The following is a 72,089-nucleotide window of genomic DNA, read 5'->3' as shown; positions in this document are numbered from 1 at the left end:
TGTCACAAAATACAGAAATGGCTTTTCTTGAATTTATTTCAAATTCTGAATTAAACCAGACTTCTAGAACAGTACAATTGGAACAGTTTGCATCAAAAGGAAGTAAATCAGACCAATCTTCCAAATCATATTGGTGTGTATGTAATGGAAGTGTGCGTAATTTTCACAACAAAGAGGAATTGCAGCACATGTACATATCCTAGACAAGTGCTTTTCATCTCTTCTGAAGCCAAATGGTCAGCTTCAAAAGTCAACAATACACACGAAACCAAGAAACAATATCCATTATATAGATTAGTAAACAATCCTGGTAGGGTTCTCTTGGGGCACAAGTTATTCTGTGGGTAGCCTCACAGCAACACAACTTACATCACAGGATAACCTTTTAAATTAGGTCACTCCTGGTTTCAGTATGGAGGTTATTCACTACCCTCCCTACAGAATGTTCAGCAGATGCTAAGAATTTTTAAAAATTGGTTGAAATTTTTCCCAAAGAAATAAGACAGTATATTGCGATAAGGCAAAGATGTTGACACCATACATATACCATTACACACTTTGAGTCTCATCTCACACACCACGATGCATGTAAGTATTACCTAAATGAGTACAGTTGTGGAGTTTTAGTAGAAAGACTTGTGATTCATTAATGCTGCTCTATCCTTTGTGTCTCCCAGAGTGTATGAATGTGCCTGCAAATGTATTCTTTTTACCTTGAGTTTGATTTACATATGTCATCTCTGCATTAGCTATGCAGAAATAGTGAGAGTAGGATGCCTTCTGGCAGGGTGTTTACCTAACAACCTCAGAAATATGTTTTTCTCCAAAAGACCTTTGGCTTCTCTTAGAAGATGTGTAGGAGTAATTGGTTGGTAATAGCCCTGCTCAGGGACATTGCTTTATCAATGAAATTGTACAGCACAGCCCATGCAAGTGTGGCAGCTCATGGGTTATGGTTTTAATATCCCGTGTTTGGTCCAACCAAGTTGATCTGATGATTTTTAATTTTTTAATGTACATCCTATAAAATATCTATTCTATTTTGGGGTTAAAAACATATGCTTTAAGAGGAATCCCTGGTGCTCTCTGAGCTTGGCTGTTTTCTTGCAGATGTTTCATTACCAAACCTAGGTAACAAAACTAGGTTCAATGCACTGATGATGTTACCTAGTTTTGGTAATAAAAAGAAAACAAAAGCAAAAACAAGCAAGTTCAGAGAACACCAAGGACTCCTCATTTCAACTCTGAGCTACAAATATTCTCCTTTATTGGTACTATAAGCTTTATTAAAATCCAATTCATAGTCTTTTCCTGCATGGTCCACCACCACACTAATTTTTAATTTCCTTTCCATGACCTCTTTGTAGAAGAATTTGACTTGTGTTTTTCTCCTTTGAGTTTTTTGATCTCTGGTCTTTCTCCAACTTGCAATTATCTATAATTAAGATTTTTATTGTGGGCTTAGGTCATAAAACAAGAGCAACTTCTTGAAGCCTTGCTTTAGTAAAAAGATTGTAAGAGTAGCTGATGCTGGCTATGCACTATTTGCTATACAAAGTAATAAGTGTTTTATTGTTAATTTGCATCTGGCAGATTTTAACTAATACACAAAGTAATTAAGGAGATAATAACTAGGATGAGATTTATAACATTTTGCAGTCCTAAATTATCATTAAAATTGGTCTAAAATCAAAGAGGTTATGATTTTGAATTATTAACATTATCACCTTGAGGCAAGCTAAGGTGTTCTGATAAAGTACAATCTAGTCTATCATGTTGCAATGAACTGCTTAAATGCTCCAAGTTTTACCAGTTTTACTATTCATTAAAATCTTAAGTTCAGAAAATATGTAGTATTTTTATTTTCCCATTTCTGGGGTTATGATTTAATTTTTGTTGTGCAAACTATCTTATAATACCGCAAACTCTGTTATATTTGCACAGACATGATGCATGGATTACTCTAGGATATTTGAACTCCTAAACATTTGCAGGACATTTCTTTGTTAAGAACTAATGTAGTGGTACATTAGTAGCACACAGAAAAACAGGCACAGCAGTTAATGTAGCTTATAAAGTGGTAGTTGGCTAACTCCCATGTTACTCCATGCAAACTACAGGTAATTTACAGACTCTGTAAAATTCAAACTCAATTGTTGGTGGCAATATACGCATTCATGGCAATTTCATGGACTCATCCGTGAAGATTGTTGGGTGGTTGGTTTGGGTTTTTTTGAGTATACTTGGTGTGACATTAGTTTCTTCCAACAATTGACTTCCTTGACTTTCCAGTCTAGCCAGACCCCTACAATTGCATTTTATTACAAGAATTTCCCTCACCTCATCATTCTTTCAAAGACCCTTGATATGTATCCTCTTGTGATACATAGCAACAATTACTTTGAAGTAATGCAGACCATTTTTTAGCCATCACTAAAACCTCAGAAAGATACACAAAAAGTAATAAGGCAGTTCTTCAGCTTTTCATCATGTAATTGAAAGTTTTTCTTTTTTTCCCCATCTAAAATATATATTCTATTTTCTCCTTTTCTCCAAAGATTCTTGATTGGATCAGCTCAATTTAATTGTGAAAACAATTGATATGAAATCTATTTACTGGCCTACTGGTAGATAAGCAAAAATGTTTTAACTACAGTGCTGTTAGCAGTATTGAAAGACCAGCTTTCTTTGTTATTCAAAGTTAAAAAGTCAAAGGTTATGTTAAAAAACCAATAGTTCCAAAATATCTTTCTGCCTACCTGATATTTTATGTCAGCATGTGTCTTAGAGTCAGCATGTGTCTTAGAGTCAGTGTTAATTCCCTGCAGTTTTCATGACAAGATTTCAGAAGTGGTTTGCTATTGCCCAAGATCATCCAGTTGGCTTTGTGCTTAAGGCAGAGCTAAAATTCACAGTCTCTTGGTTTCTAGTCTGATGCCTTAGCTGCTACACCAAACATCCAAATGCCTTCTTATTTGGTCTAGAGGACATCAATGACAATGATGACATCACAACTGTCCGCAACGTCATCAAGTGATTATCAAGCATCAACCATCTCCCCTGATGAAATACTTGACATTTCCTGCATCGGGGTTTCCCGCATCGGCCCAGAGTTCAGAAACAGAGATGGCTCTGTGCCCCATGCTTCTGCAGGGTCATTTGCAAAAATGAATCAAGCAAACGTAAATTCATTTATATTATAAATTCACTTGCCAAAAGCAACACCAACCATTAGAACCTCAGTTCTCGTCCTGACCTAATCATACACTAACATGCCCGCTCCTGTTTACTCTGCACAGAACTCAAAACACATTGAGACAATGGAGAGAAGGACCTGTACATTGACTGCCGTACTGACTGTATCAAAAGTTAGTCACACAACCAGGGACTTCCGGTTTGAGCTTCTTCAGAAACAGGCCAAAACCTCGTCTCTCCAAGGCTTCAATCCGTGTTCACCGCTAGTGCCCCGAGCCAGCTGGTTTTGGGGCTAACCTACCCGTAGAGGTGGTGAAGAGGGGGGAGACTGCCAGCAGGGTTGAGGAGAGCCACATCTCTCCTCCCCAACTGGCTCCCTTTCCCGAAGGCGGTTGTAGCAGTGGTCAGAAATGGCCACCACAAAGAAAATCTCAACCAGAAAAGAATGTGCAGGAGGAAGAAAAGAAGAGAAAATTTTGGTTGACCAGGTCAAACTGCAAAAGCAACAAATAAGGTACCCTGGAATTTAAACTTAACAACATTGTTCCCAAAGAAGATTTTGAAGCTGCGAAGGAGAGAGAGAGAAGGGAAAGGATTAGGTTTTTTTTTCTTCCCTTCCTTTTACTGATTGCTAAGAGACTTAAGCAAGAAATTGAAAAAAAATCCACTTTGACATTAATAGGCATCTAAGCTGAAAATAAAAGTCAAAGTGATAATAACAATTTCTGGACATTTAAAAGTTTTTAAAAGCAGGAAAGGAGAAAAAAAAAGAATAAAAGGGCAGGATGTGGAAAAAATGGAGGAGACTACCTGGAATTAAGGAATGGAACTATAATTAAAAGGAACTTACAGTGAAATTTTAACAAATTCCTCAAAGATACATTTTAATTGAAACTTGATAACAAAATAATAGAACCCCAGGAAGAGAAAGTGGAAAAAAGAAGCAGAAAGAAACAGCCTTGGATTATTTGGATTATTTGCTGATTTTTGGTTTTTGCATTTAGATGACTAAAATTAATCGGGTGGTTGTTTAAAACTTTTTTAAATGGTATCACTCTTAGAAGAACTGAAAACGGAACTTAAAAATGGAAAGAAGATCACAAGAAGAGAGAAGTTCTTTTGGCTTCATGTTTCAATTCTTAGAAATGGAGATCTGGAACTATGAGAAGCAACGAGAAAGAACAAGAAGATTGGGACAAAGAAGAAGCCATCTTTAATGATCAAATAATTTTAAGTGGGGGGGGAGGAAAAGGGGGGAAGAGAGTGAAAGGTTTAAGACTAGAAAAAACAACCAAAAAGAAGAACAATTTGAAAGATAAGTATAATATTAGAAAGCAACAGAAGAGGGGATTACAGATGAGAGAGTTAGAAGTAGTGAGATGAGGGGGTAAAAAGGGGAGGGAGAAGAAGAGGGGGAAGAAGGCAAGGAAAAGAAGTTGTAAAAAAACAGAAACAAGAAATGGAGAAACAGAGAAAAGATATAAGGATTGTAACCATAAGCTTGTTTAGAGATAATGGGTGAAAATTTAATTGCAGAAGGGATTCTGCAAAGGTACATAAGATAGCATAGTTATATTACAAATAGAAATAATTTTAGAAAATATGATGATGGATAAAATATTTACTGTAATGTAGTGGGATGTTTCTTAATAAATAAATGAATTAAAATGATTGAGAAAATTAAAAGGGAACATATTTAATTATTGGTAATGATTTATAAAAATATAAGTGAGAAATATGGAAAAAAAGAATTAACTATGGAAAGTTTATAAGTGTTCCCAAGGAAGTATGATGTTTAATTGAAAAGAAATGTTAAAGAAGTTAAGATTTTAACTATTCACTGGATGCAATACTGTTGAAGACCATTACAACATAATTTTACTTGAAGTCAAAAGAGTCATCAAACTATATGTACCAATAACAACTCCCAAAACAAAAACAAAAAACAGATTACCCATAACAATAAGGAAACATCAATCCAAAAAGAGACCGCTCTGGCAGAAAAACAAATCTGGTCACGTTGCCAACTTCAAAAGCCGATACAAAATTTTATGCCACCAGATAAAGACTGAATGCACCAATGAACACATTAAACAAGAGGAAAACCTTCTACGCACTAATTCCAACCACGCTTTTTACAATTTTGTAAACAACAAATTAAAAGACTCAAGGTCCATCCCACCCCTGATAGGACCTAATGGTAAAGACTGCAATGACAAGACCATTAAAGCCAACATCTGTAACACATTCTTTGGCTCAGTATTTGTAAACAGCAATGGATCATGCCCAGTATTTTCTAGTCGAACCACAGACAACTACAATGATCTAATACATATTGATTTTACAGAAAACAATTTTGAAAAAGCACTACGTAATCTAAAACCATCCCTATCTATTGGACCGGATGGAATATGTGCCTACTTCTTAAAAAATCTATCCACTGTCATAGCAGAACCTCTAAGCATAATCTTTGAAAAAACTTTCAGGACCAGCTCCTTGCCTAACCTATGGTCACAAGCCGTGGTCATCCCAATCTTCAAAGAGGGAGACCCCAGCCTTGTTGAAAATTACAGACCAATCTCCTTATGCTGCATCACCTGTACAGTCATGGACTCAATTATTAACCAATCCATTATCCTCCACTTAGAGACAAACAACCTACTCTCCAATACACAATTTGGTTTCAGAAAAAAAACTATCCTGTAATCTGCAACTCTTATGCTGCAAAAATATATAGATTACACAACTCGATCAGGGCAAAGCAATAGACACAATCCACATAGACTTCTGTAAAGCCTTTGATTCAGTGGTACACGACAAACTACTCCTAAAACTAAAATCTTATGGTATCTCTGGACAACTGCATAACTGGATAGAAGCATTCCTGTCAAACAGACAACAAATGGTCAAAATTGGGAATGTCCTATCAAATCCTGTACCTGTCAATAGTGGTGTCCCCCAAGGCATACTCTACATAAATAACCTCTGTGATCATATTAAGAGCAACTGCGTTCTCTTCGCTGATGATATAAAGCTGTTCAATACCACAGAAAATACTGCTACCCTTCAAAAAGATCTTGACTATGTATCAGAATGGTCAAACAAATGGCAACTTCAAATCTCAACAAATAAATGCTCTGTCTTACATATTGGCAAAAAAAATATCAGAAAATAAAATACAAGCTGAATAGTCAAGACCTTGTTGATGATCCAAGCTCTGTCAAGGACCTTGGAATACTCATCTCTAATGATCAAAGTGCAAGAGCCCACTGTAAGTACATAGCCAAAAAGTCGTTAAGAATTGTTAACCTAAGCCTACATAGCTTTTTCTCTGGTAATATCACACTACTAACTAGAGCATAGAAAACATTTGCTAGACCAATACTCAAATAGACCTCATCATTCTGGAGCCCACATTACATATCTGATATTAGCACAGTTGAGAAAGTCCAGAAATATTTCACAAGAAGAGTTTTCCACTCCTCTACTTGTTGTAGAATACCTTATGCTACCAGACTTGAAATTCTAGACCTAGAAAACCTTGAATTATGCCGCCTTCGGTTTGATCTAAGTATGGTATATAAAATCATACATTACAATGACTTACCTGTCAATGAATACTTCATCTTCAACCATAACAACACAAGAGCACAGAATAGATACAAACTCAAGGTTCACCGCACCAAACTTGATTGCAGGAAATACGACTTCAGCAACAGAGTGGTCAATGTCTGGAATACTCTTCCTGACGCTGTGGTTTCTTCCCCAAACCCCCAAAACTTTAACCTTAGACTGTCTACTATTGAACTCACGACTTTCCTAAGAAGTCTGTAGCGGGCATGCATAAGCGCGCCAACATGCCTACCGTCCCTGTCCTATTGTTTCTTTTATTTTTCTTATATGTATCCATGTATTCATAACTATGTATATACATACCTATTATCTTGTAAGCTATTGACAAAGCAAATAAATAAATAAAATGTAGAGATAGAGACAATCATGCACACCCAAAGTATACACACATTCAGTGAACTTTTGTAGTTTTCTTCCACATAAATTACAGAGTTTATTCTGTGAAAAGTGGGAATGACTTTGAGAAAAACCAAAAGTCTTTGGAATTTAACATAGAAATATTTTTTCCTGCTTTCTTCTCACAGACTCTTTAAATATTTCCATCTCATTTGAAGCTTATCTTAAGAACTGTGTGGGCTGAGATTCCTCTGTGCTGGATATATGCTTTCTTGTCCTGTAGTATCTCCTATAGATGAATCTGTAAGTTAAAAATAAGTGACAGCTTCCATTTAACACCCACGCATAATGATATGACCCACTGCCAAAAAGGTTAATCAATAAGTGCCAGAATACTTTGCCACTGGATGTGGTAGCTACATTGGTTACTGACTTGGACTGCATTCTTAAAAGTTACCCAAACCCATTTTATAGAAGAGAAATTTTAAACAGCTACTAATCATTAATTGTATTCTAATTATTGCTAATAATTCTAAAGTCTTCAGACAACTGTTGGTCACTCACATGTATCCTTCAGGAAAGAATAACGTCCATCTCTGAAAAAATTCAAATTATCTTTCATGTGATATTTGTGGTTGTTTTTATATGTTACACTGGGCTTTAGGAAGTAACAAGTCTAACCTTCATTCTATGCATGATTAATGATACCAAACAATTGTGTTTTTAAAGAGAACAAAGGTAGACTACCCAGAGATGAGAAAAGTAATTACTGAAAAGTTTTCTATTAGATATTGAGAGTGTGGGCCAAACTTAATTGATTGCTTTAATTTTGTACACCATCCTATATCATTTATTTAAATGGTTCAAAACACATACAAATTGACTCAATAAATATGGGTGTAAGATAAATAGGATTTATGAAACTACATTGAAATTGGAATAGATAGAAAGGTTAGCATGATTTTGGCTGTGTAGGAGACATTTGCAAGGAACATGTTGTGATGTGAAAATACAGATATCCTTTGGAGATTAGAGTACACAACTTTGTGTACCATAAAGGAGAGACAAAAGCAACATGAATAAAACATAAGGGAAATAAATGAAAAATAAAACTAATTAAAATTGATATTACTGTACTTGCAACTAAATTAATAAAACTGAAGATGAATTGATGTAGAAGATATAAGTATGTTTCATACCTTCACAATTGCGACCCCATCATAATATTATTTTTAATATCCCACATGCTTGTTAGAAGTGACTATTTAACCTGGCATGAACTGGGGGCTACATTAGGATGATAATGATCAGATACATGAATTTTCTATATGAAAGCCAAACTTGCAGAGTATACTCATTTATGAAAGCAAAATCTGTGTCACACGTGCTTTGAAAATGCCTGTATGTACTCAGTGGTGATAGGCATTCATAGCTCCAATTCTCATTAACTTTAATTGCTCTTTAATGTAATAATTTTCTTGCAAAAATATTTTTTTTTTATTAGAAGCATTTTTAAAAGAGTAACAATACAAATTTTGAAAGGGAAAAATAAGGAAAATACAGTAATAAATATGTGAGAAAAAAATAAAAGGAATGGAGAGGAAGGGAGAAGAGACAAAGGGAAGGGAAGGGAAAGGAAAGGAAAGGAAAGGAAAGGAAAGGAAAGGAAAGGAAAGGAAAGGAAAGGAAAGGAAAGGAAAGGAAAGGAAAGAGATAAGACTTCTAATCTTCTTAACAGTAGTTACAAGCACTCCCCCCCCCTCTCTTGTTATGACATAATTTCCTTCTTTTCATGGTCTACTCTTTCTAATCATCAAACTCATATATCACAAGTTCATTTCTCTCTCTTTCTCTCTTTTAAAGCAAAACATCCATAAGGGATATAATTATGGAAACCCAGAAATCTCTAACAAAGTTGCAACAGTCTTCATTGATAATGATGCTTTTTGGAAACAGCCCAGTGTCTGTTTTACATTATAAACTGTTTCAGGATTTTATGTAAATGTATGTATTTCTATGTTATCCACGGCATTTTGTTGACTTCATTTTTATAAACTGATCTTAGACTGTAATAAAACAAAGACATACAAATGCTCAGTGGCATTGATTCTTCTCCACCAGCATCTGAACTGAAATCCTGAAAGCAAATTAGTGAAATCTTGCTAAATAAACAAATGAAACACACTTTGGGGAGGGAGGAATCAAACAATTTCTCCCAGAGGAAAAGTTGAATAATTTCTGGATTGTTTAGAGAAATTGGCTGAAAACTTTCCTTCCAGTTCACCGTCCAGAAATAAGGTGGACAGAAGGACATAAGCATATGGTTCCATTTACAAGCAACAGTTTTGAATATCCTTTTGATCAGACCCCAGCTGATAATGAAGAGAGAAATAATATCCTATTCCATATGGCATCAACAGCAGGAGTGTTATGCAGTGCTGGCATTAGGATTGAAGAATTATTTCTAACAGAAATAAAAAAATACCCAATTATATAGCTAACCCTAACAATCTGAACTGATCTCTCCACACATCATCCTTAGTGAAGCATGCAAACCAGTGTCTGTATTTCCTGGGTCAGATGAGGAGAGCACATCTTTCTCCTTCTATCCTGGCCACTTTTTACAGAGGCACGATTGATCACATTTTAACAAACTGCATCACTGTTTGATTTGGTGGTAGCAGTGCCTCAGATAGAAAGTCCATATAGAGAGTGGTAAGGACAGCCGAGAAGATTATAGGAAGCTTGCTTCCTGTTATAAGCAGGATACTGCTTATAAGTGCTATGTGCTTAGAGCTCAAAGCATTGTTAGAGACTCCACACATTCACTTTATGGTCTGTTTCTATTGCTTCCCTCTGAGAGGAGGTTTTAAAGTATTTCTAGCAGGACTATCAGATTCTGTAACAGCTTTGTTCCCTATGCCATCCGTCTGGTAAACTTGCAAGATTCGTTTTTCTCACCACGTACATGTATACATCCGAACTAGTGTTATTTCTCTATATAGTGAGAAATTTCTCTAGTGTTATATAATATATAGAATAGAATAGAATAGAATAGAATAGAATAGAATAGAATAGAATAGAATTCTTTATTGGCCAAGTATGATTGGACACACAAGGAATTTGTCTTGGTGCAAATGCTTTCAGTGTACATAAAAGAAAAGATACATTCATAAAGAGTCAAGAATCATCAGGTACTACACTTAATAATAGTCATAGGGTACAATAAGCAATCAAATCATACTAGGAAACAGTCAATATAAATCGTAAGGATACAAATGACAACATTACACTCATACAGTCACAAGTGGGAGGGGATGAGCGATAAGGAGTGATGAGAAGATTAATAGTAATAGTAGTGCAGACTTTGTAAATAGTTGGACAGTGTTGATGGAATTATTTGTTTAGCAGAGTGATGGCATTCAGGAAAAAACTGTCCTGGTGTCTAATTGTTTGGTGTGCAGTGCTCCATAGCTTCGTTTTGTGGATAGGAGTTGAAACAGTTTATGTCCGGGATGTGAGGGGTCTGTAAATATTTTCACAGCCCTCTTTTTGACTTGTGCAGTATACAGGTCCTTTATTTATTTATTTTATCATTTATTTATTTATTTTATCATTTATTTATTTATTTTATCATGCTTATGTAGTGTATATTGGAGGTGGTGACCCTTTGAGGGCTGTATACAATACGATTAGTGTACATTTAAAGTGACAATAAAGTTATTCTGAGGTTTATATCTAAGCTCAAATCTGTTTTACAACATGGTGCTTTCTGGAATAGCTATAGTTGTTTTCAATATTTGATTTAGACAAGTTGATCTATTAGGATGTTGAGATAGAACATCATTGCTCATTCCTGAGAGCACAGTTTTTGGTTTTTTAGGTGTCTCAAAGCACCAATCATACAAACACTAGTTAACTGCTGAAGAATCTGATTTGAAAATAATGATTAATTGTACTGTGCTGCCAGAAAAACAAATGTTAACAAGAAGTGCAAATATACTACGCCAAAGTACTTAGGTGTTGATGTACTAGTTTGTATTGTGGCAGTTAAATTATATTTTTGACTTCCCTCCACCAAAAGGAATTTTCAAGTATGTAAATCTCTAATAATTCTGCTGTCTCTTCTCTTGAGTAATGAACAGAAAGTTCAAAAGAAAACTAATCTGTGTCAATAGGAATTGTTACCGTCATCTGAAAAATACAAATTGTTTTTCCACCTCAATCCAGGGATGCAAAAAAAAAACAACCCCCAACCATTCAACAACCTATATCTGGAGGAGGAACTAATCCATTGAAAAGGAAGAAAATGTATAATGTGAAGATGAAAATTGTTACAGAATAAACATTTAGGTAAAAAATTATTGGTCTTGATGGACAAAAATAAAATGTTATGGTTTGTGTAAATTCGTGGAAAAATAAATTCAGAGAAGGGAGATTTGTATTAGGATGATTTCAAGAAAAAAATATAGTTGCTTCAATTCAAAATCCTCGAAATGATAGCAAAAAAATTAAAAAAGAAACTATATATATGCATACACACACACATATACACACATACACACACACATATACACACACACACACAAACACACACACACACACATATATGTATGTATGTATGTGTGTGTGTGTATGTATGTGTATATATATATATCTTCTTGAACTCATAGAAGAAGCTTTTCTGAATGTGTTTTTCCCCAAATCTTAGTGAATCAGGTTTACCAAAAGAAATGTTGAGAAACTCTCCCCCAAATGGTTCTATGCTATTATTTCTCTCTATTTCAGAAGCATAAATATCCTTAGAGAAATAATATATATTTTATATGATCTATTATTCTTCTGTTCAGAAAATGAACTGAACAGTAGACATGCATTGGATGTCTACTTCTTTATTAAGGAAACTATTAAAGTAAAATTTGCACCCCTTAGGCAGAGCATTATTTATTTATTCAATTTATATATAATCCAATAATTATAAGATTTCATAGAGAAATCCTTGGCTCAAAAAGATGGAGACTGAATTTCCTATTATTAGTGCAAGAAGATGTTAAATTTAAATACCAAACTGAGTTTAAATGCTTCTTTCAGATTAATTTAAATCACAGCAGGACAGCTAAAATGCCATAGAAAAACCAAAGGATGTATTGTGAAACCAAATGAAGGTTTTAGAACCAAGGCATTAGAAGAATCCATTATTGGATCTAGAACAGAAGCTTAAAAAGATTCATAATTGCCTAGATTTCATAAATAACTAAAAAGTTATTTATAGGATTTATTTAAAACATTAAATTTGTGAAACAAATATTTTGAGAAAAGTAATAAAGCAAACAAATTGCTTGCCTATCTACTACTACTACGAAGAACAAAAACTTATAACAGTTTTGGATGAGAGTTGTTTTTTTCAAATATTAATCTTGATTATATGGAAAGCAGACAAGAAGAATATCTTTTTCTTTTTTTATTAATTCTTATTATATTTTGCTTGGAAAAGGAGGGGGAAAGTGAAAGCAGAGAAACTTTGTAACACTGCCAACTAGAGGCTTGGAAATATTCTATTTCTCTTTTGACCAGACAAAACTGAGAAAGAACTGAGACTTCTTTTCAAGGACATTGCCTGTTTGATAAGATAGAGGGAAGAGCATGGGAAAGTATTATTGCAGGTGCTCTTCTGGGTTTCTATCAACAGCTGGAATCTGGTGTTGAAGCTTATAGGAAAAGAAAAGGTGATAAGTCTCTGGAGAAGAGCCTTGGATAATTAAACAAAGTGCACTGTGCTCTTTTTATTTTTTCTAAGCTGTACTACCCCTCCTCATCAGTTTACTTTTTGTAATAGCTATTTCGATTTTTGGCTCTTCGGAACTTGACTTTCTTTTTTCTTGTTTTTGGAAGTTAAATTTCTATGCTTGCTTTTTATTTTAAAGGAAAAGCTTTAGTATGAATGATCCCCTTCCTTTTCTTTTTAAGGGAGTAGCCTTTTTCTCTCTCTCTCTTCCTGGTATTTTTGTCTTTCTATCTACCTTCCATATTGGGGTTTTTTTTCTGGGCTTCTATTTTTCTCTTATGCATCCTTTTATATTTGAGACCTCTTAATTGGATAAGGTGTTGAAGAACCTGAAGATTTTTTCCTTTCTTTTTAAAGCTTTTTATTCTTCACTTTTCCACCTTTTTTAGGATTTTACAACTTTTTCTATTTTTTGTGTGTGTTTATGGTCTTTTCCTTCATTTTTGAATTTTTACTGTTATCTAACCAATCAATTGGATTAAGGTATGGAAGAACCTGAAGAAATTTTTTCTTTTTAAATTATTATTACTATTTGGCTTCTTTTTTCCTACTATTTTTATTTGGTACTGCAATTGGTTATTTCACAATTGGATTAAGGTCTAGAAGAACCTGAAGATTTTGAATTGCTCAAAATGAGTAGGAAATTAACAGCTTCTGGTTTCTCAACTTCTACTTCTTCCTCTCCACCATCTGGAGGACAATGTTCAATACAGACAATGTTAAGGCAAGAAAAAGAACAAGAAAAAATGACCCAAGAACAAGAAAAGATGATTATGAAAGGAATTCAAAATATTCAAACAAGATCAGAGAATATTGAAAAGAGAATAGAGAACATTGAACAAAGAACAGGGAAAACTGATGAAAAAGTGGAGAACATCCAACAAATGATGATGAAGTATGATGAGAGATTCCAAAAGATTGAAGAAGATAAACAAAGAGACAAGAAGATTGGAGACATTGATAACAGATTAACTGTGGTTGAACAAGATAAAAGTGGTATGCTGAGATGGGAGATGGATAGATCAGAATTCTATCTTAGATTCCAAAATGTAGAGGAAGAAAAAGGACAAAACTTAGCTGAGATAATGATAAAAATACTGGCTGAAGCTTTGGAAATAAGAGACAATGATGGATGGAATAGATGAGGTTTATTGAGTCTTCACAAGATGTGCAATGAGAAATAGCTTACCAAGAGAAGTTCACATCAGATTTACAAAGAAAGCCATTAAAATGCAAATTTTGCAAGTGGCAAGAGAGAAAACATTGAAATACAAAGATAAGGAGATTGTGGTCTTGAAACAAATACCCAGAAGAGTAAGAGAGATGAGAACAGAATACCGATTCTTGACCAAATTGCTACTGAAAAAAGAGGTGAATTAAAGATGGCTGATTCCAGAGGTTTAATGTTCACATGGCAAGAACAGAGATATAGAATTGACTCAATTGAGAAAGCTGAATCATTTTATACAGAATTTTTCAGAGGGAAAGAGGAAGAGGCAGAAAAAGAAATTTCACTAATTGAACTCCAAGAGGACTGCCAAATGATGACTGAAAAAGAAGAAGGTGCAGTAGGTGGAAAGGAGGAAGCCAAAGAACAACGTGAACCAAGATCCACGAGAGCTGTCAAACCTAACTACAAAATATAACCATGGAAGAGAAAAAATTGATTACAATTAATATAAATGGACTTAATTCAGCCATTAAAAGAAGGAAAACCTTCCATAAATTAGAGAAATTAAAATTTGATATAATCTGCCTACAAGAAGTACATATTAAAAAACAATATGAACAACTGTTGATACAGCCAAAATTACTTCCTTGATACAATGTAAGAAAAGAGGAGTAGTTTTATTCATTAAAGAGACCATCCCAGCGAAATTGATTTATACTGATGATGATGGAAGAATACTAATGGTGGAAATAATAGACAACAATACGAAAACACTCCTGATTGCAATCTATGCCCTGAATGACAATCAAGAAGAATTTTATAAAAAGTTACATATGAAAATAATTGAACTGGACTGTGCTAATATAGTTATGATGGGAGATTTTAATGGAATTGTAGACAATAAACTGGACTATACAGCACAGAAAACAATAAAGCAAAACAGAAAGACCCTCCCTAAATCTTTTTTTAAAATGGTAGATGAAATAAACTTAAAAGATACATGGAGAGAAAGAAATGCTAAAACTAAACAATACACCTTCACTCAAATAGACACTTATCATGGTCCAGAATAGATATGATATGGATGTCAACAGAATTGCTAACTAATATTCAAGAAATAAATATTGAAACAAGTACTTGGGCAGATCACAATCCAATGACAAATAAATGGAAAGGACAAAGAAGAAGATCTAGATGGATGTTAAATAATACTATTTTAAAGGAAAAAGACTTCACACAGCGGATGGAGAAAGAACTGGCTTTTTTCTCTAGAGAAAACAAAAAAGAAGATACATCAATCCAGAATGTATGGGATACAATGAAGGCATATGCCAGAGGCTTGATAATAGACTATACAAGGAAAAGAAATACCATGAAAAGATTATCCTCTAAGGCATTAGAGGATGAGTATAAAGGACTTAAAAAAGAGCTACAGAAAATGCCACAGAAAAAGGACATTAAGTTAAAAATGGATATAACCAAACATAAAATGGGTCTAATAGAAAAAGAAAAATTGGCACAGAAAACTAGAGGTGCTAAACAAAACTACTTTGAAGATACAAATAAACCAGGTAGATGGTTAGCATATAATTTGAGAAAGGAGAAAGAATCAAGGAAAATATTGCAATTAATAGATGACCAAGGCCAAGTTTGCTATGGTAGTAAAGAGAAGAAGGAAATCATTTAAGACTATTATGGGAAACTATACACACAAGAGAATATTGATGAGGAAAAAGTTAAACAGTATTTACAGAATGCTAATTTACCTCAGATACCTAAAGAGATTGAAACATTGTTAGAAAGAAATATAACAATGATGGAGTTAACTGAAGCACTCAAGAAGCAAAATAATGGAAAGGCACCAGGCCCAGATGGACTTCTCGCAGAATTTTATAAAACATTACAAGAATCATTGAATCTTCCATTGCTAGAAGTTATGAATGAAGTTATGTTAAAGAAGAGGATACCTAAATCATGGTCAGAAGCTGATATCGCCCTTGTTCCAAAAGAGGAGACCGATCCATTACAAATCAAGAACTATAGGCTTATTTCCCTACTAAACACAGATTATAAAATTTTTGCTTCAATATTGGCAGAAAGACTTAAAAAATATTTAAATAATTTTATCCATCCTGATCAAAATGGATTTCTGACAAAGAGACAAATTAAAGACAATATGAGAGCAATCTTGGACACTTAGGAATACTACGAGGCACATCCTGAAAAACAAATGGCTGTGATATTTCTAGATGCACAGAAGGCATTTGATAATGTGAATTGGTGATTCGTGTTATTACTGCTGGAACAGATGGGCTTTGCTAGAAAAATTTCTCAAGCAATAGAAGCTATATATCATAAGCTAATGGCAAAGGTAATGATAGAGGGAGAACTGGCAGACTCTATCGATATAAGAAAAGGAACAAGACAAGGGTGCCCACTATCATCTCTGTTGTTTGTGTTAACTTTGGAAGTGTTAAATAGAAACATTAGAGTTGAAAAGAATATAAAAGGGATGAAAATTAAAAAGGAAGAATTTAAGTTGCAAGCATTTGCTGATGATCTGGTTTTCATCTTAGAAGACCCACTAGAAACAGCATCAAAATTGATAGAAAAGATAGAGACATATGGAAAGGTGGCTGGTTTGAAAATAAATAAAGACAAGACAAAGATCTTGACAAATAATGTGCTATCAAGACAAAAGGAAAAACTGGCAGACCTATTGAAAATTCATGTTACGAATAAGATCAAGTACTTGGGGATATACTTGACAGCAAGATGCAGTACACTAAAAGAGAATAATTATATCAAACTTAAACAGCAGATAGATTTGGCGAAATGGGAAAATTTACAACTGTCATTAATAGGGAGAATATCAACAATCAAGATGAATATATTACCCAGAATTTTATATTTGTTTCAAACAATTCCAATTAGGCTCAAAAAAGACTACTTTGAAGATTTAAATAAAATTGTGTTGAAATATATATGGCAAGGTAAGAAAGCGAGAATAAAGTTAAAACTTTTGCAAGATGCTAGAATTAGAGGAGGATTTGGTTTGCCTAATTGGGAGTTTTATTACCAAGCTACAAATTTGATGTGGGTTAAGGAATGGATAACATTAAGAAATACTAGATTGTTGACATTAGAATGACATGATCTGTTGTTGGGGTGGCATGCTTTTCTATGGTATAAAGGAACTAAAACACAGGGGTATTTTAGAAGACATTATATACGGGAGTCTCTGTGGTTAAACTGGGAGAAGATTAAAAGACAATGTTATTTGAAAATTCCAGTCTGGCTATTGACTATTGAAGCATTTTCTTATCCTATAATATACAAAAAGGAAGAAACAGTTAGATATGGTGAAATATTGAATGAAAAGGGTGAACTCAAATCTATACAAAAGCTAGAGGAACAAGGTATAAAGATGAATTGGTTTTCATATGCGCAAATACATTCAAGGTATGATAAAGATTCTAAAACAGAAGGTTTCTATGATAAACTAACTGACTTAGATAAGATTTTGACAGGTACTGATGAAAAGGTGATTAAAAAATTGTATGGATATTTATTAGAAATTAAACTAGAAGAAGAACAAGTTAAAGAAATGATGATTGCTTGGGGGAAGAATTTTGGATATGGGATTGATCTAGAGAAATGGCAAAAAATGTGGTCTCAAAATTATAAAATGACAATGTCAAGAACATATAAAGAAAATTTGTATAAGATGTTTTACAGGTGGCATTTTTCCCCGACAAGAATAGCAAGAATGTTCAAGAATAAATCCAAAAAATGTTGGAAATGTCATCAGACACCTGGCTCATATTACCATATGTGGTGGACTTGTGCGGACGCTAAAAAATAATTTTATAAAATTTGGGATCTATTCTATCAATGGTTAGACAATAAAATGTAGTAATGAAATATGTAGACTTTTAAAAAATAATAAAGATATAAAGATATATTCTTTTCTTATTATATCTACAAAATGATTCGAGGATAGATTTGGGGTGATAAGATGAACTATCATAAAACAAATTAAGTAAAATATGATTATTTCATAAAATATGAATGAATAAAAGTATAGTCAAATGATTGATTAATAATGATATCAATGTATTTAATAGTTGATTGAAAATATGATATTATATACAATGTAATTGAAATTGAAGACTACGAAATGGAAGCACAAAACAGTTTGTAAACCATCCGGCACACTGTATGTATACATATGGAAGATGGCTTGATGTTTTTATGTTTTATTTGTTTATGTTTGTTTCAAAAACCAATAAAATTTTTTAAAAAAGTCTGGAAGAGATTAGAATCTTTAACTATAATACAGAATATAATTCAGATTATACATAGATCAACAAGAGGATGCTATCAATAAACTAATCACAGAAGATGAAATAAAGAGTTTCCAAAGAGTTTAGACTTTATCAGCCCACTGTCACTGTATATAAATAGAGGCAATTAAGCACCATTGTTACCTTCCTCAGGAATGTCCACCAACGAAGATCACACCAATATTAAGAGACCGCAGAGTAATGTCTAAAGAACATTGCATTCATGAATATTAATCTTCATGAGACCATCATCAGGAAAACACTGAATGATGGAGTGTGTGGCAGAGATTCAAGGAGAAAATCATTATTCTCCAAAAAGAACAATGCTACCCTTCTATGTTTTGTGAAAACCACACAAATAAGCCAGAAGTAAATGGGACCAATGTTCTATGAATGGAGGAGTTAAAAATGAGATCATTCTGACTTGAATGAAAAGTGTTACATCTGGCAAAATGCAAATGCTGCATTCCAACTTAAGAACCTTATACCATCAATAAAACATGGTTTGGATTGGCTTTGCTACCTCTGTACCAGGATGGTTTGCCATCATTGATGGAACTATGAACTCTGAATTCTGCGAGAAAATTCTACAGGAAAACCTCAGTGTAGCTGTCTATGAACTGAACCTCAAGAGATAATGGCTCATGCAACAAGAAACAACTGAACCACCCAACTGATAGAACCAGGGGTGGGATTTTACCAGTTTGCACCTATTCACTAGAACCGGTTGTTAACATTCTAAGCAGTTCGGAGAACCGGTTGCTAGAAGAAATTACTGGCCTAATCCTGTAAGGAAGGCAGAAAGAAAACATTCTGGTGTTGCTTACAGAAACGGCCTCTCCATTAACCCTTATTACGTTCTTGGCAGGACTAGACTTCCTGTCTCTGGAACTTCTCTGGAGGTTTTGCCCCTCCTTTGCTGGTACTTTGCTTGTGTGGAGTGACCATTCAAAGTTACAATGGCACTGAAAAAAGTGACTTATGACCATTTTTCACACTTACGACTGTTGCAGCATCCCCACAGTCATGAGAGGCCAGGTGAGGAGATGTGTGCCTCAATGTGAGTGATATTGAGTTGGCCACACCCAGCCAATAACATGACCACCAAGCCATGTCCACCCAGTCACATGAGCACCAAGCCACGCCTACCACCTAAGCCTCACCCACAGAACTGGTTGTTAAAAATTTGAATCCCACCCCTGCATAGAATCAGAATGGTTAAAGCAAAAGAAAATTAATATTTTGGATTGTTTAAGTTAAATTCCTGACTTTAATCCCACAGCAATGTGGTGGAAGGACCTGAAGCAGATATTCCTGAACTGAAGCTGTTCTGTAACATTGTAGAAAATTATGCATAATATAGCATAATATTGAAGAAAATAGCTGAAAATATTCATATTCTGAGGAATGAAAGCATCCATTGTTTCAAAGGTTTGATTAGTATTTACAAATGACAATATCAGCTATAGTAAAACATTGCATTCAAACCAATCCTTTTCTGACAAGTAAACAATGTCTCCCCAGTGGTGTCACATATCAAGGACTCACACTGGCAAAAGCTCATAATTTTGTTGACAGGTCCTGTGCTCTGTCCTCAGATGTGTGAAGTAAGAAAATATGTTTTTGGACTTGGTAAAGTGTCTTATTCATCATTTCCTTCAACTATCCTATTAGACACCTATAACGAAAACTTGACAGGTAATTTTTCCACTTGAAAAGAACATCTAGGTGTAGAGAGCCTCTTCCCTGTTCTACATGAACATGAATAGTTCACATATACTACTATGATGATCCAATCAGAGGAAGCTCTACTTGGAGGGGTCAATCAATCTGTCTATCTGAGAACCTGGTACATTTAATTGGCTCTATTGAAAGTGAGAAGAAGGTTGCAGATGGTGGATCTAATGAGCTTTTTACTTTCACACAATAATCTTGAGATAACTTCATCTGGGAGAATTTTTATGAAGGCCTTCAACCTAGTGATACGTGTTTCTTTTTTTTTATTATTATTATTAAAATGTCACCCAGGGAAAAAGTCAACCATGGAATCTACCCAATTGTCCAAGAATATTATGCTGGCCCCAGATAAAATCAGGTGGATGGTGATTTTAATCTTACAGTTGGCAGCCTGGTAGAAAAGAATGTATGATCCAGGTTTGGGTCTATCATAACAAAACTTTGCTCAGATTTTTGAGTAATTTTTTAAACATTAAATAGAATAAAATTGAAAGGTTGTTTTGGAACCTACCAGATGAAGGGAAGAAGAAAACTAACTCTTCCCCTCCCTGGTATTTTACTTGAATAATTTTACTGTCAGGGCTCTGGCATCCATCCCCGTTCAAATCATGAGTCTCCAGCCACATCTCTCAGAGGTTAAAAATTTTTTATTAGGAGTGAACATGCTACCTGGGTGCAGCTGACTCTGAGACACATCATTCATTTCACCCTTGACCCTGGTCTTCCCCCACCCCCTGGATGCATATTCTCCAATGGGACACATCCATAGCCAAGAGTCATCAATTATGCTCTCCAGTAATAATCTTGCACGCCAGAAGCTTCGGTTGCCTAGCAATTATCTATGAAAGCATTTAAGGAATGCAGTACGTCCCTCACTCCTTTTCTGCTGGCAACTCTAACAGACCAGGGAAATATGTTTAGTTGACATCTATCTTGCACTGGGTTTTTAAACGTCATGTACTATTTTTTTTCCAATTTTATACAGAAGGTCCAACTCTGATGCATAATAGCTATATTATGCTCATAACTGCCCCAAATTTGACATATGTAATTGTGGATCAGAATTTTTATTTTTATTTAGTATTTCTTTGAAGGTTTTGAACAACCATAGTCATTTCATCATATATTTAGGTTACGGAGAAGGGCTAACAAGGAATAAGATAATAACAGAAGCTCCTTGATAAGGAGATCTGTTTAAAATGGGGTCCTCTAAATTACGCTATAAAGCTGGCTTAAGATTCATATTTCATTCTGAGCAATAATTTTAATCTAACTCTGAGTCCACAAATGCTGGCAATGTATTTGAATATTGCTTTCTGCTGTCTGATTCATAATGAGAAGCAATGCTGACAGTTTTATGCACTGCCCTGATTAGCTGAGAAAAAAAAGACATGACAATTCAGTGAAGTACATTTTTTAAAAAACCTTTAGTATGGATTCATTATTGGAAAAAAATCCATATGCAAACAGTGTGATCCAGAATACACTCAGAGAGGATAAAGTTCCATGGACTGAATCAATAAGCCTATGCTTGGCTAATTACATTTTGGATGGTAACCAAAGAAAACAGTTGGATACAAAATGAGAAACACTTCAGAAGACATTAAGGCAAATACTGTAACAACTGACTCTTGCTCCTCTGAATTTATCATCTCATTTCAAAAAGCAGGCTTTGAATATTTTGCAGACTGTCACCCAGGTAGTGAAATTTATTTGATTTAGCATGCAACAAAAATGTACACAAGGACATTTTCTGCTAAAATTGTAGTAAGTCAGCAAGCTAACATGCATAAGGGATGCCTTTTATTTGCGTTAAAAAAAATCCCATAATACATATCAGTAATAACATAACCTAGAGATTCTCCAGTATATTAAATGGACTGGAAAATGATGGACAAAAGGTCTGAAGAAAAAAAAATGCAATAGTACTTAGACCTTCCATAAAGGTTTAAGACCTCATCCACCACACCCCAAACTGCTATAAGATAGAATAACAGAGTTGGAAGGGACCCTGGCAACTCAGTCATTGTGTACAGGTTTCCAAACACCCAGAACATTATTATCTGACTTGAAATGGCAGCATGATATTTTACAACAGCCAGAACTCTTCCCAAGCTGTAGAAAATTCAGGCAGTCATTCAACAACCAATCATAAGTCAAGGGTTATCATTGTTTTTGTAACCTTGATATTGCAGTACACCTGAGCAATCACATCAATTTTTTTTTAAGATTCTGTTTTATTTGTACCCTCTCAACAATTCTCTTAAGCAGTCATGCTGCTTTTTAAAAAAAAATGGTCCAAAAAGAAATACATTGATGCATCGATGAATGTGTAATCACTGTGACATTTGCCCAGAGGAAGCAGAATACAGAAATAGGAAAGAGGCTGCCATGCACAAAAAAAAAAAAATGACTCTATAACACACTGTAAATGGATTGTAACTTGAAGAAAGTTTGGAAATGAAAAAGAAGAATTGATGGCATTAGAAATTTTAAAATTTAGTGAGAAAATCTGATAAGAAGAATTTTTGGTCATAATAATAATACTAATAAAAGTAACATTAACAAAAAGTCTGGATAGTGGACTAGCAGTACCTGGAGGCAGCAGAATTGAAAAGAAAGACTTGGAGAAGATAACAAAATCCAAATACCTGCAAATAGAAATAGGACCACTATGGCAAAAAAACAAAACAAAAACAAAAACCAAAGATAGCACTAATAATAATAGGTACCTTGGGTATAATCCCAAAACAACTGGAGCACCACTTGAATACCATCCGCATTGACAAAGTCACCACCAGACAATTTAAAAAGGCAGTTTTGCTTGGAACAGCTTACATCCTATATTACCATCAAAGAACAACATCTGCTTATCTCAGGTGCTTTGGAAGGACTCAATAGGTGAATAAAAATACAGTGTAAACATCTAGCTGACTGTGTGACAAACCATAATAAAAAATAACAACAACTGAACAGGGGTAATAATCCATTTATTACGGAGTGCACAGAACTCTCCAAATAAGTTTTTCATGGATTTTCTACTCAGAAAAGCTTCCATCTTTCTTTGGAATAAGCATCATTGCATCTTTCAATGGGGCAAATAAATTGCAGATTCAGAATGAATAAGTGAATAACAGAGTAACAGAGTTGGAAGGGACCCGGGAGGTCTTCTAGTCCAACCGCCTGCTCAAGCAGGAAACTCTATAACATTTCAAACAAATGTTCTCCAATCTCTTCTTTAAAACCTCCAGTGCTGGGAGGACCCACAACTTCCAAAGCCAAATCCTTCCACTGATTAATTGTTCTGTCAGGAAATTTATCCTTATTTCTAGGTTGGTTTTCTTATTGATTAGTTTCCATTCATTTCTTCTTAGAACATAGAATACAGAATAGGGTTGGAAGGGACCTTGAAGGTCAAATAGCTGTCCAATCCCTTCTTAAAAACCTCCAGTCTTCAGCATCTTGAAGGCAGTCTTGTTTAGAGCTCCCTATTTTTTCTGGCAGCCCCTAAAATATTGGAACTGCTGTCATATCACGCACAATGTCACCATGAGCCATGGCGGCACAGTGGTTAGAGTGCAGTACTTCTACTGACTGCCAGCTGACTGCAATTTGGCAGTTCAAATCTACCAGGCTCAAGGTTGACTCAGCCTTCCATCCTTCCAAGGTGAGTAAAATGAGGAGCCAAATTGTTGAGGGCAATATGATGACTCTGTAAACCACTTAGAAAGGGCTGTAAACAGAGGTGATATTCATCCAGTTCTGGAGAACTGGTAGCGGAAATTTTGAGTAGTTTGGAGAACTGGCAAATACCACCTTTGACTGGCCCCGCCCCCATCTATTCTCTGCCTCCCAAGTCCCAGCTGATCGGCTGGGTCTTCTTTTGTTTCCCTGCACAGGAGAACGGAGCTGGAAAGCAGGTTACTGGGGTGGGGACGGAATGGAGTTTTTACAGTATCCTTCCCCTGCCATGCCCACTAAACCACGCCCACCAAGCCATGCCACACCCACCAAGCCATGTCCACAGAACCGGTAGTAACAAAAATTTGAATCCCACCACTGGCTGTAAAGCACTGTAAAGAGGCATATACTATTGCTATTGCTAATTCTTCATTAAATTAGACAACTGACCATTTTCAGACATGTCTGTGTTAAGACTCAGTCAATGTTTCTCTTGGAGGTTACATTGACTTAGCCATTAAAATGTGCCCATTCAATCCAAATGTTATGATTTATTTTCAGCGTACATTTTCACATAGCTTCTTCTTCAAGAATTCATTTAGCAGCTGCAGTTTTTCTTTCTTGGTTGCTGGATTTAATGAGACAGCTTAGGATTGACATTACTTTCAGTCCACTCAGTATCTTATCATTTATATGATACAGGTACAAAACAGTATACAATTATTTTATAATGTGGCATTTCATATTAAAATGAAAGCGAAGTAATTCATTTGAATCCTGTTATTAATTTTAATCTAGGCATAAATTAGGTTTGTGAACTCAAAAGATAGGTAAGGCCTTCTTTTGATTTATACATTAATTAGCATAAATCCACTATTCCTTTCATATTTAATGTGCAATTATTCTCCCTAAGTGCAGCAGCTTCAGGCTTTAGCTTAGTCTCTTACAATTTCAGCATGAAATCAGAAATTACAGATTCCAAAACACAGTTTTGCCAATCCGGATGGGCAAAATACACCCAACTGCCAAATCATTGAGGCTATGCCAAATATTCCTTTGTTCCAAGTTTCAGGGCTGGAGCAGAATTATTTCCCCAAAGCTCCATTCAGCATAAGAATATTCATGTTATGTTTCATTCCAATTTGCTGCTATAATTTTTCTTCTTGAGGGTTGGGACTTTCCCTTCCCTTCTCTGCTTTCCAGAAAAGGATCAACGCTCACAGCTCTCACCTTGAAAACCCCAAGTTTATCCCTTGCATGCCAAGGTTTTTAAAATAACACTAGGCAACTCGTCCCTCACTGGGCCATTGTTGTTTCCTCACGTAAACAGAGAAACAGAATGACCATAGGTGGGAGTGGGAACAGCTTCCAATTTCCTGCTGGCTTCCCCTTTAAGTTTCCTTGTGGGAAGCTGGCAGAGAGCAACAGAAATCTTTCCTCCCTCCCTCCCTCCCTCCCACCCTCCCCTTCTCCCTCCCTCCCTCCCTCCCTCCCTTCCTTCCTTTCTTGGCTTATCCCTCCCATTTTTTCAAACTAATGTTGCTGTTCATTTTTCAGTGTGAACATTTTGGCCAATTGTTCTCATTTACAGAGCAGATTTTTTTGGTGCGACACTCAAAAATTCTTGATTCACAATTATTCCCGAATTTTGGTTTCCCTTTGCTTTCCTTGCCTAATTTGGTAGCTCGGTGATGACTTGTTCCATCTTTTCTTTTCCATATAATATTCAAGACCAGCTTGTTCAATGATAACAACAGCAAAATAACTTCATCCATTATTTGAAATGCAAACACAGAAAATATTGGTCTCTGCTTAGGAAGAGAAGGCTGTAGGCTGCATTACTTAGAAGTAGCTAGCTTCAGTTAATAAAGCTCCTCTTCAGTGATCACTATATAATCCTGAAGTTATACTGGGTCCTTCACACAGGATAAACTCAGTCACACTTGGTGTAATGAAGAATAAGTGACTGCACTGTCTGACAAGTAAGACTCTGCAGCAAGCAAAGCAAAAGGAAGGTGTGATAATAATCACAAAATATAGCCAGAGATGGTGAACAATATGAAAGAGCTTTATTATTAAGCTTTTGCAAAAGGGAATTCTGCTCATGGCAGAAGACATTTTCCACAGGAGGGCTGGAGTTTATATATTGATTCAAATATACAGCCTCTGCCCCTTACCTGGGTTCACAATCTATCCAACTATGTATCTCCCTACGCCACACCCATATTAACACCTGTTTCCTTTTCTTTGGAAACTACCCTTGTTCTCATGGCTTCTTCCTATTATGTTGTTCCCATGGCTTCTAAGCACAATGGATCATTAACAGAAGTCAGAAGGCCATCACACAGCCCATTACTCTGGTCGTTACAACACAGGAGCCTGATAGACACACAGCAAGCACCTTAGTCACACAGGCTCTTACAAAAAAGCCAACCAATCTGCAAACTTCAACTCCATCAACCAATCAAAAAATAACAACACAGCCAACCAGCCCGCTTACAACAGAGCCAGCATACCACACCTCCTCACCAGTATTTCTAGAGAGACGGCAGCTTCGATCACGCTTTGCTCGCACAAGCATGAATCCGAAAGCACCAGCCCGACGATGGCAAGTGGGACCTCGTCGAAACATCACCAAGATACTCTCAATCTTACATGGGATAAGACTCAAACACGCCAAGACCTGAATACCTGTACCAGTGAATATATGTGTGTGTGTGTGTGTGTGTGTGTGTGTGTGTGTGTGTGTGTATGTGTTTTCTTAAGTTTTTGTGGGTACTTACATGTATGGTATTCAGCTTTCAGGTATTTTCCCACATCATTATAGTTGTGCTTTTAAAGTTGTAGCAACGTTTCGGCAGAATCTCATCTGCCATCATCAGGCTTCTGTACAGTGTTTGTGAAAGTCTGTGAAAGTCTGTGAAAGTCTGACTCACAGACGAACACAATACAGAAGCCTGATAATGGCAGATGAGATTCTGCCGAAACGTTGCTACAACTTTAAAAGCACAACTATAATGACGTGGGAAAATACCCGAACAAAGCTGAATACCACACACACACACACACACACACACACACACACACACACACACATATAACAGAAGGCAAATGAAACTATTGCTGCATGGCACAGACTTATAAAACCAGAGATTTGTTTTGTAAACTATAAACAATATCTATTCTACTCACACTGATTTCCAATATCTTGCAAATAAAACTCATTTTTTTCCTTACTGATGCTTTGGGAGGGAGGGCAGGGAAGGATGCTGACAATGAACAGGTACACAGTTCACATTTATTCTCAGTGAGATCCTCAAGGGAATATTTCCCCCCACCTTCCTATCACTAGGTAGTCTTCACAGATCCAGGCTTGTATCCAGTGGCATTGTAATGTCATCCATTTAAATTGAGTTTTAAATCTAAGGATGCTTTTATCTCTGACAGGATAATCATGGTCAGTGGAATCATGATGACTGAGAGTGACTCTGAGCTGTCATGGATCAATCATTTGCACTTGCAGAGTCAATGGTTCCTCCGCTGCTCCTGAGGTTGTTGCTAACAATATAGAAGACTTTAACTTTATTTGCATATTTAAAGAATGCCAAAAGGGATTTGGTGTGCATTGAGCTCTCTGACATTCACTTGAGTAGACAACCAATGTGCTTTATTACCTTTTTCAGTAGCTTGACTATCAGAGCTATTTAGCATCTCGAATGTTTTTGTTGTTGTTGTTGTTGTTAGTCATGAAGTCTGACCCATCTCAGCCCCATGGACAATGTTCTTTTTGCCTTTTGCTACTGTCCATGGGGTTTTCATGGCAAAGATATGGGAGTGGGTTGCCATTTCTTTCTCCAGTGGATCATGTTTTGTCAAAGCTCTCTATTATGACCTGTCCATCTTAGGTAGCCCTGCATGGCATAGCTCATAGCTTCATTCAGCTGTGGAAGCCCCTTTGCCACGACAAGGCAGTGATCCATGAAGGGGATCTTGAAAGTTACTATTGCTTAAGGCTTCACATGTTATCTATTTAATTTGACCACCTATAAGTTTTATCTTGGCTGTTGTTATGCTATTGTTGTGCGGACTCAAGACTCAGTACTCCAGTTCATGCTCCTGGGTCAAATCTTACTTTCTGCATGCTCAGGGGTGAAGCTGCCCAGCAGTGAACAAATGAGTACCCGGCTGACATTTAGCAATAGCAATAACACTTAGGCTTATAGACCTCTCCATAGTATTTTACAGCATTCTCTGAGTGGTTAACAAGGTCAGCATATTGCTCCCAAGAAGTCTATATTTGACTGACCTCAGAAAGATGGAAGGCTGAGTTAATCTTGAACCCAACGGTTTTGAACTCCAGACTGTGGGCAGAGTTTGCCTGCAGGACTGCATTCTAACCACTGCACCAGAAGTGGTATTCATCAGGTTCTGATCAGTTCTGGAGAACCGGTAGTGGAAATTTTGAGTAATTCAGAGAACTGGCAAATACCACGTCTGACTGGCCCTGCCCTCATCTATTCTCTGCCTCCTGAGTCCCAGGTGATCAGCTGGCTCTTCGTTTGTTGCCCTGCATAGGAGAATGAAGCTGGAAAGCAGGTTAGTGGGGTGGGGAGGGAATGGGATTTTGCAGTAACTTTCCCTCAGGAGTGGGGATGGAATGGGGATTTTGCAGTTTCCTTCCCCTGTCATGCCCACCAAGCCACACCCAACAAACTGGTAGTAAATTTTTTTGAATCTCACCACTGCACTGCAAGGGCTCCTACTGATATTAGCCAAGATACTGTATATATTATAGAGGAACTAGAACAGGGAATATTGTTTTGTCTGTATTACACTCTTTCTTTATAGCTGCCTATCAGGGTGGTGTAATATCTTATCATGCTATTCTACTTCTTTTTCCTTTGGTATCTAATGAAGTAACTTAGAATATTTCCAGGAAGATACAAACTTAAGTTCTGTTGACCAAGAGAGGTTATCTTTAAAATAAAAAAGTTTACCAATCACCTATTGTCTATTAATGATGCTACCATGCCAGAAACTCCACCTATCAGCAGCTCTCCCTTCTTCAATATCAAGTTAAACCTGACATCTTCCCAAAACAGTCAAAAATGGCTTGCTATTTAGGCAGTTATTGAAATATTTTATATTTAAAATTGATAAGGATCTTGCAGTATTGATTCAGCACAAGTCAGCCCTTAGCTTGACATTATAAGGCTGCTGTTGTTTTGTTACTTCTGCCTCAAAAGAAGGGATAATACTGATACTTCCATAACCAGGTGAAGTAAAAATGGTCAGAATGAACATCCTGTACATATCTTCCTTTTGTTTTGGAGAAAAAAAACTCCCCTTCTTTTCTCATCCACTTATGTTAATTGACCACATATGACAGAAAATATAAATGGATTAATATAGAAATAATGACATCATGAGGTAAAATATTTGAAAAATGCTTTTTGGGTCCTTTAAAGATGAGAAGCAGGAAAGGAACCTGGCCTTTGGACTACTAACTTGAACATTGGTTGAAATCATTACATAATTCATAGTTGGTCCCTTCAATTAGAGTAGATGATTTTGTCTCTGGGTCCATCCTGAAACAAAGCATTCTAGGCATAAAAGGCTAATTCAGGTCCATCCTGAAACAAAGGATTCTAGATGTAGAAGGATTATACAGTTTATCTCTATGATATAGTGATTAACAACCAATTTTCAAAATACAAATCAACCAGCTTTCTAGACCAAGTCACTGTTTTAAAACTCAGAAGTTTGTCCTCGGCTCAATGCTATTCCCATAAGAGAATTAAGAAAGAAATACTGGAAAATACCCATTCTAAATGACAATGACCCATGATTCAAGTGCAATACAATCTAAAGCCTATATTTTGTTTTTCTGCAAAACTATGTATTCATTTGTACTTGATTTCTCTACTCCTTTCTGAATTCCCAGGAAATTCTTACTTATTTACTGATATCTCCCAGTAGACAACAAAGAGAATTCTGTGTTCTTAAACGTTGCTAAGTTTTGTTTCACAGTGTGTAAACTCTACCCCGCTATGAGCAGTAATTGTTAATTGTTATGCATTGTGGTGGTATTGGAGATTTTATGATACTAAGTTAAAGCTCTTAACCCCAAGAAAACTCCCCAGACAAAACAAGGGACAGGCCCAGCCATATGGTATTAAATCAAGCAACTTTCCTATTTAAAAACACTTTCCCAGGGAAAAACAAAAAGAACTGTCAGCTTAGCAACAGAATTTCCAGAAAGTTAAGGAATGTTAATAAACTGGGAGGTGAGTAGAGCTCTGGAAAAGCTAAAGAGAAGAATTTTCTAAAGCTAAATTATCTGTATGGAACACAGATAATCTGCCTCTTTATTCTTTCAAAACTCCATTGATTTGATAGTCCAGCCTCATTACCTCCCAGTTCCATTCCAACACCCTATTGAAAGATGATTAGGGGACTGGAGGCTAAAACATATGAAGAAGTCTCTTCTGACTCTGTTATTTTAAACTCACTAGTCAGATGGTGCCTTGTGTCCAATTAGATACCTGGTTACTCTATCCAATCGCGTATACCATATATTCTAATTTATACACATCTCGAAAGAAAGACTCTAATCGCCCCCCCCCCTATTTGGCAATGTCTTTTCCTCTAGTGCTCTCAATAAATCAATATTTGTTCCTGTGAAATGTCTTCTGAGGTCTGATTCAAATGTACCTCTAAAATACTCTGTTAAACGGTCTTGGTCTTTTTTTGTTTTTCTTTGTGTCTATAATAAAGTCTTACATATAACATAAATCTTCAGTCAAAATCATGGTATGTAGATGGAACTGGGAAGAGAAAAATGGGACCATACAATTTTGTTACTTATTTAATACTATTTAATATTATTAAAATCTTCAGTCACAAGATTGAGAGGATAATGGCCCATTTTCTATTAACTCAAAAGAAGAATGGAAAAGGGCTTGGAATTTAAACCCTGAGGGGTGTGTGTGTGTGTGTGTGTGTGTGTGTGTGTGTGCACGTGCTTGTTTATACATGTCTATGCATCACATTAAGATTACATCTTCCCAATTTTATGTAGCATATTGAATAGCAAGGGATCTATAACACTTTTGGGAAAACTTCAACGTTTTCCCATGTGATGTTTAGAATCTTTAAGTCTTCCATGAAGTCTTCTTCTCCATGTATTTCAGTGGCATTTTCTTGGTCATTTAGCATCAGGGGAAGGTCTGTCTCATTGCCCTCTTAGGGATTTGATTGTTCTCTATGTGGATAATATGACCTGCAAATTGAAGTCTTCTGCATGAGACGATGTTATGTAGTTTGAAGGAGTAACTCTTTTTAAGCATTTCTTCATTAAGAACACAGTCAAAAATAATGAATCTTAGGGTTCAGTGAAGGCATCTTTGCTGGAAGATGTCAAGTCTCTCATTAATACTTGCTTATGCCTTCCAGGTCTCACTGTCATAAATGGCAGTCAGGATCACTATAGAGAGGCAAGCAAAGAGAATTTAAGTTTTATTGATGTAGACAAGAAGGATGAATTTCGTAGAACAATATATTTTTTACATGATGACAATAGCACAGTCATTTCACTGTTTGCCATCCACCACAAACAACCACAGCTTATTTCTTATCCAACACAAAGCAATTCATCCACCTGTGTCACAACTCTAAAGTTCTCTTATAAGCACATTACTGAATATGGGGTGGAATGTCTGGAAAGTAAAGATTAATTTCCATGCTTGGCATAAATCTATCAGATGATATTATTGTCGGAGAGTTGAAAGAATGACCTAGCCAGCTGCCTGTAACTTTATTACTTTCTATTCTTTCTATATGAAATATTCAGATATTTGGCCACCTAGGATTTGAATACATGAAAATGTTTGGTAGTTGGGAGAAAACAACCGTTATGTGGTAAAGACTTCTGTTGGGACAGGAAATAACTGTCTCGATTTTTTTTTAAAGAGCTAAATGAGGCATTTCTATTTTATATTATTATTTTATTTTGAGACAGTAGGTCTATAGATTCTGTGACAATTAGTAGAAGGGGCCAAGTGAAAAGTTTATCTGAGTGATTTCAAGAGAAATCTGAGTGATTTCTGAGAGACTTTCAAGATGAGATTCAACTCCCATTTGTCAGAAATGGTGTAGGGTCTCCCGCTCGGGCGGGGGGTTGGACTAGATGACCTACAAGGTCCCTTCCAACTCTGATTATCTGTTATCTGTTAAATCTGATGAAAGATTTTTCAGTATTGCCAAATCAAGATAAAATATCAGCACTGAGGAGGTAATGGAACTCACAAATATACAGGGATGGCTGCTGGGGGTTTGCAGGGGTTTGGGGGAGTTCCTAGCTAAGGTTCTGTGTAGTTCAGAGAACCAACAAATCCCACCTGGCTTGCCCTGCCCCTCCCCTCCCAGGAGTCTCCATGTGGCCTGTTTTGGATGTAGGTAAGTATAGGACACATTAAATGGTCTTTTAAAATGCTGAATAGTCTTCTCAGTTTTAGAATTGACATGCATAATGATATATTATTGTGATTCTTTGGACATTACCCATCTATTTGACATAACATAGAAAGGTCTTTACTCCTCACAATTTTTAGTATATACAATAAGTACCCCTAAGAACTTGGATGAATATTTACTCTAGTTTAACAAATTCAAAAGTAAATATTAGCTTCTAGTGATTGCATCCATGGAAATCATCCTCACATATTTCCCCAAAATCTCAATCTAACTTCACTCCTAGAATGTTCCATCCAAGTACTAATCAGAACCATTGAACTTTGTTCTCAAGATCTATTAAGGCTGGCTAGATACTATCTTTTTCAGATCCAGATCTGGATTCAGATTTGGATTCGGATTCAGATCCGGATTTGGATTTGATTTAGATTTGGATTCAGATCCGGATTTGAATTTGGATTCAGAATGGCTGCACATTGACAAAGTTGTTTCAGAGACCTGACATGCTAAGAATTTGAAGATGACATTTTTGTTCTTCTGTTTCCATGCTGCTTTTAAAAAAAACTAGTAATCCTTTTCTCAGAAAAGTGTTGATTTACAAATGCATATCACCTATATATAAAAGAGATCTAAACATCCCATTTTTAGCTATTCTATATCTTAGTTAATGTTACCAAGATTCCCTGCTGATATCTCTGGCCAACAAAATTAGGGGTAATAATGAGAAGGGAATTAAGGCAAATGAGAATTCAAAGGAAGTTAAATAGTGGCAAATAAGAAGCAGAGAGTTAACTAAAATGGAAAAAGAATGGGCAATATTCCAAAAAAACAGACATTTTAAGTTTAATTCTGATATACATATATTTTAAAAACTGAATTAATTCTCTTCATTCTCATGTTGGAAGGGCTCTCAATTGAAATTTATTTTCAAAATGGATGGATTGTATTCATATTCTGCATAATGGAAATCAAATTAACTGGATGAATTGGGTGATTGTCAGCAATTTGTGCGTAACATGAATATGTTCCAAATTTTTTATGCCATGAAAAATCAGGGAAGCTGGGAATCTTCCATAATAATACAAGGATGATGTTTAGGTTATGGAAGCAGGTGAAATTAAAACATGTTGCCTTTAATTGAAGGAAAAATCCAGTTCTCAAAATTCCCAGATCATAGAATAAAAGTCTTGGACCAAGTTTATGTTTGGAACTGCAGACAAAATAAAACTTATATAATTTCAAGTTTGCATTCTCAAGGGTCTAAGTCAGTAGAGGGATTCAAAAATTTTTACTACTGGTTCTGTGGGCAAGGCTTGGTGGGCATGGCTTGGTAGGCGTGGCAGGGGAAGGATACTGCAAAATCCACATTCCCTCCCCATTCCTGGGGGAAGGTTACTGCAAAATCCCATTCCCTCCCTACCCCACTAACCTGCTTTCCAGCTCTCTTCTCCTATGCAGGGCAGCAAAATAAGACCCAGCTGATTGGCTGGGACTCAGGAACATAGATCCAGGGGCGGGGGAAGTCAGAGGTGATATTTGCCGGTTCTCCAAACTACTCAAAATTTCTGCTACAAGTTCTCCAGAACTGGTCGGAACCTGCTGAATACCACCTCTGGTCTAAGTCATATATCTTGAGTAATAATTAGGTAACTAAGGGGAAAAAAACCAAATATGCACCAACAATTAAAAAATCTACTGTAAATTTGATATTGCTTACCTTTCAATAAAATTTTGAGTATAATCACCCAAAAGTAATAAACATTTCAATAAATAAAGCAAATGCAACGAACAAACAAAAACCGTATATAACAATTATAGGAATAGAAGGATCAGGAGTCTGGAGTACTTTTTTCAACCAACACATTTTATTATAGGCGTTAAATTTATGGCACACTCTGCCACAAAGAAGAGGGATCAACTGAAAGCAAGACAAGAAGCAATAGATGGAAGCTAATCAAGGAGAGAAGCAACTTAGAACTAAGAAGAAATTTCTTGACTGTGAGAACAATTAAACAATGAACAGTTTCCCTCCAGAAGTTGTGGGTAACTATAAGTTTTAAAGAAGAAATTGGACAGCCATTTGTCCAGAATGGTTGTTATAAGTAAAAATTTGGTTATTACACCTGAGAATATAAAGAGCCGAACTGAAGCCATTTTGTGTTCGCAGTCTGAACTTTTGAAGCTCAGAACATTTATGTAATGTGTTTTCTGCTAGAGATTATACAAGATTGCAAAACTATATACTTGGCATAAGTTAGAAGTATGTGCTGGGACGCTCTGACATTAGACATCACATTAAGAGAAATTAATGGCTTTCTTATAATCTTCTGGAATTTGAATAACAGGAAATTTGACTATAATGAGAATGTTGGGAGTTTTCCATGGAAGGTTGGAACTTTCTTATGAAAATGTTGTATAATGTGCATATATGGGAAACAGGAAGTGTTATGTAACCATGTGATTTGATAAACCTATATAAGCTGTATTCACTAAATGGGAGTGTCTCCTTTTCTCCTAAACATGGTTTTGGAGTCAAGGGGTCCATACTGCACTATTTTCCCTAATAAAGCCTCTTATGGATCAGATTATCAAAAGTCTGTTGATTCATTTTTATGTACTTCTCACAATGGTATAGGGTCTTTTTCTGTTATTCTGGGTTTTTTGAGCTATAACTCACAGCATCAGATGTATAGCATGGTTAAAATGATTTAAATTAGTATAGGGCGGGGGGAAAAAGATTGGAAGACATATTACATGATTTGGTCGTTTTGGGGAGATGTATAGTATAATCTTTGGTGTAATCTGTGAACTATGTAGAGTAGATAGTAGTGGACTACTTTCAATTTTGTATATTAATTTATTTTATTATTTGATCCTATTTCATTTTATTTTGCTTTTTGTTTGAAAAATTATGTATGTTTGCATCTTGGTAGGTTTTTATGAATTTCCACTCCATCCAGCTGATCTTGGTACAGAAGGTCAAGTTTGCAAAATTATTTCTTCCTGAATAAGTTATAGGACAAATAGAGAAAATTTAAAAGTGAGTAAGTTTTGGAAGTTTAAATATGAAAGTTAATTAGCATCTTTTTAAAAAATAAACTTGCTGATGTGGAAAGATCTTTATTGTTCCAACCAAAAAAGCTGATTTAGAACTGCAAATATTATTTCAGTTGGATGGGATTTGAAAAAGAGCTTTGAAATAGAATACCTCCAATTCTTTTTAAAGCTACGGATACTTTGCAAAGAATCAAAAGTTGATGAGCCAGTTGCCACTAATAGCCCATATCAAGTCATCTACCATTAAACAAGCCCATCCCTATTTCAATATATAAATAAATCTATTCTTCTGGCACACTGAACTTCTCTACTGGAACACCATAATCCACTACTATTCTGCTGATGTTACTAGAATTGTTCCAGGGAAGATGATTTAAAAACTGCCATTATGATTGTCCAGTGTTCATAGATAGTTATGACAAAGTTCTTCAAAATGGATTATATTACCCCATAAGCGTTATGCAATATTTCAGACTTGATTCTAAAAAAATTCTCTTAGAGAGAATGTGTCAGCGTTCCAAGTAATGCACCCATTGAAAGCAGAACTCAGAGGCAGGTGGGATTCCTCAGAGAACAATTTATTGGATACATGATATTGGCACAACTGGTGAAAACCGACTCTGAAACTCCTTGTGGTTTTCACCTAATTAAAAAATGAAAGTTCCCCCTTTCCCCCAAGTCACATTGTCCAAAAGAGGTGCTGGCTGGTTGCTTGGTTTTTCTACTCCTCTTTCCAACCACCTGTTGAAATATCCTTCACTCCCACAGAAAAACTTTCTGTTTTGACTACAAAACCTCAGCTATTTATTTCTACCCCTCCCCTGTCTTGTGGCAACTCTGAAGCCATAAATATGGTCACTTCAGGGTTGACAGAATCTGTGGTGGGCTGCTGGGTAGCCGGCGAGGTTCGGGCAAACTCCTAGCTGTGATCTCTGGCTGGGCCCACCCACCTGCCCTAGTGTTATGCTTTCCCTCAATATCTAAATTTTCCACTGCCCAGGCTGCCCAGGTGAGGTCCGCACTGCCATGCTATACTCACCAGAGCTGCCTGAGGTGATTAGCTGCCTGTTTGAAGCTTTGTTTCAGTCCCAAAGAGGGTGCTCACAACCAGTGAACTCCTTACCAATGAAAGTGCAGCCCACCTCTGGACAGAATGAACATGTAGCATCTATTGAGGTCTCAGTGAAGCAGCTATGCTATTTCTTTGGGAATCTACCGATTCCAGAAACAGACATTTCAAGTTCCTGCTCAATCTGAAACAACTTTTTAGAATCAAATTCAAACACATTACAGTGGACAACATTCCCCCCCCCCCAAAAAAAAAAAGTTGCTTCCTGAACTGAACACAAATATAATTTCAGAATGACTATATCACATAGAAATCCTGAGAAATATGAAATTGACTTTTAATTACTATAATGTATTTAACTGCATAATGTTTCTGACATGCTGCATAAATTCAACAGGGCTAAAAGTGTTTTGCTGCCGCTTTTCATTTGTAGTCAGTGTTTGATTCATCTCACTGTAGTGTCCAACAGTAGTCAGACAGACTTGTTGGATTCTACTTGTCCTCATACTATTTTTCCAAAGTCCTCTGGCAATATCCTGTTGAAAACTTTCACTATGTTTATCAAGGATTGCACTCAGATGTTCAGGAAAGAGTTTCAATTGTGAATGCAGAAAATTAATCATCAGTGACATATTGCACTTCATGGTCTTGTATTCTATAAGATGTTTGTCCATTCACCAAACATAGTTCGGCGCTCTGCCCAGAAAATTCTCAACAATCTCAAATACTTTCAAAATTTATTCTAACTCCTTGTCAATGATGACGTGTCTGATCTGTGGACAATTAAAATACCTTTCTTAAACTTGGTACCAGCTGTTTTTGGAAACATCTGTCTCAAATAATGAAAACCTTCACCTTCCTTGTTCATCACTTCCACAAAAATTTTCAACAGGCCAAATTTTATGCGAAGCAGAGGCAAAAATATTTTTGTCAGGTCAACAATTCCATTCCCAACCATCCAGTCAGATCGGAAGAAGTTTACTGGATGAGAAGCAAAACATCTTCAAAGAAAAAACAAGAAAGTCCAGTTTCCTTCTGAAAAAGCACTTTTGGGACAACCATGATTCTGGATGACTGAGAATCTCTACAGACTTCTGTCAGGTCAACAAGTGATTCATATGCCATATATTTCTGACTTGGAACCAAATTCATTCAGAGTGGCTATTCCTGGATAAGTTAATGCAGCTCTCTTTCATGGCTGTCCAATCCACATATGTAACAACAGTACTTCATACGTTCAGGATGCATTCCAACTAGCCTAGCCACTATTTTTAAATCTTAGATGTACTTGGTGTACTGGATGTGCTTCAACAACTGTTCCATGTTTTTATATGTTTCTTTCATGGGTGTAGCATAACCAGCAGGTACTGAAGGGTGTATATTACTATTGTGAAAAACTGAAAAGTTCTGATAAAATGAGTCATGATAGATTAAATTACAGGTTATTTTTGTGATTAGCAGCCAGAAATCTATAACATATACTCAGAAGTGTTCAGGAAGCAAGGTCTTTGTTCCCCAGTGTTATTTTTCTAAAAAGCCACATAAAAATTTTGATATATCAAATCTGGGCGATTTAGAATATAACATCTCCCAGTGCTATTGTGATCTCTAGAAGTTGATTCAGCTCATTTTCAAAGTTTGCTGCAGAAATTGTCATGATGGGTTTTATTAGCATTATTATTTCTTTAAAATGCTTCAACTTTCACACACAGTCAGTTCAATTATTTCACACATTCATGATGGTTGTCATCACTAAATAATAGCTGTCATCACTCTTTTACCTTTTTTATGGCAAGGAGACAAAAAGATTCTCTTCTATGAACATTCTTGTAGGTTATATTTAACTTAAACCAGGATGTAACTGGCTGAATTCACGAATTTAAGAACTGCTTTATTCCATTAATGGCTATAGTATATATGCCACAGTATATCTTGATTTCTATTGAAAGAGGTTACATCAAGAGTTTAATTTGCATCTAATAGCTCACTTTTTTGCACGTTATTTCTTTGTTGTGTAATGAAGAAAATCTCTTTAAAATTGTAGTTAATGTATAGGAGGAAAAAAAAACCACATGAAAACCTTCCAGACTTCATATAGCTCAATTGGTTTCCCCCTGATGGAGCAGGTGACTAATATGGAATTGTTCAGCTGAGCCAAAGCAGGACATTCCAATTCAACGATACAATAATTATGAAAGACAATTGTTTTAGCAGTTTGGGGGGAAGAGAGAGGCACATAAATGAAGTAAAATATTTCAAAGGACTTATCATGACAGAATATTTATAAGAGTGTGGGGAGGTCATGGTGTGTTAGGACAGTTGCTGTAACAAATATCAATTTATAATCAGAAGATAAAGCTAACTAAGGATACTAAAATGCTAAACTAGTTTTAAAGAAAATGATAGTCATCCTTTGTTATTGCATATAAATAAGTTGTTATTGATAGTTGAGATTATGGAGAAAAGCTTATGGACCAGATTCCTATCACTGCGTATCTGAGCATGAGGTCCACACATTTGGGGATGCTGTTTGAAGAATTACTCTTCAATTCTTCAATGGGGCTTTCCCCCACATTTCAGATATTTCCTCTAGTGGCAGACACAAACATTATTGTTGTTCTTTAATTTCCCCTTGTCAAACCCCTACTTCAGGAATTTCAGTTAGGTTTTTTTTTTTCTTCCAGTAAGGCTGGAACGTAAAAATTAAACGTTTTATTTTATTGAAGGACAGAACTTCTTAGATCTTGGCTCAAACAAATTCTACCTCTTGACACCCAACCTCAGTAGCTTTCAGATATTTTGGAAATGCCTCTGCTGCACTTTTATACACAACAAGCCCAAAGAAACTCCATAAAGTGGGTTCTAGAAGAGGTTATTTTGCCTGAAGCCTAATAATATTTCTTTATGGAAATTGTAGCTCATAGCAAAATTGTTAGATTTTAAATGAAGACTCTTCATTTATATTTGTTAGAAATATGGAGTATAGTGATGGTGCAACCAGAACATTTCACAGGTAATGATTTATGCCATCCATTTTGGGGAAGATAGAAATCCTAAAATTATCCTTTGGGTGGGAAAATAAACAATTGAGAATAGAAATTACTGTTGGATGCTCTGTTTCCTGAATCCCAGTCTTGGAGCACCTCTGTTGTACCATTTTCTGCCCAAATCATATTGTGAATAGACTATCACACCAAAAAGCACAAAACTCATTATTAAGGATGACCTGAACGCTGTGTACAAGAAAATTAATGGAATTCAGAAAATGAAATATTTGCCTGTCTGCCATTAATATACATACGAATTGGCTGGCAAATGAAAGAAATCCTGTATATATCACAATCTAGTATTGTGTTAACAAATTCCATACCAAGATGACTGTCAGTTTCTATGCAAGTAGAAAAGCAATGTGGTCTCAACAGGAAAAGATTATTAACCTTGTAGTTCACAGTCAGCGCACTGAAAGGTCTTGTTAAATTACACAGTGCTGAACTGCCTTCTGTCTACCATCCAGAGAGAATTCTAATGTTACCTTACAGCGTGGAAAGAATCTTCACCAAACCACAAAGATATAGGAGACCCGCTTTTTTATGGCTAATTTTTTTAGATGGAGACAACATACAGTAGAGAAGAGGCTGCTATAGCAACCTTAGCTGAAACGGTTTTTTTCATACAGTTGTCCAATTGTGGATTGCGAGAGGCAAACCTGAAGAGAGACACACCACATCTATTGAAGTGAGAGTAAGGAAAGAAATTTTTGCAATTGCTGGGTGCTGTAGATAAGTCTTCTCCAACAACAGGCTATGGACCAGCACTCGTCCAGTGCCAGGCAAACGAGGAATGTCCCATCCATACACACATGGGTTGCAGGCAGTACACAAAACCATGCCTCCTCCAAACTGGGGAAAAGCCTCTCTCCACAGAACCAATCCCTAGTGCCCAAAAGGTTCAGGGCCACTGCTGTAGATGTATGTGTGAGTTTGGATTTTCAGAGTTAAAAGATGGTAAAATGGAAGTGGGGTGTTGGATTTTCTCTATTATTTTATATTTCTTTATTCTAGCAGCTTCAGGCACCATTTTAAGACTTGTAAGGAGTTAGAAAATGAGTGTTAAGATTCCCTTGAAAAGTCTTTGCCCATTCTACATCAAGAAAATACCAATGGTGTTTCAAAAGCTACATATACTGCACGAAACCCATGCAAAATGTGTCAGCAAATTGTTATTTTAAATATGAACATAAGGCAAAAATGATCAAATACTCATGTAGTAATTTTTAAAAGTTTTTATTGAACAAACACACACAAAAAAGAAAAAGACATTTAAAAACAATGGATGTGGTACAATCATCCTGACACCCCTAGTTGTCTTACATCGCTAATTCATATAAAGAATAGTACATATTTACAGTTTATATGCATAGTATATAATATATACATAAACATGAATCATTTTTTATATTTTTTGATCCTTCCTAGATTCCAACCAGTGATAAAATTTCCCTATATTTTGTATTAATCAGAATCATCCTTATTTTTTAATTCTTGTGTCAATTTATCCATTTCTGTGCAGTTCCAAATTTTCCTAATTATTTCTATTTCACCTGGAGTTTCTTTACATTTCCATTTTTGGGCATAAACTAATCTTGCAGTTTGATTACATGGATTATTAAATATATTATATCTTTGTCATATTTTCCCATATTAATTCCCAACAAGAAAAATTGGGGTCTATATTCTATTTTAGTTTCGCAAATCTCTTCTAACCATTTCTGGATTTTCTGCCAAAACATTTGGGCTTTCTTACAATTCCACCATAGGCGATAATACGTTCCATTTTCCTTATTACACTTCCAATATATAGGGATAGATTGGGGTACATTTTAGCCAATTTTGCTGGTGGATTATGCCATCTATAAAACATTTTATATAAGTTTTCTTTAAACGATGTAGCCAAAGTTATTTTTTTTTCCGATCCCATAAGGTTTACTATTCATCCAAATTTATACTATGCCCAAAATCTTTCATCCATGCCAATGTTGTTTCTTTTACTTTTTTCCCTCTAGTTTACATTCCAATAACACTTTATACATTTTCTTTATCAATTTCTCATCCATTCCCAATAGAATGTTATCAAATTGTGTTTTACTCCTACTAATTCCCCATTCTTTTATGTCTTTTGCATACCTCGAGTGGAGTTGTAAGTAAGCGCACCATTCTATATCCATTCGTTGGTCTTTCAGGTCTTGCCTCAATTTTAATTCTCCTCTCTCATTTATAATATCCTCATAAGTAATAATTTTCCCTGGTGGAGCAAATGTGGGTACATCAAAGCTTTCAATATGGATATCCATATTGGTGTTTCTACATATATTTGTCATTTTGTTTTGTTCCATGCAGTTAACAAAGTCTGCCTAATTTTGTGTCTTTGGAAATATCTATGGACCTCTTGTTTGTCCTGCCATAGAAAAGTGTGCCATTCTGTCTATAAATTATAACCTTCTAAAGCCAACATTCTTTTGTTCTTGAGATTTATCCAACCTTTTACCCATGTCAGCATTGCAGCTCTATAATATTTTTTCCAATCGGGCAAGCCAAATCCATCCCTTTCTGTGACATCTTGCAGCAATTTTAATTTAATTCTAATTTTTTTCTTTTGCCATATAAATTTCAATATTAATTTATCCAAATCATAAAAGATTTTTTTTGCTAATTTTATGGGGGCATTTTGGAAGAGAAACAGTAATTTTGGTAATATATTCATTTTTATGATTGCTATTTTGCCCATAAAGGATAATCTTAATTTGTCCCATTTTTCCCAATCTTCTGTTATTTGTTTAATCAATGGGGTATAGTTATCATATTTAAGTGTTGTACATCTTGCAGAAATCATAATCCCCAAGGATTTTATTTACTTAATTTAATATTTACTTTTATTTAAGTTTTATTTACTTTATTTGTTATCTGGATGTCCATTATTCTAGTTAGTGTTCCCTTTTGTTTATTTGTCATATTTTTTGTAATTATTTTTGTTTTTCCTTATTAATTTCTAGACCCCTCATGGAGTAATTTTTAATGATATATAAGTAACCTGGTTTAATTTTAATTAGATTTTAAAATAATTTAGAATTTAGAGCTTGGATATTGATACATTGTCACTCAATAGCCAATCTGGCCTTCAGTCCACAAAAGGCTGATGTAGAAGTTCAAATGTATCACAAGATATCTAAATCAAATCTACCTTGAATTTCTTTTTACTCTTAACTCCTGCTAATTTTCCTTGACCGTTAGCAGTTCAGATTCTTTTTTTTTTTTGTAAATTTTATTTGAGTTTTCACAAAGGGAAAAAAAATACAAATAAAACATCTTTTTTGAAAGTAGCGTAATCCCAGTTTACATTTCTTTGTACAGACACAAATTCAGGTTCATGCTCATTTTTATATTCTATTCTATTCTTATTACTATTTTACATTTTCTGCATAGCTTCTCCCCTCTTTTAATTTTCTCAATTTTATTTTAATTATCTCATCTCAATTCAAATCATTGTATTTATATTTTTTGTCTGTCCTGTTTCAATTATCTATTATCTTTTCTCATTAAACAAAATTTCTCCTGTAGTTACTGATTGGAGTATGATGCCTTTATATCTTTTCCCTAAAGTTGTAACATTCAATATAATACATAGCTTCCATTCAGATTCTGCTTGGTACATTCTTAAAATACACATTGTATTCTTAAAAAAAGAAAAAAATTATAAATGTATATAATTAAAACAACATTCCATTCCAATTCAATTCTATCATTAATATTAATATTCATTAAAGTCTTAACATCTTTAACATTTCAATTAAATATCATACTTCTATGGGAACAATTATAAGCTTTCCATAGTTAATTCTCCCCCCTCTTCACTTATATTTTATAAAACATTAACTAATTAAAATGTTCCCGTTCCTTCCTAATTCAATTTTCTCATTTATTTTATTTCACTTATTTTATTCACAAACATTTCACTAAATTACACTAACTATTTTATCCTTCATTTTAATCATATGTTGTTTCCAATTTTCTAAAGTTATTTCTATTACTAATATAACAATACAATCTTACGTACCTTTACAGAATCCCCTTTTCAGTTAGATTTTCACCCATTATCTCTAAATAGGTCCTGTTTCTCTATATCTTGCTCCGGTCCTTTGTAACTTCTTTTCCTTTCCTTCTTCCCTCTCTTCTTCTCTCTCCCCTTTTTACCCCCTTGTCTCTCTACCTCTATTTCTCTCTTCTGTATTCCCCTTTTCTGTTGCTTTCCAGTATTATACTTATTTTTCAAATTGTTTTTCTTTTCTTTGGTTGTTTTTTTAAGTCTTAAATTCTCCATTCTCTTTCCCCCCCTTTCCTTTTTCTTCCCCACATAAAATTGCTTGTTCATTAAAGATGGCTTCTTCTTTGTCCCAGTCTTCTTGTTTTGCAGTCTTTTCTTGTTGTTTTTCATAGTTCCAAATCTCCATTTCTAAGAATTGAAAAATGAAGCCAAAAGAACCCTTCCCTTCTTGTGCATCTTCTTTGTACTTTTTAAGTTCCATTTTCAATTCATCCAGAAGTGGTGCCATTGTATAAATTTTTAAACAACCACCCAGTTGATTTTAGTCATTCAAATTAACCAAAAATCCAAAGATCACCAAATAATCCAAATACATGCAAGCTGTTTCTTTTTTTCTCTTTTTTTAAACTTTCTGTTCCTGGGGTTATTATTTAGTTGCAAAGTTTCAGTTAAAATGTATCTTTTAGAAGTCTTGTTGAAGTTTTACTGTAAATTCTTTTTAATTCCAGGCAATCTCCTCCTTCTTCCATATCCTGCCCTTATTCTTTTTCTCTCCCTTCCTGCTTATGAAAAAGAAAAATTTTAAAGTCCAGAAATCTTTATTATCCCTCTGGCATTTTGTTTTATTTTCAGCTTAATTGCCTACTGATGTCAAAGCAGATTTTTCTGATTTCTTATTTAAGTCTCTTAATTGTCAGTATAGGGAAGGAGAGAGAAGAAAAAAAAAAGCCAAACCTTTCCCTTTTCACTTTCCTTCACTGCTTCCGACTCTTCCTTGGGAGCGATGTTATTTTTTGTAAGTTTAAATTCCAGGGTACCTTAGTTGTTGCTTTTACAGTTTAACCCAGTCAGCCAAAACTTTCACTTCTTATCTTCCTCCTGCACATTCTTTTCCGGTCGAGTTCTCCTTTGTGGTGGCCATTTCTGACCACCGCTGCAACCGCCTTCGGGAAAGGGAGTAATGGCCAGCTGAGGAGGAGAGATGCGGCTCTCCTCACCCTTCTGGTGGTATCCCCCCTCTTCACCATCTCTACGGGGTGGCTTAGCCCTGAAACCAGCCGGCTTGGGGTGCTCCAGCAGCGAGCCCAGACAGAAACCGTGCATGATCGCAGATTTCTGTCTTTCGCCGAAGCCCTTCAAACCGGAAGTTTTTCAGCAGTTCAGATTCTTATAGAGTGCTTAAGCTTACGATAAATCTTTATACACATTTGAACTGCCTGGATTTCCTGATTTCCAGCAGAGCATCTTTGACCTATTACTCCATTGAAAATTTCTCTTTTAATTTTAATTTAACATATAAGGAAGATGAGATGGTATTCAAGCAGCAGATCATGTGCCCCAAAGGGAGCTAAGTGTCTTCAGGCCACAAGGGAACAACAGGGAATCTCAGGGAACAACAGACAGCTTCCCAAACTTGTGGAGATGAAACATTGTGAAAATTGGGGAAATAAAAGTATGGAGGAGGGAATGCTCAGAGCACAGTAAAAGTTAGAAAATCAAAAAAGCAGAAAACATATTGAAAGTCAGAAAAGGAGTTAGGCAAAGAACCTGAAATTGCAAGGATGAGATACAATGTAGACCAGGGGTGTCCAACCTTTCACCTTCCCTGGGCCACATTAGAAGATGAAAATTTGGTTTGGGCCGCACATAAAATAAAATAACAGTAACGATACCCAATCATCCCCAAAAACCATAGAAAACATAGTTAACATATTAAATTTATTTGGAAATAAAGTTAGTGAGATGTTTTTATTATTTATTATTAATTATTTATTTAAAATTATTTATTTTTTATCACCGTTTTTTTTATCACAGTTTATTTTCCGGCCAAATTTTGCGGGGGAGCTCGCCTGCCTCACGCCTACCTCTCCTCCTGCAAATAGCCGGGCTGGATGAGGCAGGACTGGAAGGCAGAAGCAGCAGCAGCGGCGGCGGGGGCAGAAGCAGCGGTGGGGAGGCTTCTGCCCCGCCGCCACTGCTGCTTCTGCCCCTGCTGCCGCTTCTTCCCCGCCCCTGCTGCTGCTTCTGCCACCGCCGTTTCTGCCCCCGCCACCATCCCCCCCGCCGCCGCTTCTGCCGCCGCCGCTTCTTCCCCGCCCCGCTGCTGCTTCTGCCGCCACCATTTCTGCCCCCGCCACCATCCCCGCCGCCGCCTGCCGCTTCTGCCGCAGCCACCGCTTCTTCCTCTGCCCCCGCTGCTGCTTCTGCCACCGCCACCATCCCCGCCGCCGCCGCTTCTTCCCCCGCCGCAGGGGCAGAAGCAGCAGCGGTGGCAGGGCAGAAGCGGCGGGGGTGGCGGCGGGGCAGAAGCAGTGGGGGTGGCGGCGAGGGCAGAAGCGGCGGGGGTGGCGGCGGGGCAGAAGCAGCAGCAGTGGCAGGGCAGAAGCGGCGGGGGTGACGGCGGGGCAGAAGCGGCGGGGGTGGCGGCGGGGCAGAAGCGGCGACGGCGGGGGCAGCAGCGGCGGCGGGGGCAGAAGCAGCAGCGGTGGCGGTAACAGCAGGAGGTGGCGTTCTGACGGCGCCCGCCTTTTCTCTGGCTGCTTGGCCTGGCACTCGCCTCGCCCCGCCTCGCGCCTGCTTCTCTTGCTCCTTCTCGCTGGCTGTGGCACGATGGTTGGGGTGGGCATTGGGCCGCATTACGAGGTGACCTGGGCCGCATGCGGCCCGTGGGCCGCGGGTTGGACAAGCCTGCCTTAGACTGTCTACTATTGACCTCACCCCTTTCCTAAGAGGTCTTTAGGGGACGTGCATAAGCGCACCAACGTGCCTACCGTCCCTGTCCTATTATTTCTTTTATTTATTTTTTCTTATATGTATCCATGTATTCATAACTATGTTTTTACTTATACCTAATATCTTGTAAGCAATTGACAAACCAAATAAATAAATACATAAAATAAAATAAATTTCCAAGGTATAAATAAAGCGGTTTTTTTTCTTTGTGAGGAGTCTGTTTCTTGCTTCTTTGAAGGCTGGGTCAGAATAGTTATAAAATAAGTATGTATACATACATTTGTCTAATTTATGAGGCCATACATCTATCAAAAGAAACTTTGGATGGCGAATAAAAGTAGAAACATCAACAATCATAACACACACAAAAGTCAGGTCAGGCCCCTCAATAAAAGCTTAAAAATACATACCATATATCCACTCCAAACTCCAAAAATGAACAGTGTAGCTTTGAGGGAACAGTTAGATTTTCACAATATTTGAAAAGGACTACTAAGTCAAGGCTATCAACATTTCTAAGGGATGCTATACCACAAGATAAGCACCATGACAACACACTTGTACAAACCAATGTAAGATCCGATGGGACAGGTAACAACCATTTTAGAAAGATGATCCCCAAAATAACCTGGCTCATGCAATATAAGGCTTTCAAGATAACAAGCATCACCTGAATTGCAATCAAAAGCTTATTGGTTGCAACCTCCAAGGAAGAAATTGCAAACTGCTGACAACTGTGGCAGCATAAAGAGCTGGCATGTTCTTGCTTTATATGGCATTTTCTTAAAAATAAATTGGGTAAAATGTGAAGTTTGATCTCCCCTGCAGCTTGAGCCTATATAAATCACCTGTTATTAGGAGAGAGGTATAAGTGTCAGCTAGAGCCCACAACCATCAGCCTTGTCAAGGGTTCAGTGGAACCCTTCTACCTCTTCTATGTGTTCCCCATAATACAATACTATTTTGCAGCAATGTATATGTTGTCAGGATGAAGAAGGAAAGCAAAATAATATCTCTCTCCCTCTCCCCCTCCCTCTCTCCCACCCTCTCTCTTTCTCTCTCTCTCTCTCTCTGTGTGTGTGTGTGTAAGCAGCTATGATGAGAGAAGTAAACTTATAGGGATTTAATAAAAAATATCTAAAATATATCAGCAATAGCATGTGATGTGGGAAAGATAATTTAGTAGTCTAGAAAATTAGCACCTACCCCATTCCTAGAAGAATGAAATATTATAGGAAATATTAAAAGGGCAGAACATTTCCCCCAAAAGAGAAATAAAAGTCTTCAGTGACACAGAAACTCAGCCCCAGCAGATATTTTGGGGCCATCTTATCTACAAGACAAAAGACTTTCAGCTCCAGTGTAACAGGATTAGCCCTCACTTAAAATCCAAACCAGGACAAAGTGATTAAGTCATAATAGGAATTGTCCAAAGCCCCTTCATTACATCACCCAGCAAGATTCAACAAAGTCTGTGACTCAAGAAAACTTACAAAGTTATTCATGCATGGCCTCATGGAAGTCTGACAACCAATCAGAGGAAAATCTACCTCCATATTGTCCACAGCTGGTCCCAACTATTGTATTGAAGCATCAATATAGGATGTTCACGACCTCTCCTGTTTTCGATGTCTCAGATAAATATAGCATGTTTTCATTTTCTTATTAAGGATTTTCTTAAAGTAAAGGAGAATGCTGTTCAGTACTAAACAGAAAGAGGACTGTGAGGACAATTTCTGCCTGTTCTGACCCAACCCTGTTTACCAACAAGAAAATCTCAAACAAACACAGCAACTCAAACCTTCACAGCTTTAATCTACAAATAACTTCTTTGTAGATAAAAGATGGCTTGCAGCCAATTAGTCCAACCAGAAAAGCCTTGACAGAATTCTTCAGATAAGCCAGAGTCTCCACACACAATGCTGAGTCCTTAGAACATGTTTTGCTTTCTGCAAAAGCAAAATCCTTTTGAAACCAGGCTTATATTCCCTGGAGGGAGGGGCCATTACCTTGCAGCCTTACTCCCCAGTCACCTGTGCTGCTTCAGCTGTTCTCTTCTAGGACTCATCCTGCACTCATGCTCACTTGGCAAAGGCTCCTCGGGAACCTCCTCATCACTGCTGCCAGCCCACACAATCCCTGAAGGCAGCAGTCCACTCCCTAGTGGTCCTGGCCCCTCATCAGAGTCTTCGCTCTCCTCAGCCATCTGCACCTGCTGCCGGCTAACCACAACACTGCCCTCTATCATCATGGATAAAATTTATCACATGAATTTTTTGGAAACTCTTCCATTTTAAATTGACAATTCACATTGACATATCCTAGACTTGCCTTCAAGTGAGCCAGGATACATGAGAAGAAATTACTCATCTGAGCAAGCTACCACCTGTGGAAACATATGCTGCTGTCATTTGCATGCTACTCAACAGTCCTTATGTCTGAGTCATTCTGTCATCAAGAGAGAGATTTGAGCAAATGACAGGATCTCCATCTAACAGCCCAGTAAATTCAGTGCACCAAAAATTACAGATAAAAAACAAAGAGGGACTAATGCAAAGGAAGAAAGGATTTTGTATATAGTCCTTTATCTTTTTTATTATTATTATTTTCTATCCTTGATTTTATGTTCTATCCTTAAATTCTTCTGCTGTCACAAAGTCAAACTCAATTTACAGGTCTGCTGATTGGGCCTTGAGAAATATATTGTTCTCCTCATGACATAAAACTATATTGGGGCCAATGTATATGTTTGGCAGGATCAAGTAGCAATCTTCTCTTGGCTCAAGCTGCAAGGAGGAATCAAGCTTCATATTTTCCCCGATTTATTTTTAATAAAGCACCACACATTATAAAACAAGAACATCATAATTCAGGATAATTCAACCTAGCCATCTCCTGGACTGGATATTGCTCTACAGACAAGAAGAATTGTTTTGCTACATGGTTGGGAAGGTTTCCATGGTATTGTACTGCCCCTCTCACTCACAGACACATGCAACTGTGGTTTAGTGAGTTGATTAATATTCCCCAGCAATTCCCTTCACCCAAACCCCAAAACTGTCCCAATCAAGTCCAGCCATGAGCAAATCAAGGTTAATCCACCGAGCAAAGGCCCAATAGTCCACAAGGAACTTGAAAATTGCTCAAACAAAATAACTCCACCAGACAAACTTAAATCCACCAAGCAAAACTTAAATCCACACACAAGAGAGCTCACAGAAGAAGAAGAGTTCCGAGTCTCCAAAGCACAGTTCCAAACATGGTATCAATCCAGAGCGAAGCAGGAATCATGATGATCAAACAAACAGCTAGAAAACAAACACGTTGTTCCCAGCAATGCCTCCATCTGTCTGCTGTGGTAAAGAGCCAGCTTCCAGTGAAATCCATCAAGACCCTCTTCTCTCAAGTAGTCTGGCTGACCTTCTCAGCTCCTGCATTTTCTCTGCCTGTGTGTTCTCAGATGAGGTGCAGAAGGCACTTCCTCCTCCTCTTCGCTGGCCGCTTGCATACTTTCCCTAGCTGAAGCCTCCTCGAAATCCCTTCTGGACAGCCATGCAAAGCCATTAATCAACTCAGCTCCTAATGTGCCAAGAATGGGCTTATTCTCCCCTGAGCTGACATGTGAGGAGGTATCTGGGGAGTCATCCAAGGGAGACATCACACTTATTCCACAAAGCATGCTGCTCAGTCAATTCTAGGGAAAAGCTTGTATTTGACTTGACTGAATGTCAGCACTGACATTGTTTCAGAAGTTCATTTGTACATTTTAAAGGTATAGGTGTACTTTTTGCTTGTCAAAATTCTCCTTCCTTTCTTGGATATACAAAGGAATTGTATGCAGGTACAATAAAGTTCTTCATACTAGGCAATGGGTAGGAGTGCTCTCTAATTCACATTCAGTCCAAGAAAAAAGATCAAAGTGAGGAACCAAATCAAACTGGATAGGATTTTCCACAACTTCTGGAGCTATATGCTAAATGGAATTACCTTCAAGTCCAGAAGAATCTTCCAAAAAGGCACCCTCTGAATTTGGACTTCAGCTTCTACTACTTGTAGCTAATGTGGTCAAGTGTTAGGGACTCTGGGAATTGTAGTTCATAAACATCTAGAATGCACATGTCTTAGACTTGTTCTACACTGTGCAGCTCTTGTGAAACTGTCTTACCTACATGGCAAGATTTATGATGACATTTTTATACTTAAGTGGAAAAAATGTACTTTGAACATTTACGAATGTTTTACATAAATGAGATATGGAGAGAAGTTGAAGCTTCAGTGCCGTAGGCTCAACTTGTGTTTAAAAATACTTCTTGAAATTAAACTCATTTTGAAATGATATAGTACTTGAGAGATTTTTTTTTATATCTGCTACATCAAAGGCACTGCCAATAAGCCAATACTGTAAGATTCTCTAGTGTGAAATGGTCAAAGTCAGTCCTTTGATATCAGAGTTGCACTTCCTTAATGGCAATCCATATGCAAAATTAATTAACATTCAGAGAGGAGCTCCATTTATCATGATGATTTATATGCATGCTAATCTCAGTGCAGAATGACTCTAGTGACACAACCAAATGTTGTCTTTGCCAAAGACTATCACTTCCAAATGGGATCTAAAGTTCAACCCTGAAAATTAGTTTAATAAAAATTGCAGTTCTAAACACACTGACTTGAAAATAAATCTAATTTAAGCCAATGGGACTCTCTCCTAATAAGATATTGCAAGTACAAATTGAAGGGAATTTATTTTTGAGTGCTAGACTTGTGTAGGCTACAGTGGCAAAGAGTTCATAGGGAGTAATGTTTCAAAAATAGTAAGTCCGCAATTCTACTCAGATTTCCTTAGGAAAAATATTCAAAGAATTTGAATAGAATTATTTTTAATCTGCAGAGGACATCTTTATGTTACAATTTGGAATGTAATAGTTTTACTGACAAAACTAGGGTTGATTCTCATATAAATGGATATGAGGATGTTCTCTTTGTCATGTAGTTTTTGTGTTTCTCCAAAAGTGTCTGAAAACTGATGCAGATACTCAAGTAGTCAGTCCAACACAACAATTCGGCTTACTCTTCACTTGAATAACATGGTGTAGATCTCCGAAAGTCAGCTTAGTTCAACCATCCTCACTGTCTGCTCAGAAAACCAATCTACTCTTTTCTCACTCAGTATGTGCTACACTGATCTTGTACTCCATTTTGCAATTCTGGCAAAAAGCTGGTCACTGACTATTTCACAGCAAATCCACTAAAACTTCATAATTCTTCCTAGTAGATTAAAAGGAGTTTGTTTCAAAATGTCAATTTTGAAAGTTTAAGATGATCTCCAAGCCAGTCCCAACCATCATGCCATATGTAACTTCATTCTACAAACCCCATTCTTGAGGAAAAAGTTGTTAAGGATTAAAGGAAATCCATCAATATTTTATTTCCAGGAACATAACAGCTTCAGCTAAAAATGTAATGAGAAAAAGGCAATAACCACTGCAATTTGTGCTTCATAAATTGTTTAGCGCCAATATGTTTTATGAGATTTAAATTTTAGAAACAGCTAGTGAAGCTTTACCTATGGTGCTCTGGGCATCCCGTTAAATATTTGCTAAAAAAGACTTGCATAATTCTTACCATTCTAAATCAACAATTGGCACTCTTTAGTAATTGGAAAATAATGGTGGAAATAAAGCCATAGTATCTGACATTTTTGTCTTATTAGGAGAAAAGTCATCTTGCTATTTCAAGAATCCATTTCTAAATGTTAACTATTCTACATTCAGATGTTGAGAATTATGCTGGTATATGACCATAAGGTGTTTTTTGTTTGATTTGAATGTTAGGATGGGCTTGACTGTTTTATAATAATATAAACAATATGGTAGCTTCCCAAGATTGATATGCAAAGCATAATTGTGTTTGCTACTATTGCAACCATTGAATAATAGAGTTGGAAGGGACCTTGGAAGTCATCTGGTTTAACCCCTTGCTGTAGCAGAAGACCCTATAACATTTCAGACAAAACCTCCACTTTTGGAGCACACACAACTTCTGGAGGGAAGCCATTTCACTCATTGATTGTACTCACCATTAAGAAATTTCTCCTTAGTTCTATATTGATTAGTTCTCTCCTTGATTAGTTTCCATCTGTTGTTTCTTGCCTTGCCTTTTGGTGCTTTGGAGAATAGGTTGATCCCCTCTTTTTTGTGGAAGCCCCTCAAATATTGGAACACATCTATCATGCCTCCCCTGGTCCTTCTTTTCACTAGACTAGACATATCCAATTTCTGCAACCGTTCATCGTAAGTATTGCAAAAACCTCTCTGTATTATCAGCAACAAAATGTTATTAACATTTTAGCATGCATTTTTAAAATAAAAAATGTGCATTATGAAATCCAATCTTTATTTACTTATAAACAGGCCACTTCTACTTAAAAAAATGTTACTACTTAAGTGACATTGAAGTGTAGCAGAATAAAAAACATTTCCCCAGTCAGTATAAATTTTATTCTGGGGTAAAAAAAAAAAATATTGCTCATGACTATGTAAAATGTTTGTATTTCTTACTAAGAACTAGCACACATATTCTCATGATTTTCTGTTGTTCTTGTTGCTGGTTTATTTTTAATTCTACAATTTTATCTCCTGAGATAAAAGTTAAACAAATATATTTTTTTTAAAAACTGTTAAAATATAAGAACAAAAGTAGCTACCTTAAAAATATAGTTGAGAATTGCAACAGAATACTTGGGAGATATGAAGTGGATAACTAATTTCTAGGCCATGCATTTGTGTAAAAGATGTTAGATCCAGTTAGGAAATATGGCAAATTAAAGTATTTAACTTAGTCTTATTTAATCTGATAAATTCCAGATGTGCTAGGATGACAAATCCCCATGTGTTTGCTGGAAATTGTCACTTTAGGACATATGGGAGGGCATCACATTGGGAAGGCAATTCTAAATAATCAAACTTGCTTAGGATTGTTCAGAAAAAGCCAAAAACTTTGGAAAGCAAAATAAACCAATGTGCTTACATTACAATTATATCTCTCAATGGTCTTTACTTCATAAAAGAACTAATAAACAATAAATACACATTTGAGCAAGATAACTTTGCACCACTGCAGTGAGCTAAGAAATGACCTGAACCTTATGTAGCATTACATAAAGACTAAAATCACAATTTTTTCTATAATTATAACTACAATGAATACAAAATTGTCCATATTCTATTGATATAATTTCTTTTAAGCCATTGTTTTACCCAATTTCTGTCTACAAAACCTTTAATGGTTTGTTGGTTTTTTAAAGCTACCTGTCTTGTTTAATTTCTGTTTTTCATCTCCTTTCTTGTAGGAAAACTGAACTGAATTTAACCATAAAAGACAGTCAATTTTCTTTGCTATAATCTATACTATTTTTTAATAAACATCTACTTTTGCAAAGAGGTAGATTTCTTATCTGAACATATTTGTTGATTGGATTATATGATTACACTGCTGACTTTCCAAAATAAACATAAACAGTAGACCATCTCATATCACCAGTGGAGTAAGAAAAAAATTGAATTTTGTGTAACTGTGCTACCGTGTGTAATACTTTTGTCTCTGTCAATAATATAGTTGAGAAATGAGATTTTAATGAAGTATTAGATAGACACAGACATACAATGCAATACACACAAACACAAACACCCACACATGCACAAAGAGAAGACATTGATTTAAAATTCGGGTTGATAAACTGATGTGTGATACAAATGGGCAAATTTGTTACTGCTTTCCTCATATTATATTATAATCAACTATTTTATCTTTTATGGTGGAAAAAATGATTTTTTTAAAAAATCCTAGTGCATGTTTTTTTCCTTTTTGGAAATGAAGAGTAATAAAAATAAAGGGGAAATATTATCAAAAAGAACATTTTCAGCCATTCCTGATTTCCAAGTAATCAAATACAGCAGAATACTGGTGGTATTTTTATGGATTAAAAGAGTGAGAATTTAGAGCTAAGGGTATTTGCTTGCTAAGGAGCAAGGAAATGATTGACACTTGAAAGCGACAAACCTGAATTTTGTGAAATCTATTAAGCAATGAAAATGAGTTTGTAACTAGTTACAGACAAGCAAAAGCAAGATTCCAACATGCCTTTAAACTCAATTTTATTTATCCATTTTCCTTTCTTTGCTTAGTTAACCAAACATTTGTCTCCTGCTTTTGGGGGAGACCTTTCAAGTGATTTACACTCAATTGTGTCTGGCAGTGCATACCCTTTCCTCCCAAATCAACATACAAGCTCTTCACAGCCTCCTGGTGCCCCAAGGATGTTCTTCGTGCATGTTACTGATCAGCAATTCTTCAGGCAGTTTCATTGGCAGCCTGCAGAAAAAGCCAAATTGGTCAGTCACAGCCAATGCTGGTCTTCTCGTTCATTGGCACAGCAGGCAGCTTTAGGAGCGGGAAATGTTCAGGGTTCTGGGAGAAGAACTGAGACAACTTAATTGCCCCCTTTTCATTAGCTGTTGAACTGAAAGGAAATAGTGCCTATGTTATGTGGCTGCTGCCATTGTTCTCTTATTTTTTTGTAGAAGCAGCTAGAAAACTAAGATATTTGACCATATGACATCATCATCTTGACTGTGGTCATCCATCTTAAAGGTAAAGGTTTTCCCCTATCCAATCATGTCAGATACTAGGGGACGGTGCTCATCTCTATTTCTTTTTTTTTAATCTTTAAACATTATATTAGATTATGGAATAAAATACAAAAATCAGAGGTGGTATTTAATTTTTTTTACTACCAGTTCTGTGGGCGTGGCTTGGGTGTGGTGTGTCTTGGTGGGTGTGGCATGGTTTGGTGGGCATGGCAGGGGAAGGATACTATAAAATCCCCATTCCCTCCCCACCCCACCCCACTAACCTGCTTTCCAGCTCAGTTCTCCTGTGCAGGGCAACAAAAGAAGACCCAGTCAATCAGCTGGGACTCGGGAGGCAGAGAATAGATGGGGGTGGGACTAGTCAGAGGTGGTATTTGCTGGTTATCTACAAGTTCTCTACTCAAAATTTCTGCTATTGGTTGTCCAGAACCTGTCAGAACTGATTGAATACCACCTCTGACAAAAATATGAAAGCAAATAATAGGACCCAGTGGGGTGCAAAGGGGAAAAGAAAAGTGAAAAGAGGAGGAAGGGGAAAAAAAGGGTAGACTTCCGACTTCCTCTGTTGCAACATTAACATCAAACCTCAACTTTTTGCTTTTCCAAAATAATATAAACTAGCCATTTCTATAACAATAAATGAATCTAATCAGTAAAACCCCAAATCAAAGTTTCATTTTTTTCTTACCTCAAGCACGAAGTCCAGAAGTGGTCTCCATGTAGCAACAGAAGTACTTGTATTCTTCTCTTTAATCAAAAACAGTCAATTTAGCCATATTTACCACTCATCTGTTTCTTATCTGGGGAACCAGTGTTGTCTGAAGACACTTCTGTGGTCATGTGGCCAGCATGGCTATATGCCAAGGTGCATGGAACACTGTTACCTTCCCACTGAAGTGGTAGCCATTTATCTACTCAAATTTGCATGCTTTCAAGCTGTTAGGTGGGCAGGAGTTGGAACAAGTAACAGGGACTCATCCTGTGCATGATGCTTGGGACTCAAACGTGGGCTGTCAGCTGACAAGCTTAGCATCTTTAACCCATCATTCTGAGTCATTATTGTATAACTATGGTTTGTTGAACAAGCAGAAATAAGATATATTCAGTGGAAGGAATGGATGAATTCCTTCAAAGTTCATTTTCTTTTATTTCTAAGTTGCTGTTACACAGATGTAGATTGGTTAGAAGGTAGTGCATACAAAGCAGGAAGAAACAGTCATGAATGCATAAACCATGTATTTCATTTTACATTGCACATTAAATTACACACAGATTCAATAAGTCAGCCATAAATTATGGCTTTAAGTGTAGTTTAATATCCTAAACCAATGTTTCTCAACAGTGGTGGGATTCCCATTTTTTTTACTACCGGTTCTGTGGGCATGGTTTAGTGGGCGTGGCAGGGGAAAGATACTGTAAAATCTCCATTCAGAGGTGGTATTTGCTGGTTTTCCAAACTACTTAAAATTTCCGCTACCAGTTCTCCAGAACTGGTCAGACCCTGCTGAATACCACCTCTGTTTCTCAATCTCATCAACTTTAAACTGTGTAGACTTCAGCTCCCCAAATTCCCCAGCCAGCATGCCCTAAAGTAATCCTAAAATGTTTATAGACATTCTCACTCCACTTTGTTCAGAACAAAGAAATAAGTCAACCTAAAAGTATTATGATTTAGTGTACTGATGGTATCTCTGATCTTAAAAACAGTATCAAATTAAATAAAGCATGAAGAAGAAAATTACAAATACAATTCCTACTCCTCTCACCTGACTTTTAGTATTTTGTATGCAGTAATGAATAAAAAGGATGGTGTTATAATGGAGAATATATGCACATTGGTATTGACTTGTTGAGTTCTTGGTGTCTTCCGAGTCATTTCTCTTCAGGTAGATGTTTCATTTTCCCAGTTTAGGTAACATCACCAGTCATGGAGGAATGGAGTATGCTGACTTAAATGTTTCAGTTTGTGTTATTAGCCTTGACTGAGATGTTGTTTCTTCCTTGATTGCTTTTGTAGTGGGATAGTGTTTCTTCATTGATTGCACTTGTTTATCTGGTGCTGGTTCCTGCTTATCTGGGCTTTGATTAATGGATGATGAGGAAAGATGTGTTTAAGTCTGTTTGCCTCTTTTCTTGAGGGTACCTATCCTGGTAATGAAACATCTGTATCTGAAAGAGAAGCAACTCAGAGAACAACAAAAACCCAACATATCACAGCCATTTAGGTGAGATGGGCAGTGCAGAAATGTGATGAAGAATTGTAAGAATAGCTGAGCTCTGAGAAGCACTCAACAGCCAATTAAAATAGCAATATATTTGCATTACTCATTCACATTTGCTCTATAGCCTTGGAGAAGTCAATCAGATCAAATGTTTTCTTTGAACTGTAGTGGAGTTTCAATTTCTCTTGACAGAAGTATAGGTTGACAAGACCTCCAAATTAGACTGAAAGCATCAGGTCCATTTCTAAGCATGTTTCTTAACCAAAGTCTTACTAATACTGTCCTTCTCTAGATGAAGTACACTTTGGCTGATGTGGGTATATTCATATAGAATAGAATAAAATAGAATGGAATGGAATGGAATGGAATGGAGTGGAGTGGAGTGGAGTGGAGTGGAGTGGAGTGGAGTGGAGTGGAATGGAATGGAGTAGAATAGAATAGAATAGAATAGAATAGAATAGAATAGAATAGAATGGAATGGAATGGAATGGAATGGAATGGAATGGAATGGAATGGAATGAAATGGAACGGAACGGAACGGAACGGAACGGAACGGAATGGAATAGAATAGAATAAAATAGAATAGAACAGAATACAAGAATGGAATGGAATGGAATGGAATGGAATGGAATGGAATGGAGTGGAGTGGAGTAGAGTGGAGTGGAGTGGAGTGGAGTGGAGTGGAATGGAATGGAATGGAATCGAATCGAATCGAATAGAATCGAATCAAATCGAATCGAATAGAACAGAATAGAATAGAATACCTTATTGGCCAAATGTGATTGGGCACACAAGGAATTTGTTTTGGTGCATATGCTTTCAGTGTACATAAAAGAAAAGATACATCGTCAAGAATCATAAGGTACAACACTTAATATTAGTCATAAGGTTATATAGTCATACAATATATAGTAAATAGAATATAGTCATAGGGTACAATACATACTAGGAAACAGTCAATAAAAATCGTAAGGATACAAGCAACAAAGTTACAGGCATATAGTCATAAGTGGGAGGAAATGGGTGAAAGGAAGGATGGGAAGATTAATCGTAATGTATATATGTGGGAATGTGCAGAATGCACTTGATTTATCTTTTTGCATATTGATCGATGGATGGAAGGAAGGAAGGAAGGAAGGAAGGAAGGAAGGAAGGAAGGAAGGAAGGAAGGAAGGAAGGAAGGAAGGTCCATCAAACCGAGGTTTTCCTTGTCTCGTATTGTTGCAAATATCAAAATAGAATTTAACATGTTCTTGTGTACTTTTACTTCTGCCTATGACTTCAATTATTTCTAACAAAAAATATCCTACTCACTGTCTGTCACAAGGACTGATCAGCAGGAATTTGGCACCCCAAAAGAAAAGGATTAGTGAAGATGCTGAGAAAGCCAAGGAAAGGAATTGGGAGTGTGTATTTGTATGTGTGTGGTGGGGGGGGGTGGGGGGAGCAGTCCTTAGATAGGGAAATGGCAGGGGAAAATTGAATCTTTATTCCCCTCCCTCCTTTTGACAGGCAAGCTAAAAGGTGAGCTAATTTTACAATGCATAGATATACCTTTGAGGCATTTTATTGTAAAGAGAATTGTTTATGTCAGATACAAATGGCTATGAATATTCTGAAGAATATTCTTCAAAACCATTTCTGCACTTTCAATGAGAGAATACACACACACACACACACAAAATCATATCTGGTAGCATTATTTTTTTTTGTCCTTCCAGTTTTCTGTTGCCATAGCAATGCATTGAAGATACCAAAACTGCACCATCATACATGCTGTTTTAAGGGAAGTTTTCATTTTAGGTCATCACAATCCTTACTTGGGTGCCATTCTTTCATTTCAGCAGAGAAAGTCTATGCCTTAGTTAGCACAATCCATGGTTACATCTTATTTGTTGTGAAAATAAATGCTTCATTAAAATAATATGGTACAACAGTAGACAATCTATGATCCATTATGTCTTATGTCCTTTTAGAGATATTCCTTTACCTAAACAGAGAAACTGATAGACCATTGAATCGGTCAAAAAGCAGTATAGGTGACTTTCTGCCAGTTACCCTATTGATTTTGCTTTTGGGAAATTGACAGGGCGTGTTGCAATCACAATGGGATACAGCAGTGCTGCAGAGGCCACAACGAAGCAAATTCTACTGGTGTGAAGAACCTTGAAATTTCAAATATATGGGAGCAGTGAGTCCTGGATTTTGCATGCATTCTTTAAGTTAATGTATGTGAAGTATCTTGATTCAAAGTTTTCTGCACTATAGTCCACCATTTGGGTTACTTGAAACTTACAAACAGGTAAGAGATCTTTAATAGTACATCGATAGCAACAGAGAAGCAGATTTAATTGTGATGATAAAAAAAAATAGGTGAAGCCCATTAGTGTGAAAACTGAAGGAAGACAGTAGTAGGCTGCAACCGGTTCTGTGAGAGCACCTGCAGCATTCAATCAACACCAATTTGAATCTCTCCAACTCATCTTCTAGCCTTCCCTGGTAAATAGAACAGCTGTGATGTGGTAATCCACTTTGCCTTGTGAATCAGCTGAGCTGCAAAAAAGGGAAATGTAAGACAGGATAGGACAGGGGCAGGTGAGCAGGTGGGCGGGGCCAATGGATTGTCGTTTGTACCGGTTCACTAGAATCAGTCTAAATCGGCAGCAGCCCACCACTGAAGGTAGGTAATGAATGGCATCTCTAAGATCAGAAAAGTACTGTAGTTTTATTCAAAAAGGATGGCAGAGGGGAAGGGAAAAGGAAGGGAAAATGAGAAAGGAGAAGGAAGGAAGGAAGGAAGGAAGGAAGGAAGGAAGGAAGGAAGGAAGGAAGGAAGGAAGGAAGGAAGGAAGGAAAGGGAAGGGAAGGGAAGGGAAGGGAAGGAAGGAGGTATTATTTGATTTCCTCAAGCTTTGTTGTTTCTCTACAGACATGTCTTTACTAGTGCATCATCACAGAGGGAGGAGGGAAGATTGTTGGCTGTTTATATTCTTTTTTTTTTTGACCTGCCTGTCTTGGCTGGGATGTCATATAGCTTAAAAGCTATATGAGGTCGCATAGGAGATTTTCACAGAATTGCCAGGTTTATGCACTCTGGCTTTAGCAGTTAAGCACAATAAATCTATTAGTTCTGCAATCCTGCTTCACCACTGTTTCTTTCTTTTGTTGTCTTGCTTTGCCTTGGATGCTCATAGCATCTTTAAATTACTTAAACCTTCTCAGCCAGTCTGTTTGATGCTAAATCCATTTGCTGATGCTAAAATAACATGAATCTTTCCAGCTAGTCGCTGCTCCTGTATTCCTTTCTAGCGTTATAGCAAAAAGAGAGAGCCTTTTCCCTGTCACTTTTGCTAAGCCATGCTTTGTTGCAAAGCGTTGATAAAAAAATATATGGATGTTTCCTTCACAAACGCAGCAAAGAAGATTTGGAGAGTCTAAGCTTGGCCTGCAGAAATGCAAGGAAGAGGTAGGAGTGGGGTTATCTGACACAAAGCCTAACTTCTACTAAATGATTAGTGGAAACAGTAGAGAAAAATCTATGTTGCCAAAATTATTTTCTTTCTTCTTTCTCCTAAGCTATTAGCATCCCTTTTTACGCTATCTTAGATTTTTCCAGGCATGCTCTTTATACAACCCTCTTTCCCTTTGGGTGTGAACAAATAAAATAAATGAATGAAAAATCAAAAGAAAGGCTCCCAGAGAGAAGCTTTCAGACACCGAGATCTATAGCTTATTCAGGGCACTGCTGTTAAAAAAATTGTCTTACAACTAACCTACAAGGCAATAGTATATGCCAGCAAAGCAATATACAATGCAATATACCATATTCTTTATTGACCAAGTATGATTGGACACACAAGGAATTTGTCTCCAGTGCATAAGCTCTCAGTGGACATACACACAAATAACAAAGTGATATAATCATAAGATACCAATAGTAGAAGTTAATAGGAAAGATGAGAAGGATAATAGTAATGCAGCCTTACTACATAGTTAAATATCCTTAGGCATAAGACAGTGCTGTGGGAATTGGGTGTTCAGCAGAAAGTGATAGCATGAGGAGTGGAAGCTGTACCTAATTGTTGGGTGGGCGGGTTCTTACAGAAGAAAATTATTCTCGTTGAAGCATGTTTCAGAGGTGGGAACCAGCTTGTACAATTGCACATGGAAAATAAAGTGGCAACCAAATGCCTCCAATATTTTTGCCTTAGTAAAACTGAAAGCATTCTTCACTTGATAACTTTACACAGTATACATGTAATGGGGCAATTTACCATGGCCAACTCACTGCAGGATAACTTGTCATGGTCAACTTGCCATGTGACAATCTGCCGTGGGACAATTCAACCATTCAATTTAATTATTTTAAAAAAATATTTTAATTTTTGTTATTTTAATTTTTATTATTTCATTTTGTCCTTCCTTCAGCATCCTTTATTTAATTATTCTATTTCACCATTTCTTTGATATTAGTGTAACTCTTGCCTCACAGTGAGTTGTCTCACAGTAGGTTGGCCATGGTGAGTTGGCCGCAGCAAGTTGTCCTTGACCCCAATATTCATGCAGCATAGAATGAAGACCTCTGTCTATACAGAAAGGAGTTGGGCCACCAGTGTTCATTTCTTCTGGATTGGGGTATATAATACTGGATTCAGAGCTTGAGAGAAATGTATAACCTGGCTACATTCTTTCCTGGGCATTATCAGGAAATGAACAGTTTCCTTTGCAGTTTATAGGGAGATTAACCTTTAAAAAAAGAAAAAGAGAGAAAAAGAACAAGCTCAGAGATACGTTCAGGTATAAGTTAAAGGCAATCACTGAAACTTCTATACCTTTATTCCATTCCATTTCCATAAAGGTTTTATTAAAGGAAACTCTGGGATAAATTTGCTACAAGATCAGATTGAATGAATACTAAGAATTTAGCAGGTTGTCTTGTTGACATTTTGGTGTTTATTACACTCTGAGCATGCTCAAGTACCCTGTATATTGTGCCATCTTCATGACATATTGAAAAATACAAAGACCCCTAGGCAGGTTTAGGTCAGGAAGATTTGTTGAGCTTTTATCATTGTCAAACTTCATGCTAGGCAAAGCAATAAATCTCAGCTCTCCAAACACATTCAGAAACTTGCTTACAACAGAAGCTTACAAACATGGCACAGCTAGATAAATTGTTTTCCTGCAAATGAAGATAGAAATACATTCAAAAGACCTGCATACTTTAAAAGACAGATGCCATATGTCTTCTGCCCACCACCATCACTTTCTTTTTCCTTTTATTGGTTTATATCTCTGTGAGCATCACTGCAAAAAAGCCTCCTGTCCCATGCTTTTTTAAGGGTGAAAAAATAAATAAAAGGAGAGATACTATAAAGGATACCATGAGTACTTTTCTCACTTACCTTTCATTGCACATTCAGCCTAAGTGCCTCCATCAGAAGCAATTGCACCATCTATACTGGTGTAGGGTTTTACAATCAGTATCTGTTGGACAGTGTTGAGCTTCAGAGTTTAGTGACCATAGTCTTGAAAGCAGATTTCCTGATTTTTTTTACTAGCAGTTGTAGCAGACATCTTCTGAGGCAAGATGGTATGCTCCATAGATCTCAGACAACTGAGACCTGATTGACTGGACTCCAGTTTTTATAGCCAGGTGACCAGACTTGTCTTTATGATGGTTTGTTATTTAATGCAGGATATTGAGAGCTGGTTTCTGATTGGGTACTTTGGTGGTGTTGGTTCCTGATTGGTTCTTTATGCTAGGTTCTGGTTGATAATCTCAGCAGTTGAGTACTGATTGGGTCCTTGTCCAGGCAAGTTTCTGATTTGCCCATTTCTGGAAGCTGATTCCTGGTTGGTCTTCCTTTGGGGCAAAATCCTGGGGTGGCATAAGGCAAATAGGCTTTTTTAACTTTATGCCATACCAAAAGCAGGACCCAAATAAGGATCCAATCAGGTCTCAGCTGCTCAGATTAAAATCACCACAAAGAAAAAACCAATCAGGAATCAGTACTCCAAAAACTGAACTGACATGAATAAAGAAGTATGAAGCAGCACCAAAACAATCAATCAGGATTAGGCACAAACAAAGACCCAATCAAAGACTTGTCAAGGACTAACACCAACTTATTTTTGTTTATATTGGGATGTAAAACAAAAATTCCATAACTCAAAATTCAATTTTTTCAATTTTTGTTGTTTTACAACAAATAACTCTTTGAACTATTTTGAATTTATTACGTTAAAATGCAGTCATAACAGAACAGCCCAAGCTTGCAAAAAAAAAATAACATCCATTAGTATGCAGTTTTCAATCTTCTGAAATAAATGAAGGATAGAAAAGGCCATTGAATACAGTTTTAAACTAAAATATTTGAAATTAGAAATATTTCCCCTAGGAGATACCAAGTTTATCTTTCCACACCAATGGGCTGCTGCTACTTTGTTGTTTAAAAATGTATTTATTTCATATACCTATACTTTGTCAATTTGACAAATTTGCCAAGGGCAAACTAGTCTAAAAAACAGTCTATTGACACAGAATTGACATGCCCTCAGTAAGGCTATCAGAAATATACCTGAGGCGAAACTGGAAAAAAGCTAGCACCAAAAATGCCAGTCAGTGAAATTATGCCAATCATATACATTATTGCAGAAATATATAAACCCACTCATGCAATCAAACATGTAATAATAGGTAACAGTTCAGGATGGTAGGGAAGTGTAATGGAGTATGGGAAAGAGATGCTGTCTATGAAATGGTCAGATAAGAGACAGCAGAGACCATAACTGGACAGTGGCAGGACAAGAGGGTCACAAGATACTTTCCCTACTTTCTCAAGCAGCAAAGGAGACAGGGAATGGGCAGACTTTTTCCTTCCAGACTTGCAAGATTCTGTCAGTGTAGCATTACAAGCTCATCTGCTTATGTTTCCTGTCTACCTGGGAAGGCTGATGCTAAGAAACAAGCTAGCCACTTCAAATATCCTGGAACAGCTGTATAAATGTTCTGCAATAACTGAACAGAAGGAAAGCTAAGGGGAAAATACGTAGCTATGGCACTGCTCTAGAACCCAAACTGCTCTAGAACCCAGAGAGGCTGCGTTTTTGAGATCTCAGGAAGCAACATGTTTAAGTTCTGGAAAATCTAGCAGCATCCTTAGGGTGATAATTTTAATTCCAGGTCTGTGGAGGACCCCAGAACTTCATGGTGATGTCTAAATATATATATGACCACCCAATTTTCCCCTTACATAAGATGAAAAGAAGATGTTAAAATAAATCCTTCTCCTCCCCCTTCCCCAAGTCCATATTCTCTCTGCTTCTGCTTGCTTAAGGGACTCATAAATCATCTAGCACAAATTCATAAGTGGTTTATCTATCCTGAATGTTTCCTTTTTCTTCTTGCATTTAAGATAATCACCACTGAGGAGTTTTACAACCCAAACAACTTAGGACCAGGAGGCCTGTGTGCTTGATCCATTTCCATAATCCATTAACATTATAGGCATTACTGACATTAAAACTGAGTAAAGGATCACATCTGAATGTCTATGCATGTGTGTTTGGGAAGAGGAGGATAAGGGAATGATAATTCCTCCTAGATGTTTCTTCATAGTAACCCTGTATCTCCTCCAACACTTATCATATTATGAAGCTCTTTTTCCCTATGTAAGAAACTTATGCAATGTTTGAAATTCAAAGCTGAAATTTATTTTATTCAAAACATTTATATAATCACCCATCTTTCAACTAACTCTAGACAGCTCCGATTTACTTTCAAGAGGAATATGAAGTGATTCTGATAAGTTTGGGGGCTTCATTATTGTTTCTTTGTTGTAGTTTCTTTATATTTGGAAATTAAAAGGCTAATGTGATAACCAGGTGAAGCAAAATCTGGAAGGGAAAGGCCTACTAATGTCCTCTCTTTAAGTCCTAACCACAACTGCAGTTTGTTACCATAAACCACACTTTGGTCTCTTAAGAAGAAGAAAGGAGGAGGGGGAGGAGGAGGGGGAGGGAGAGAGGGAGAGGGAGGGAAATTGAATAGAAAATACTCAGATTAGAACTTGGTTCTGGGAGGAACCAATTCAAAGAATTCTATGAAAATAGACAATGATTAGATTTTATCCTTTTAAAGGAAAATCCATCTGTTAAACAAATTTGTCTTATAGTGAAGTTTAGAAAAGCAGGCGTTACTTACTGTATTAGTAGTATTAAGCTCTAATGATGATTCACAGAGCAGCATATGTAATTATTATGCAACTCATAAAATGTCATTATTTACAGTCATGGTTTCTTTTAATTTTTTTTAATATTTTTTTTTTATTTTAAGACAAACATGCACAGACAATACATAAAAAAACATAAAACCATCTTCCATTTTGTACATACAGTGTGTCAGTTGGTTTAGAATCTTTTGTGTGATCCTTTCATAATTATTGTTCACAATTTATATCAATCTCACATTGTCAAACTAACATATGCTTATCTATTTATCAATTACTAATTATCCTGCTATTTATTCCATCAATATTGTATTATGCTGTCATCCAATGGTTATCTATCTCTACATTATATTTTATATCAATCTATTAAGCTTTTATAACAAAATTATCTATTCTATTACCTAACCATGTCTTTTTATCCAAACATTGATAAAACAAATCCCATATCATATAAAATTGCTTGTCTTCTTGTTTTCTAATTTCAAATGTCAGTTTACTCATTTCATCACAGTCCATAATTTTCTTAATCACATCCTCCTGCATAGGTATTTTGTCATTTTTCCAGTTCTTTGCAAATACAATTCTAGCCACTGTTAAAACATTTACAATCAAATATTTCAATTCTTTATTGTATATATCCATATGACTCCCAATAAAAAGATCTCTGGTTTAAAGTCTATATGTTGTTTTTTCATTTTTTCCAACCATGTGTGGATTTTAGTCCAATATTTCTTTGCGTCCGAACATGTCCACCACATATGGTAATATGAACCAGGTATTTGATGACATTTCCAACATGTATCCAATTTATTATTAAACATTCTCGCAAGTCTCATTGGGGGTAGGTGCCACCTGTAAAACATCTTATACAAATTTTCTTTATATGCAGTTGACATTGTCATTTTATAATTTTGAGACCACAATTTTTGCCATTTTTCATATCCAAAATTTTCTCCCAAGCAATCATCGTTTCTTTAACTTGTTCCTCCTCCAATTTAAATTCTAATAGATGTCCATAAAGTTTTTAAATTACCTTTTCATCAGTACCCATCAAAAACTTATCTAAATCAGTCAACTTATCATAAATACCTTCTGCTTTAGAGTCTTTATCAAACCTAGATTGTACTTGCAAATATGAAAACCAATTCATTTTTGCACCTTGTTCTTCCAAGGCTTGCATAGATTAAAGTTCTCCCTTTTCATTCAGTATCTCATCATATCTAACTGTTTGTTCCTTTTTATATATTATTGGATAAGAAAAAGCTTCAATAGTTGATATCCATGTTGGAATTTTTAAGTAATATTGTCTTTTTATCTTCTCCCAGTTCAAAAACAATGCCTCTCGAATATAATGTCTTCTAAAATACCCCTGTGTTTTAATTCCCTTATACCAGAGAAAGGCATGCCATCCCAGCAGCAAGTCGTAATTTTTTTCTTCTCCTCATTTCCATAGCAAACATGCCCTTCTTTATTTATCAATTGATTAATCCTTCTTGCTTCTCTTTCCTTTCTCAGTTTATAAGCTAGCCATCTGCCTGGTTTGTTTGCATCTTCAAAGTAATTCTGTTTGGCATTTTTAAATTTTTGTGCAATTTCCTCTTTTTCCATTAGTCCCAGGGGTGGGATTCAAATTTTTAACAACCGGTTCTGTGGGTGTGGCTTAGGTGGTGGGCTTGACTTGGTGGTCATGTGACTGGGTGGACATGGCTTGGTGGTCATGTTATTGGCATCGAGGCACACATCTCCTTGCCTGGCCTCTCATGTCTTGAGGATGCTGCAACAGTTGTAAGTGTGAAAAATGGTCATAGGTTACTTTTTTCAGTGCCATTGTAACTTTGAATGGTCACTCCACACAAGCAAAGTACCAGCAAAGGACGGGGAAAAAACTCCAGAGAAGTTCCTGAGACAGGAAATCTAGTCCTACCAAAAATAATATAATAAGGGTTATAATAATATAAGGGTTAACGGAGAGGCAGTTTCTGTAAGGAACACCAAAATGTTTCCTTCCTGCCTTCCTTACAGGATTAGGCCAGTAATTTCTTCTAACAACCGGTTCTCCCAACTGCTTAGAATGTTAACAACAGGTTCTAGTGAATAGGTGTGAACTGGTAGAATCCCACCCCTGATTAGTCCCATTTTATGCTTAATTATATCCATTTTATTTTTAATGTCTTTTTTTGTGGAGACTTCTGTAAATCTTTTTTCCAATCTTTTATAGTCAGCCTCTAATGTCTTAAATGTCTCTTTCTGTTTTCTGTTTCTTCTCCTAGTATAATCTATTATCAAGCCTCTTGTGTAGACCTTCATCGTGTCCCAGAGATTCTGTAAAGATGTATCCTCTTTTCTATTTTCTTTAAAAAAGAAAACAAGTTCTTTCTCTATTTTCTGTTTAGAGTCTTTTTATTTTAATATCATATTATTTAAAATCCATCTAGATTTCCTCTTGTATCCTTTCCAAATAACTGACACTGGATTATGATCTGCCCAAGTGCTTGCTTCTATTTCAATCTGTCGTACATTAGTCAATAATTCTGCTGACATCCATATCCTATCTATTCTAGACCAGGATGTGTGCCTGTTTGAATAAAAAGTGTATTGCTTACTTTCCACATTTTCCTCTCTCCATGCATCTTTTAAATTAAATTCTTCTGTTATTTGAAGGAAGGATTTTGGTAGTATCTTTCTAACTTTCTTTGTTGTTTTCTGTGTTTTATAGTCCATCCGATCATTAATTATTCCATTAAAATCTCCCATCATACAAATATTAACACTGTCCAATTCAATTATTTTCATATGTAATTTTATGTAGAATTCTTCTTGTTTATCATACGGTGCATAAATTGCAATTAAAAGTGTTTTAATGCTGTTATCTGTTATTTCCACCATCAGAATCCTTCCATCATCATCTGTGTAGATTAGTTCTGCCAAAATTGTTTCTTTAATATATAATGCCACACCTCTTTTTTTCAATTGTGCCAGCGATGTGAATAATTTCCCTATTTTTTCTTGTTTTAGTATATATTCATGTTGTTTTTTAATATGTACCTCTTGTAAGCAGAATATATCGAATTTTAATTTTTCTAATTTGTGAAATACTTTCCTTCTTTTAGTAGCCAAATTCAACTGTGTCAATTCTATGTCTTTGTTCCTGCCAAGTGAACAAGAGGCCTTCTAGCATCAACCATCTGTAGTTTACTCCTCTTTTAAGTAACTCTTTAGTCAAGAATAAATATTCTCTTCTCATCTCTCTTACACTTCTTGGTATCTGTTTCAGCACCACAATTTCTTTGTCTTTATATTTTAGTGGTTTCTCTCTTGCCACCTGGAGTATCTGTGTCTTAATAATCTTCTTAGTAAATCTAATGTGAACTTCTTTTGGTAGTCTATTCCTCATTGCACATCTTATATAGACATGAAACACTTCATCCATCCCATCCATCATCTTTTCTTTAGTTATTTCCAGTGCTTCTGCCAATATTTCTGCCATTATTTCAGCAAAGAGGAAAAAAGAAAAAAAAAAGGGAAAAAAACCAAAGGCAAACAGTTGCCACTCCAAAGGAAAAAAGGAAAAAGAAAGTCTTCAGGCACTTGTATACCTTAATCCAATTAGTTGCAATGGTAAATATAAAAAGTAAAAAATCAAAGATAAAAAAGGGGAAAAAAAGAAAAGAGAAATATTCTGTATGTTCCTCTTAATAAACAAAAAGAAAACCAAAATAAAAGTTTTACATTCTGGTTCCTGGTTTAAAAAGTCAAAATCCAATTAAAGACAAAAAAAAAAGCCCAACTAGTGGGGGTGGGTGGGCTAGAGAGGGAGGCAAAAGGTAAAAAGCAATTCTAATATAAGACAAGCCTCTGCCGCCAAATATCCAAGGCTCTTTGATAAATCAGCTCAGCATTTTTCAAGGTGACTTCAGTCTTCTTACTTTCAACTTCAACTCCAGACTCCAGCTATCTGTTCACAAATGAGCACATGAATAAACAAACTGCCATGTTCATCTCTATCTTTTCCAATACAAAGCTCAGAGTCCTTAATTGTAACACAAACTAGTGAAAGGAAAAGAAAAAAGAAAAAATGTATCCAAGCCTCTGGGTGGCAGTGCTACTTATTTTCCTTCATTTTCACTTCCCCCTCCTCAATCTACCACCAGGAACTAAAAAAGAAAAAGTATTTCCCCCCTTTTTTTAAAAAAAGGAGAAAAATAAATCTTAAATCAAGCAGAAGAGTCTTAATCAAAAAAGAATTTTCAAAAGGGTTATTTTAAAAAAGGAGAAAGAAATACAAACAGAATTAAAAAGATTAAAAAGTACCAGTCCAGCTTAAAGTTAAACAGCTTTGCCAAGTTCTGAATTCCAATAAAAAGGGGAAAAAAGAAAAAAAAAATTTCACTTTGACAATTTATCACACCACTTAAACTCTTTTCTCTTCAGTTTTAGTCCACTTTAATTTTTTCAGGGTGTTCTCTCTGAGAAATAATAAGTAAAAGTTCATCTCACCAAACTGACACACTTTCTTTCCAATCTCTTCCGTTTTGGAGCTGTCCCAGCTTCAGCAGCTTTGAAGGCTGCCTCTCTGCCGCCAGCAAAAAGGACTTTTCCTGGATCAATCAGGGACTTTGTGGTGTCCCTGGGATCAACAGGACATGCCCTTGTCAATCACCATCTCTTCGGGACAGCTTAGGTCCGTGGGGACCGACCAGCAGCTGAGATATCGACGGCAATCTTGGAGAATTGAGATCGCCCATCGTACCGCCGCGACGCCAGCTCTGCCTTCCTTCTTCTTTTAATTCTTGAGTATTGCTCTCTTATGAGTTACATAATTTAATAAGCATTAGAAGAAATGTGGACTGCAACAAAGATTTAGAGATGAACATAAGCATTAGGCTGTTGTATGATTCATGTGCTTGATTCATGATTCATCCATAGATGTGCTATGGATCGCTGTATGGATGGGATGCTGAAAAGAGTTGGGCTTTTGGTCTGATTCCAAGGGCTTTTCTGTTTTTATGAATCTTTGGTTTTGCGTGTTTGTTACAGAGTTGGGGGAGACTATCTAGATCAGTGTTTCTCAATATTGGTAATTTAAAGATATGTGAACTTCTTCAGCCAGCCATGGGAATTCTGAAAGTTGGAATCCATGCATCTTAAAAGTGCTAAGATTGAGAAATTCTAATTAAACTATCTACATGACCCTTTTGTCCAGTCTTGTCAATGGAAGAAGGAGAAGGAAGGAAACATTTTATTTTTAAAGAGCGTCTATTCTGCTGAAATGTAATGTATCTGAGGAGAAATTGATGGAGGCACTTAGTGTATATCATTGGGTGTATTTATTGCATGAATTTAGTCCATGTCATTAACACTGATATATACTTTTATTTATTTATTTTTAATTGTTGTAAAGCATCTGCAGAGATGTAAATTTCTAGCATTGCTTCTAATCTGTGCATTAGTCCAAGAGGTACAGATAAAGTCAACGAACTGGAATTCACAAAGATTGCATTTTTCCCATTATCCTTACCTGAGCAACCTGAAAGTGCAGCAATAACAGCAAAAGTAGGAGAAAGCTATGAGCTTCTTGATATTTATAAAGTTATATTTATCTGGAGCCTATGCTCACATCTGTACTTAAGATCTTTAAATCCTGCCAAGGGTTTATACAAGTACATGTGATACTAAATATATATATGTCCACAGTTCTCTTGTTTCTCTAGGCAGCATTTCAGTACTGAAAAATGAAGAAATAATTCCATTAAAAATGTCTGTTTTATCAGCCATTGTAAAGCAAAGAAAGAAATCCACCTCCAGCAGACTTTGCAGAGGGACATTTTGGAATTATCATTGGTGGAAAAGATGAGTGATCTTTGAAGGCCTTTCAGAGAAATCCTTATAACAGCATCTGATGTACAATTTGTAAGCAAAATTGCTAATCCTCATGTATTGATGCAGAAGGCTGAATTTGTATGGATGCTCATGTTAGCAGTCGTATGGTAACATTAATGCTCCTAGTGTTATCCAAAGTCATGAATTTCTTGCAGCAACATCTGTTCTGTCACTACCAAATGACATACACCAACATGCAAAACACTTCAGTATATGTATATAAATAGTACATGCTAAGTTAGTACTGAAATTATGAAAAGTATTGTTTTTCCTATGCAATTTTGTTTGCATAGGAAAAACAATACTTTTCATAATTTCAGTACTAACTTGGCAATTTCCCGTCTTTTCTTTAAGTTTTTATTTCTTTGCTTTTCAGCTGAGTGAGCTTTCCTGCACTGGAAGTCTTCAACTTATTTCAGAATAACAGAGTAGGAAGGTATCTTGGAGGTGTTCTAATACAACCCAGGACACTCTATGCCATTTCAGACAAATTGTCCAATCTCTTCTTAAAAAATTTCCAATGTTGGAGTATCCACAACTTTAAGAGGCAACTTGTATTTCAAGGCACATCTT

General features: G+C 36.3%; 1 long non-coding RNA gene across 1 annotated transcript; it reads right to left on the bottom strand.

The window, feature by feature from the left end:
• Positions 1 to 30,739: 30,739 nt before the first annotated feature.
• LOC148125766 (uncharacterized) lies at positions 30,740 to 49,992 on the bottom strand. Its single transcript, XR_015743421.1, has 2 exons — positions 49,750 to 49,992; positions 30,740 to 31,370 (listed from the first exon to the last, which is right to left on the bottom strand). It is a non-coding gene; the product is annotated as an uncharacterized LOC148125766 (long non-coding RNA).
• Positions 49,993 to 72,089: the final 22,097 nt, after the last annotated feature.

Source organism: Pseudonaja textilis, chromosome 4 (assembly GCF_049901715.1).
Source record: "Pseudonaja textilis isolate UNSWEBS1 chromosome 4, rPseTex1.2, whole genome shotgun sequence".
NCBI lineage: Eukaryota > Metazoa > Chordata > Lepidosauria > Squamata > Elapidae > Pseudonaja > Pseudonaja textilis.
Note: the sequence above shows the minus strand (reverse complement) of the source record. Positions and strands in the feature narration are given on the sequence as shown.